Raw genomic sequence first — 72,089 nt, forward strand, 5'->3', positions numbered from 1 at the left:
AGCATTTTTAAAATTATAGGCCGTTTCTACATGGTCCAAATATCCCAGGTTGATCAAAAGAAATATCTCGGTTTGGTCAAGAAGTTCGCACGGTTCCCAATTCTAAAGCGGGTTTGTCCCGTGATATTTCCCTCATTCCTTTTTTTTAAACCGCTAAAATGTTGACCTTTTTCCAAAATCCTGTGTTGAATCGCTTCCGTGCAAAGGCCACGAGAGCCGATTTATTTTTTCCCAGCCAACCGCCTGATCTCCCTGCCTTACATCATGCTCACCCTGTTCCACCTCGCACTTGCCAAGTGCCGCTCACTGGCCGAGCTGCAGCCAACCCAGTCCGGCAGCTCACATTCCCAACGGGATCCTGGGAGGGGAGTGGTGGGGAAGCGCCTGCCTGGCAGGATACTCTCATTCCGTGACAGCCCCCAAGACCATTCAAATGTTATTTGGTATATGGGGAGGGTGAGTGTCTCGTGCACACTTTTAAATGTGGATGGGACATAGTGCTCTGCCCAGTATTGGTCAAAAGTTTTTTACTTTTATAGCACAACCGGCTTGCCATGCTGTTCAGTGCACCAGCTCCTTTCCAAAGCTAGAGAAATGGGGGGTGTGTGTGTGTCCTGCTTGGTTTTCCTATGATTGTTGTGGATCCATCAATCAGAAGTACTGCCTTTGGGAGGAGGGGGGGGAAGAGCCTCCTCCTTTGGGAGGAGGATGCAGCATACTGGGGATGTTCGAGCACGTGTGCTGCATCTACGGTGTAAAAACAAAAAAAATCGGGCTTGTGTGACAGAAATTGGAGTATTTCCTCCCAGTTCTAAGTCAACTTCATCTCAGAAATGGGAGAAACCAGGATTATTTTATCCTTGTTTCTCCCATTTCCGAGAAGAAGTTGACCCAGATTTTTAAATAATAAATGCAACCTGGTATACTTATGCTGTGTGGAATCAACCATCGTTTAATTATTTCTTGTATTTATTTTATACTGATCTGAGCCAATTTTGCTGGAAAACATACTAAAATTGAAATAAACAAATAGCAAAATGGTTCATGATCATTAGTCTGCCCCCCCATCCACTGCAATATTTCATGTGTCATGTTTTTCTCTCTTAGATTGCCTTGAAAACCTGACTTCAGATATCTGAGGAACAGTTCTTCTGCATTCTCCGTTAACACTTGATCCTTCTCTCATTTCCTTTCTCATTCCCATTCTTTTTTGTATGTCAAACCTTTTTTTTCTATACACACATCCTCACACATCACCACTTCCCATTTAATATCCCCTTTCCCATGAGATTGATTATGTGAAATCCAGCCTTAACATTTCAGACTTTTTTTCTGACTTTGGTTGATAAGGTAGCGATAGTATTGGAAGATTCCGGTCCATATTCTTAGTTGGGTGTTTGAGTTGAACAAAGTTCCTTCTAACACTTTCACTGTTGAAAAATTCTTTGGGTTTTTCTTTTGATTGCTTCAGGCTTTTTACCATAAGTGTTTGGTGTTGGGTCAAAGGGAAAATGGATTGCCTTGACCCACTGGTGCAAAATGGAAGGGAACCATTGGACTGTTGCTGTGATAGTCCCATCCATGAGATCTTTTTAGTTAAGGTGTCCCTCAGGGCAACTTGTCTTAGCCTTGGTAAAAGCTGTGGTGTTTCCATCACCAAGAGCGTACTGCTGTCTTTTTCATGATGCTGCCATGTCGGAACTGGAAGGTTCTGATCTATTGTTTTCAAAAGATGCTTGACTCTTGTGTCTTGAAAAGCCAAAGGACTCTGGTGGCTGTCAATTCTGTTTTCAGTTGCTGACTTTGGTGCTTGCCTATTCATACATGACACTGAGGACCTTTCAACCTGATCGTTCATGGAATATGATGGGTTATTTCTCAAAGCAGTAGGTGGTTTCTCAGATAAATATAGTTTTTTGGCTTCCGGAAAATCTTTAACATTTTTCACATTTTCCTGAGGATCCAGCAATGTGTGATTCAGTGGTTCACATGAACAAAATTTATTTGGTGATTTAGGAGGCTCAAAATGAACTAATTCTCTGTCCGCAAACTTGGACACTAAATGAAATAGAAAATATATATCAGTTCATTCAGAAATATTCATAAAAAGAAATATAAAATGTGTGCTCTACTTCCGTTTGGTGACAACAATTTAATATGACCATGAGATCTTGGAAGATGCCTTTCCAAAAGGAGAATGTCAAGTAAATATAGACACAGTCTACAACTATGTGGTGATTGAGATGCTTCAGGAACTTCCAAGATGTGTTGCTGTCATCAGGATTACCTGCACTGACATTACATGATGTTCTTTCTAAGGAAACTGGTGATAATTATACACCCATACCTTTTCGTTAGGAAGGCAGGCTACACACGGGATCAACCTTCAGGTAGAACAGTCTGAAGTTATGTTTTGGAGAGGAACAAGCCTTAGAAAAGTCCAAAACTCTAATCATCTTATTGAATTCACGGTTGCAAAACAGCTACAAATACAACAAAACAACCTGCCCTAAAACCTGCTACATTTTAAAAGCATTTGTTGCAATTGTTTTTCATTTTCTTTACACCTTATAAAAATTTCTGCAATGCTATCAGTACAAAATTTCTTGACTAATGTTGCCTGTATCCATAAAATGGGAATGTGTTATTTTAAAACATAGAAACAGTGCGCAAGAAAAGTTCAGGTTCCTTCTTCCTCATATTTCAAAGTAACATGAACTGAATTTTACATATATGCATACTGCACACTTTTCAAGAGATTTACATATGTTATATTTAGATTTTCAAACCCATAAAAACAGGGTTTCCTCTAAGGGTCAAACTAGATGGACTATGATCTCCCATCCCAGACAACTGAAAGCTGAGCAGGACCCTGATTTGCACTGGTGCTACATTGGGAGTGTGGAGGCAGCTTAGCCTTCTCATCCCATTTTTCTGGATGAAACCTGAGAACTGGCATTCTTACCTGTCTTGTAATGAAGCAATGATGAATACCTGTCTTCTGACCTTCTGTTTGTTTTAAAAGGCCATAACAGTGCATGAAGCTTGGTTATAATTAGCAAAACTGTGCTGGGATTATGACGGAATGATCCATAGAGGAATCTTACTAAGGTCTATGCAATGGGGTTTACACCCAGGAAACTGTCCTCAGGATTGTACTGCTACAATCATGGATCTCCCAGTGCCTCATCAGTACTGAGTATTTGGATAAATTGTAATAGCTAATAATACCCTCCATTTATATAATTTACCTATGTTTTTTTTCCAATAATTGATGACTGCAGGACTATCAGATTTAATGTGGGAATAAGCACTAAACTTATTTTGCCCTTGCTTTCCATTACAGCCCCATTCCCTTCAAGTTTTATAAATGATCTGCAATTAGCAAGTCAGGCGAATACGTATTACCTTCAGGTAAAATTTCTTGGTTTTCCAAGGTAATGGCAATTTCATCTTCCTGGATTGCGTATGGTGTTTCTGTGTTCAGCACAGAAGGGAATGCTTTACTATCATAAATTTTCAGATTTTCTGCAGCAACTTGTTCTACCTTTTGAGAAAGTGGAATATCAACATCTTGACTTGGGTTTCCAAGTGATTTACCATCAAGTTTTTTGGATGCACTTTCCTTCTGCAAACACACACAGGTGATATAACCATAAATGAAAAGGCAGATCAGATGACAAATGAAATGAAATGTGGGAAGGTTTGGTAGCTGACTTTAGCAAACATAGCCATTGTGATTATGAAGTATGGAATTGAATTTTCATGTTTTTACCATTATTAATCTATATGCAATAAAGCTAGTGGTATAAAAACTGGAGTCGTTATATGAAACTCTTGTTCTCCAAAGTTACTTGGCCCAGACTGTTATGGCCATATAATGATACCTCGATTTTTTTATTTAAAATATTTTAAAATGTAAATAAATCACAAAGCCTGCTCATAGGGATAATTTGTTTTCTGTGTTAGAGCAAAATCAATCTAGTAGAGCAAAATATAGTTTTCAACAGCAGACAGTGAAATGCTTCTGAGAAACTCATGACATTTATCTATCACGGCTAATTGCCAATGACAGGCAGAGAGAAATTCTTATGATATACCTTACCTATGCAGGTATCTTACAGAATTTCACCATGAGCTATCTTTTGAGGGTAAGAATTAATATGGACCTAGTATTTAAAATGCATGAACATGTAGTTGTGGCATATACATACATAGCACTGTGGAATATCAGTGCTCCAATTAATATCACTTTAGGTATGGGGCACCATCCAGAAATCAGTTGTGACTCTCACTAAAAATAGTGAAATCAGATACAATTGTGATTAAAATAAAAACGTATTAATTTCTGCTGGTTTGTGCTAAGGATATTCCATTGCTTTCAGGGGAATCAGAATGTTATTGTAATTAAAGAAAGTCCAGTAGACTTAGAATGATGTAACTCTGTTTAGGATAGCGCTATGAAGGGGGTAATCCACATTCCCCTGAAAGCTTTGGAAGGCTGGCTTTAAAGCATTTTCAAATGTTTCAATCAAAGAGGAACATATGAAAGAGACAGTCTAAGGAAACATTTCCCTAATAGCATGTGTACAGTACATGGCTACTTTGGTTTTATACCATTTTAAACTCTCCATGGCTTCCCCCAAATATCCAGGGACTTATAGGCCCCTTTCGCACATGCAGAATAATACAATTTCAATTCACTTTCAATGCACTTTTCAGCTGGATTTTACAGTGTAAAATACCAACATCCATTAGCAAACAATTGTGAAAGTGGATTGAAAGTGCATTATTCTGCATGTGCAAAAGTGCCCATAGTTTTATGAGGATATTTTATATTATCCTAGTCCTCATAGAAATACAATATATTATGCTAGTCCTCATAGAAATACAATCTGATATATCCTAAGAGTTAACCATACTTTGAGCTCTGAAGCCAGTGAGATGCAGTACTAACCCTTGATGTCTATTTTTTTTACAGCAAAAATATTCTTTGTTGGACAAGTGCAGTGAAATGTGTCTTCAAAATAAAAGCAATGTATAGGCTAAGCATTGGCTCTCACAATGCTTAAACGTATTATAAACTGCAACCAAACAGTTGCAAAAAAGCCCCTCCCTATACATTATTTTTAAGGAATTTCTGAAAAAGCACTCAATTTATTTGAGTTTCTAAAGTACTGTTAAAACCATAGACTGCGTTAATGGGAATATGAGATGACATTAGAAATTTAGCCAAATGCAATCAAAGTGTCTCTCAGGATTTACAAACTCTTGGTTAAGAAAACAAATTTTCATCTTGGAGTTTGCAAACTGTCACCTTATATGCAAGGCATCAGCAAGTTTGCTGTGGTTCATTTTATAACCAGACCTCTTAAGAGCTAATTGGTTAAGCACCTGGGCAGGAAGCTCTTTGGCAGGAACACTATTTCTGCAAGGCTTAACTATAAAGTTTTGGATGGCAAATTGTAATCATTCGGCTCTTTTTCTACAACAGAACACATAAAATGCATATAGACTGCTTGAAGAATTCACAGTGCATAAAAGTACAGGCCATGTTTTATGTTTCTTCAGTAATTTACAGCTTGAATTTGACCACAGAGGGCGGAAAACCTATTGGTCACCTGTAGCCATTTAAAAGCCAAATTTCCAGTATGCTTCCATTTGAAACCAAATCACTAGTATGATACGTAAAGGTAATTTTTTTGTGAACGGTTGGAAGTCAGAATATAGAAAGTGAGATAAATTGAACCTTTAGGATCATTCCAGATAAATGTTTTATTGGACAACCAACGCAGTTAAATCTTAGTTGATGTGAGGGAATGTTTTCCTCCTTTCTCCATGTCTATTTAGGGAAATCATATTGTACATACCATTCAAATAGCAATATATTAGCACTTGAAAAATGTGAAATAGCTACTCTCCTCATTCCACAACCCAGTTGGTGCTGGGTTGTGGCAAACCCCTTGAGTGATGCAGGCAGAGCAGCAGGCTCCCGGCCTGGCACCAGCTGCTGCTGCCTGCCAGTCCTCCCCACTGATTGGAGTGCGGTGGTGCGAAGGGCATGTGGGGGGGGGGGCACAAAGGGTTTGCAGGGGGTGACCCTGGGTGTTATTTATTGCCAGTATGCCTCTGTCCCTGTGCAGCCGGGAATTCCGCACAGTTCCCGAAGCTGCACAGGGTCTGCCCTGGTGTAGCCCTGCTATTTTTCCTTTGGACTGCGACTTTCAAAAACTGCCAAATTGGCAGTTCTTTTAAAATGTCCACAGTGACCTCACTGCCATGGAAACACCATGGGAGCAGAACCAGGGCAATCAATACGTGCTGCATTTTTGAGGTGGCCATGAGTCGGGAATACTAATGACAAAGATGGGAGGGGTGTTTAGATTTTATTAAGCAGAGGCTGGTTTCTAGTGCAAGGGGGGGGGTGAGGAGCAGTAGTAGCATGCCTCTCTTGGCATTGGAGGAATGTGACAAGGAGGAGGATGCAGGAGCAGCTGCTGCCTCCTCTCGCTCTCATCTTCTTTTCGTCCCCTTCCTTTTCTTTCTTCATCCCCGGTTTTTCCCGCTGTGATTTTTTTTTCTCTGCAATATAAGCCATGTCTCTTATCTTCACAAAAGACGTCTTCTCGGTGTAGGGTTCACAGCTAATTAAAACTAAACACTTGAGATAAGATCCTGTGGAAATAGGCTGGCAACTAAGTGAAAATGAGTGGGGGAAGGGTGAGAGAAAAATGCAATGTGTATGACACTACCAGCAGCCAATCAGAACATGGGAAATGGAGGTTGTCCGTGCATGCATGGAAGATGCGATGCAAATGAAAAAAGCCCTGGCTTTGGTGGAAACAGCTGGGGCATTACATCCTGGTCCTGCCTCAGCACCTGGGAAGGAGTGGGGAGCCGTGCAGAGGCAGATTGCCACAATATGCAAGGTCCTGGTTCTACCCCGGGATATTTTGACCGTGCAAAAATGGCCTCTGTGTGGGAATATGGCTTGAGGCAAAGGCAGGAGACCTTCCTTACCCTGCAACACTTTTCTGAGCTTGTTTGGACTCTCCTATGTTTGAAAAAAGTTATTTCCTATAGTTGTGTGGCTATGAGGAGCCTGAGTTGGGTCTAGTTTACCAAGAATTAACCCATTAAAGGCTGTGTAATTTCATTTGTTTTATTTATTTTACCATATTTATATCCCACCCTTCTGTCCTCAGTATTATTTGTGACACCTCCCCCCAACACACTTCAAATAAACTGTAGCCTCAATGGGGCCCTTTTTCATTTCTTTCTGTGAAGTCCATGACCAGAATGATGGATATTTTCAGCTGAAACATCACCTACACTTAATTTCATGAAAAGTCAATAGAACAAGCATCATGCATGCTGGAAGTAACATTTTGACAACTTTGTTGTACTGATTTAAAGATCCATATGTGTACATTATAATTTAATCATATACATTTATAGTACAATCCTGAGGAGTGTAATGCCTTTCTAATTCCACTGCAGTGAGTAGGTTAAAAAGGTGTAACTCTGTTTAGAATTGCTCTGCAAATAGTTTTTAGGTGTGTTCATGAAGATATTGGGTGGTTCCCAAGTCATGTACTTCTACTCATATAAAGGGAAAGACTTCCATCATTTCTGCAGATTTCTTGCTTTTCTGCAACTTCTGTACCATGCTATTCCACATGACTCCTGTGCTAAAAATTCCTAGCATGTTATGTTATATGCTGTTAATCAGCATCTTATTTATGGTGCCCCACTGAGGTAAAGGCATGAGCCCTGAACTCTGGGAGGAAGCAGAAAAGGAGCAGGAAGAAAGCAAAAGGTGAGCTGTACTTTATTGGAGGTATTCTTAAGGTCAAATTTTGAACTGTGTGCATTTTTGGAGGGCTTGTGTGTTTGCTTTTTGAGGGCTTGGGAAGGCTTTTGTTTGTGTGAGGGTTTTTCTTTGTAATAGCTGAGTGCTTGCCTCAGGCTTCTCAGAGGTGGGGCTTCTGGTGAAACAGTAAGGGGAATTCAACACAAAATAAAGAGGTGGTACAGGAATATCTGGCTACCTTAAATTCAATTTCATTTTCAATTTCAGTTGTAGATGACACCAATTAATTCAAATTTCCAGGCCCCGATGAGCTACATTCCAGGGTCTTAAAGGAACTGGCAGTAGTAATCTCAGAACCACTTGCTATAATCTTTGAGAACTCCTGGAGAACAGGAGACATCCCAGTGGACTGAAGGGGGGATAATGTTACTCCCATCTTCAAAAAAGGGAAAAAAGAGGACCCAAATAATTACCATTCAGTCAGCCTGACATTAATACTAGGAAAGATTCTGGAGTAGATCATTAGACAGACTGTGTATAAGCACTTAGAAGGGGATAGTACAATCACAAAAAGTCAACATGGGTTTCTCAAAACCAAATCATGCCAGACTAAGCTCATCTCTTTTTTTGATAGGCTGACACGCTTGGTAGACAAAAGGAATGCTTTTGATGTAGTATACATAGATTTATAGTAAAGCCTTTGATAAGGTGCCCCATGACACTCTTGCAAGTAAGCTAGTAAAATGTGGACTGGACAATGCTACTGTTAGATGGATTTACAATTGGTTGACTGAATGAACCCAAAGAGTGTTCATCAATGGCTCATCTTCATCCTGGAGAGAAGTCAGTAGTGGATCACAGGGTTCTGTCCTGGGCCCAGTGCTATTAAATATTTTTATCAATGACTTTGATGATGAAATAGAGGGCATGGTAGTCAACTTTGCAGATGACACCAAATTAGGAGGAGTAGCTAATATCAGAGAGGACAGAGTCAGGATTCAAAATGACTTAGAAAGGTTAGAGAAATGGGCCAAAGCTAACAAAATGAACTTCAACAGAGATAAATGTAAGATATTCCACTTAGGCGGAAAAAATGAAATGCTCAGATATAGGATGGGTGACATCTGGCTTGACAACACTACATGTAAAAGGGATCTGGGAGTCTTAGTACACCACAAGCTGAACATGAGTCAGTAGTGTGATGAAGACAAGAAAGCCAATGCGATTCTGGGATACATCAATAGGAGTATAGTGTCTACTCTAGATCAAGGGATGTAATAGTACCTCTCTATTCTGAATTGGTCAGATCTCACCTGGAATCAGGGATGTAGGTATAGATTTTTTATAGGGGGTTTGGGGGCGTGGCCATGACTCCCCAAGCCCCGCCCCAGCCTCGGTACTTATAATGGGGGCACCCCCTTTGGGAGTCCATAACTTTGGACCCCCTAAACCAAACCTCACCAAACCTGGGTAGTATCATCATGAGAGTCTCCCAAAACATCCCTGAAATTTTGGGGCTGCTAGCCTAAACATTGTGTCCCCTGTAGGCCAAAAACAAAAAACACTTAAATATTTTTAAAAACCACAAACAGGGGGTGGAGCTTCGGACATTTAATGTGGGGTTGAAACTGAGGAACCCCCCCTTACCTACTTCCTTGCCTGGAATATTGTGTTCAGTTCTGGGCACCACAATTCAAGAAGGATATTGACAAGCTGGAACAGGTCCAGAGGAGTGCAATCAAAATTGTAACAGTTCTAGAATCCATGCTCTATGAGGAAAGACCTAAGCCCCTTCTGCACACACAAAATAATGCATTTTCAAACCACTTTCACAACTGTTTGCAAGTGGATTTTGCTATTCCGCACAGCTTCAAAGAGCACTGAAAGCAGTTTGAAAGTGCATTATTCTGCATGTGTGGAATGACCCCTAGGGAGCTGGGTATGTTTTGTTGGCAAAGAGAAGGTTAAGGAGTGACATGTTTAAATATTTGAAGGGATGTCATGTTGAAGAGGGAGCAAGCTATTTTTCTGCTGCTCCAGAGACTAGGGCCATTTCCGCACGGCCACGATTGGGGTTGGGTTGGCGTATACGACGCTGACCCAACCCCCCTGGGACCGTTCGCATGAACGGTCCCAGAAACAGCCGGGAAGACGGCGCCACAGAGCACCGTCGCCCAGTCGACCTGCCGTTTCTGTGGCCGTCCAGCACGTCGCCGAGGCCTGGGGACACGCCCCCCTGCCCTGCGTGACTGATCCAGCATCGCAGGGCATAGGGGTGTGTCCCCAGGCCTCGGCAATGCGCTGGACGGCCACAGAAATGGTAGGTGGACAATGCAAAGGGGGGAGGGAGGGTGCCTTCGAGCTGCTGCCGTTCGCACGGCAGTGGCTCAAAGCTGCCGTTTTCCGTAAACCTTGCTCGGGAAGCGAGGTAGGAAAATGGCAGCTTCATGCTGCTCGGGCGGCGCGGCTGCACAGCAGCTGCGCCCCCTGTGCGAACGGCTCCCTGGAGACGGCGATTTTGCCGTCCCCAGGGCGCCGTATTTGGCCCATGAGGAAAGGGCCTAGGACAAAGAATAATGGGTTCAAGGTGCAGGAAAAGAGATTACATCTAAACATTAGGAGGAACTTCCTGACAGGGCTGTTTGACCGTGGAATATACTTCATTGGAGTGTAGTGGAGTTTCCTTCTTTGGAGGTTTTTAAACAGAAGCTGGATAGCCATCTGTCAAGGGTGCTTTGACTATCTGTTCCTGCATGACAGGGGGTTGGACTTAATAGTCCTTGTGGTTTCTTCCAACTCTATAATTCTATGAATTGTTGACATCCAAAAGGTCCTATAATTAACAGCCTTGCTCAATTTTGTAAACTGAAGCCCATTAACTTCTTTATTGGGCTAACTCATTTCATGTTGGGTGTTTCTATTGTCCTTTCACCTTCAACTTTTCTTAGTATTATATTTTTAGTGAGTCTTGTCTTCTCAAGATGTGACCATACAATGGCTTCCATTTAATAATTTTACCTTTTAGGGAGAATTTGGGCTTGATTTGACAAAGAACCCACTTATAGAAAGAAAAGTCGCAAAAATGTATTTATATCTTGCATTCCTTGAGTAGTTAAATGGTATGTTCAAAGTTGATCTTATTCTGTGAAGTTATTGTAAGCATGGGCTGCATATATAGATAAACTAAAGACCAGGGGGAAAATATATTTGTCTGTCTTGGTTCTTAAAGTCAAAATGATGAAGTATCAATGACAATATAAAGAAGTTAACCTTGGATGGATGGAAGAAATTCTTAAGGGAATTTTTTTAGAGTTAATATCAAAAGAATCTACAGAAGAGATAACTTTTGGCCTTTTTTATACACAAATTGAATTTAAAACAGTCATGATTTTGAAAAGTTTTAGTCTTCACTAGGGGACTGCTGAGAATAGATCAGCAGTACTTGTAATATGGACAAGATTAGGATAAGATGGAATTTCAGACTTGAACTTCTAAAATTCTCTTTTATATATCTGATACAAATGCAAGTCAATGGATACTTAAGTTGTTCTGCATTGTTCCCACTGGACTATTAAGATGTGCCTTGTTTAAATTCATATGGCATTTTATTTTATAACCCAAAGAAGGACCCAATGAAAGTATATGAGTTTCTCTCTTTTCTATGTAACAAAAAAAATTGCTAAGTATGTTTTTTAAACATTTGTTTTCTTTTTAGCAGGCCATATTTCTAGCCTTGAATTTAAGAAATCCCGTTTAGAAGAAAATATGTGACTTTGGTAGAGAATTTTCTGGAAAGGCTCCTTAGATTATTTGTAACTTTCTGTTATCAATTCAAAAGCATTTTACAAGAAGATCAAATATTAATTTGGACATCTCTAAAGTATAATAGGATTAAGGGTATCTCAGACTACAAAATACAGAGTCAGAGGCGTATGGCCTGCCTGGAGATCAGGGACAGGGCCTTGCCCTCCTGCTTTTAGCAGGCTCAGTCCTGCCTGGAACTATCTTTTCAAGTTATGGTGATCATTTCAGCAACATAACCATGAACCTTTGCGAAATATGCAAATTGATAATCCTCCTCCTGGGGCTTCTCCCAGGCCTTCTGGGTCCTCTCCTGGTTGGGGAAGGAGTCTGAGAATACAGTCTCCAGGCACACAAATCATATAAATTGCAATAATGTAAAGGAAAAAAAATAAAGAAATAAAAGTGAGAGGTCAAAAGGAGAAGAAAACAATATTCCCTGAAAAAAAAAACAATAATTCAGGGAAAAGTTGAAGGCATAGAAAAAGAGGAAGGTTCATAGACTCAATTAAGGAAGACATGGCCTTCAGTTTGCAAGATCTGAGAAAAGTCTGCCAGACGTGAAGATGATTTGGAGGTCATTAATTCATAGGGTCCCCATAAATCAGAAGCAACTTGACATCACATAACACACAAATAATATGTAATACAAAACCTGAACTTCCATAGGATAAATAGGAAAAAGGATAATATTTTCTAACATTACATTACAATAACATCCCCCCCCCACACACACACACACACACACAACATTTTCCCAACATCGAGAAAATTTCTGAGTTGTGGGGTGGGGGACTCCATCTAATAACTAGCAAACAGTCTGGATAATCTGAAGCAAAGTTTTATTTACCAAAAAGGAAACTTCATTTAGTAACAATTGCAATTTATACTTATAGTATAGATTCCTCCTAAAATTGAACTTCTGTTAAACTTTAATGTTATATTAATATCTCACTGGGGAAAAGCTGATCCATTGCTCACTATAATATCACTTAACTACAGATATTGTTTCCTGAGAATGTTCATGCATGTTAATTATGTACACGCTAGCATAATTACTGTTATATTTTATACACAGTATAACTAACTCTGTTCATGCAACTCCAGAAAAGATATGCATGCAACCCATATGAAAACCTATGAACAAAACCCTAGACAGTCAGGAGTTTCCTCCAGTTCCTAGAATGAAGACTCAAGACACAATAAATGGTTTGTACTATGGACCACAACTCTTATAAATTCATGTCTCACCTTCATTGTCCACTGTTCCTTTTGATATCTAATAAGCTTCTTCAGCAGTAAGTAGTACACAGTCATTACAGAAGATGGTTTGTTATTTATCAACACATTTACAACATCTGAATGGTTGAACTCCATTGTTTCTGTCATGTAACTCAAAACAACAGGATTCAGGTCATCAGGGCAAAGTCTGAAAAAAGATGATGTGTTTATGCTAATACTATTGCTAAAGGTAGCAATGCCACCACTTTACTCCTTGTGCACATTTGGAAAATCAAGTCTGTGCATGTGTGATGGTTGTATATGAAGGGATTTCCTTTTTCCTTTGAATTGTGTAATCTTCTGTGAAATCAATGGGGGTTCCATCAGAAGAAAAGAAGAGGTTTTATACCCCATTTTGCTCTACCCTGAGGAGTGGTTTACAATCACATTCCCTTCCTCTCCCCACAATAGGCACCCTGTGGGGTAGGTAGACCTGACAGTATTAAAAGGTTTTTGGATAGGAACCTAATTTTTGTATCACACTAGAGAGTATGTAAGGTATACCATATTCAAAGTGTGTCTTCAGTCATTTTTCAAGTAACTTAATTTTTTTAAAAAATGTTTTCCAGTCCTGTAGTGGTGGTTAAGTGCTTGCACTGCCACTCACACGGTCAGGAGTTCAGGCCCCTTTGGGTCAGATATCCTGGCAGCTGGCTCATGGTCAACTCAGCCATCCATTCGTTTCTTGGTCAATAAATGAGTACCTAGCTCATAGCTAGGGGGTAAAGAACAGCCGGGGAAAGCAATGGCTAACTACCCCACAAAAACGGCTTGCCTATGAAATCACTGCTTGCAGTGGTACCCAGGGTCGAACACGACTGAATGGGAAACTTTAACTTTTGCTTTTTACATTCCTTGATTTTAATTTAATTTGTTGTGTTTTTTAATTTTTATTAGATCCTCTGACAAAGAATATAGCCAGATTTTTTTAAAAAAACTGGAAGTACTAGAATTAACTATAACAATATAGATACATATTTTCATATGTGGTAGAACTGGAAAACACACTCAACCTTTTTGGAACTTGATATATAATTAAATTAACATCACTTTGAAATCAAATTAAATGTGACTCGAAAGCGGCTTTAAACTTATTTACCAAGGACAGTAAGAAACTGGCAAATAAATATGTAATAACATTATTCTAATTAGCAGTGAAATTTTTCATAACACTAGTAATTTGCAACAAAAATTGGTGTAGGGTATAAATGTGGAATAAAATTTTGCTGAAACAAAATAACTCTTGAAATTAGATTAGCAAAAAATCAAGTGAGTGTGGATGCTTATAGAAAGATGTGATTTAATAAGTAATGCATATATAGTTGACAAAGCTGCAACAATATCTTGCTAAAACTGTAAGACAATGGTTAAATCAAGTTCAGATTTTCCATTTGTGCTAGACTACTTGAGCAACTGGAAAAACAAGGAAAAAAGCTGCAGTAGCCACTTATACTAAGTTAAACTTATTGCATCCCCTCTTCTGTTTATACTACACAAGATCTGTACACTATTATACATAGAGAAGAAAATGTTAGGTGTTGCAGAAGGTCTTGTAAAAGCGGAGTTGCACTAAGTCAGTTTATGTTTCTCCTTGCTAATTGCAGGATCCAAGTCCAACTGTCTAATAATAATTGAAAGCATTAAATGTTATTTTCTTCTTAGTGTTTTTATTATTTTATTTGTATTTTGGTTTTTCTGTTTGTTGTGGTGTGTTAATGTGTTCAACAATAATAAAATATAAAATTAATTTGATTGACCTGAAAATTAGGAACAATGATACTCAAGATGAATAACAGTAAATATAAAGTTTGAAATAGATTACCTATTTTTATATGCAAGTGAATTCACTGGCTTCTTAATATTACCATCATTCAGCCATTTGTCTTTCATCACCTCTTTAATTACAGGACGTTTAGCTGGATCAGGTTTAAGGAAGGAGTATATGAAATGAACAGCTTCTGTGCAGAAATGTTGTTAGCAAAAACAGAATGTGATTAGCAAAAATTCATTGAATCTTCATTCTTAACAGTCAGGGTGCACTCTGCTAGAGTACTTATACAATATCCATTAGCTCACTTAATATTCTTTCAATAATGTAGTAAAACTCGATCTTTACCAAATGAGTGGGCTACACTAAGGGATGCCAGATCTCCTACAATAATAAGAGAACTGCTGGCAACTACCACTTTTCGCTGCCACTCTGTCGGCCCACAGGAGAAAAATTAATCAAAAAATCACTCAGTGCAATGGCATAGTGTCACTTCTGGGAAAAAAAATTTTAGAAGTGACATTATGTTATTCTAGGGATAACTGGAGACTTTATAGTTTTACCAAAGAGTTTCCGGAGACACTTTGAGAAGCATCACTTCCAGCCCCCCTTCCTCAGAAATGACATTATTCTCTCATGCAGATGACATCATGCCCCATATCCCAGCCTCCTGACTCTAACCAAGTGTCAGCCATCAGCTGGCAACTGTACTACATGTCCACGTGAAGCCAGAAAGAAGCTAAACTGGACTCTCCATAACATCACCAGGATTAAAGTCTTTCTAGATTAGGATAAGAGTGTCTGAATATTTTTAGTATACTTTTACTTGGCCTGGCCTTATTTATACCTCTTAAGTCTTCAAGTCTTTTTTGGTATATGGATCTTTATTGCTGAAAACAAAACAATCAAGTCTTAAAACTGACACTCTTGCAAGCATAAGTATAATCATGAATCATGAGGAGATTTTGTGGTCCATCCAACTGAGCTAATTTCCTTCAATGTTTAACCAAAGAGCTCTACCAACTGGCTAAGAAATCTAGTCAGGTGAATACTTAGGACAGTCAATGCTTAGAAGCTCAGGCTTCTAAGTCTCCATTGAAAGCAGAAGGAACTAGGGGTATAAAACATCAACCCCTGCAACTGGCAGGCAGTATAAAATGTCTAAGTTAGCCAGGCCTGGACACATTTGAGTCTGGCTGTTTGCCTGGCCTGGTCAACAGAGAAGTACCTTCTGCCTGCTATTCTTCAGGCTCTTGCTCAAGTGCCCAGCTCTAGTTCTAGCTCCAAGAAATGACCTAAATGGCCCCTGTCTATCCTCAAATACACCTACACATGGCCCTTGCCCAGCACTGGCAGCTGTAGGGTTTCTGGGTGAGGGCACTCATGATCTCTGTGTTACTCAGTTTGACCTGGGCTGTGATGGTAATATGATAGGGGAGCAGTGACACAGAGCTACCTTGGCACATCAGTGCACTGCTTTCTCTAGAAATGGGTGACCTAACTGTATGTTTAGTTAGGCAACCCAGAGCAAATACAACAGCTGATTCCAGTAAAAACTGAGCTGAGGGGAGGCTTTGAATAAATGACGCCCAATTCTTTTGCCAGATTGCATAGCAATCTGAAAAATCCCAACAGCATGCTCACAATAATTACATGATGATTAAAAAAATAAAATAAAACTAGCTTAATAGGTCCATCCAACACAACTTCCAAATACTGTAGACTCAGAAAAGGACATGATTGCTTTCTCACTACATAATATCCCAGCTTCTCAGCTTGATGCTGCACCAGTGTGTCCAATTTGTCACTCAACTTTATGATGTATCCAGATTGAACAATGCCTAAAGACAGGTTCACAATGTGCTGGTACATTAATTATACTTTGGGCCTGCAAAAAGAAAAAAGATGCCATATCCTTCACACGGCATGACTGGGAAAAAAATCAGGCCTCACATTTTCTTGCTGAGAACCATTATTTATAATCAAGAGAACTACCAATAAATTATGCTGTGTATATTTTGTGAACTGGATCTGGGACACAACGCTGAGCATACTAAACATTATTGCTATTTACCCAGCAGCAGAGAATGCCTATAGTGTGAACTACTATTAACAGATAATAGAATCAGAGTTGGAAGAGACCCCAAGGGCCATCAAGTCCAACCCCCTGCCATGCAGAAACACACAATCAAAGCACGCCAGCATATGTTCATCTAGCCACTGTTTAAAAACCTCCAAAGAAGGAGACTGCACCACTCTCCGAGGCAGTGAATTCCACTGTTGAACAGCCCTGATGGTCAGGAAGTATCTTTTCCTGCACTTTGAAACCATTACTCTGTGTCCTAGTCTCTAAGACAGCAGAAAGCAAGCTTGCTTTAAACTTATTTAATATTTAAACTTAATTTATTTAATATAATATTTAAACTTAGCTATCATGTCCCCCCTTAACCTTCACTTCTCCAGACTAAACATCCCCAGCCAGTGTTGGGATTCAAATAATTTAACAACCGGTTCTGGTGGTGGAATTCAAATAATTTAACAACTGGTTGTTTACAAGCACCATTTTAACAACCGGTTCTGCCAAAGTGGTGCGAACCTGCTGAATCCCACCACCTCCTTAAGCCTCTCTTCATAGCCTATGGATTCCATTCCTTTTGCCATTTTGGTTGCCCTGCTTTGAACACGTTCCAGTTTGTTAATATCCTTCTTAAATTGCGGTTCCCTGAACTGAACACAGTACTCTAGGTGTGGTCTGACCAATGCAGAGTAGAGTGGTACAATTACTTCTCTCGATCTAGAAACTATACTCTTATTGATGCATCCCAGGATTGAATTGGCTTTCTTGGCTGCCATATCACACTGCAGATTCAATCCAACTTAAAGTCCCTGTACAATGGCAAACACAAGTTTTTAAATAATTCAATTTTTAAAGTGTAGTCCACAAGGGTTTCCCTCTCTACTTAACTGTGAGATCACACTGAGTGTGATTTTATAGCTAATATAGAATCTTTCCAGGTACACACTAGCTTTTTCCAAGTGCAGATTTCTTTGCAGTGCAATGGGAGTCAATGGAAGACCATGTGCCTTCCATGCAGAAAGTCCCAGGCATAGAGCCTCCTGTTTCCAGTTAAAAGGGTCAGGTAGCAGGTGATATGACAGATCTCTACCTGATTCCCTGGAGAGCCACTACCAATCAGAGCAGACAAGTTAGACAATCTTCCCAATATGCATGTTCCCAATGTGCACAGTTGCAGGAACTTGGGTGTCATACATATTTTGTATGCACATACTACTTTGGTATGTGAGAACCAGAACCATGTAAAATGTAATGGTCAATTTGTATGAAGTCAAACTAAATGTATATGCAAAACATACATGCCACTTTCTAGACAATGTGGTGACTGCACATATCTGGACATAACATCTGAAAAGGGCTTGCTTCATGTATCATGGGGCTTATCCAAAGCCACTAAAGCAATAAACAACAGGACAATGGCAGCATTAACTAGCAAGGGCATAAAAGAGTCAATTCATAAGTTTCAAATAATTAAAAAGATATACTGGCAATTGCAATATAGAAGAGTTTAAAAACAGATGCGGACACGTGCTTGAACACTGAAGGGGATGTGTATGCAACTTGTTGCAGCAGAGGCGTACCTCCCATTGGGCAAAGTGGGCAGCTGCCCTGGGCGCCACCTTGTGGTGGGCGACAAAATTGCAGGTTTGTGAGGGATTTTGTATTTTCAGTGTTTTTCCGTTTTTGGCCTGCAGGGGGCACAGATTTTAGGCTAGCAGCACCAAAATTTCAGGGATTTTTTGGGAGACTCTCCTGATGATGTCACCCAGGTTTGGTGAGGTTTGGTTTAGGGAGTCCAAAGTTATGGACTCCCAAAGGGAGTGCCCCCATCCCCCATTGTTTCCAATGGGAGCTAATAGGAGATGGGGGCTACACCTTTGAGGGTCCATAACTTTGGACCCCCTCCTGAACAAACTTCACCAAATCTGGAGTAATGACTTAAAATCATCAGTAGAGATCTCACGAAGACATACTCACAGTGAAAATTTTGGTGCTATCTCTAATCTTAATTGCACCCCTGACAATGAGGCACCCCTAAATTTCCCCAAATTCTCTTTTTAAATCCACTCCCTTCCACCAATGCTTGTTTTCCTTTCTTTCTTTTATTCTCTCAGTGCCTATGCATAAAGGTTGTTGTTGTTGTTGTTGTTGTTGTTGTTGTTTGTTAAAATCCTACCCCTTCGGCATGGATTTCAAAGAAGGGAGAATCTAGAGGTCCCCAGTTTAGAAACACCATTTAAAAATGATGCTGTTTGGGGTGGATTCCAGCATCACTTGTTTAAACCAGGGAGCCCAGATTCTCCTTTTAAATCTACCTTAAAGGGAGAGTCTGCCCCCCCCCAGTTTAAATAACATTGAAAGTGATGCTGTTTCCCCCAATTGGGGGGACTGGATACAACACCATAAAATGTTTTCATAGCAGTAATAAAACATTTTGAAAGCATTTTGAAAATGTTTTCCAAATATTATTTCGGCTGTGTGGCATGGCCCATTGCTATGTTCAGATTTGTGAGTTGGGGAATGTTCTATAATGTGGTGGTGACTTTGAAACGACCTGGTGGAAAAAATCATTGTTTGGTCATGGTGGGGGCCACCCGTGGGGGGGGGGCATCAAACTCAGGTTTTGCCCAGGGCTCAAGTTTGCCTAGGTACGCCCCTGTGTTGCAGGGAGGAACAAAAAGGGTGGTGGAAAAGAAACACAGGCAGGGGCAAGGGATCATTTTGCACTGATCCTCTGGGCAGTGTTGAAATAAACGTGCATGTCACTAGCATGGTTTCTGTCCATTGTAAAGCATACGTAACATTTCTACTTGAACTAAACACTGCTGTTTTCTAGAAGCTGTCATTGGCCATCTGAGTGCCTGGAAATACTTCATTTGCCATCGGAGTGTCATCCAGGACGATTTGTGATGGCACCCATGATATGCACTTCACTGGGAATACACCCAAGTGTTTCTTGCAACAAACTGAAGTCATTATTTTCAAAAGAAGTTTGAAAGCACAGGAAATTGCTTTTGGATGTGAAAAGACACAGCTGATATACCATGATACTTTTAAGTTCTGATGGTGTCATTGTGGAGGCCTATTACAGATCCCCAAGCCAGACTGGATAGAGTGACAAGCTTGGTAGATGAAGGGAATGCTGTGGATGTAGCATATCTTGGATGTTGCATATCTTGATTTCAATAACGCTTTTAGCAAGGTTCCCTATAATATTTATAGAGTCTTACAGTCTAATCCAGGTTTCGGGGGTGGGGGACTGAATGTGCACAGGGAGCACATTCTGCCACCAGTGCAAGGGGCATCACTGCCAGCAGAATGGGCGGAGGTGTAGGTGGTCAGCTGCCCCTCAGCTCCACAGCACCAAAACACGGAAATCAGGGCTGCCATGGAGCAATGGTGATATCCAATTGGATGCCAGCATGTGGGGGGGTGGGGGAAGAGAGAGCATTTCTGGGGGGTTGAGCCAATGTTAACCAGCTTCCCCAAGCATTGCAGTCCAGGAGTGCCAGCTCTCAGACCTGCAACTTGCGCTGCACAACAATGCAGCATAAGCCTGTGTCAAATGCAAATAATATCCTTCTTAAATTGCGGTTCCCTGAACTGCGGTTCCCTGGGGCAATTCAGGCAGTGGGAGGGTTTTTTTTGTTTTTCCTCCCTGCTGTGCCATCTGAAGCCCCTTTAGAAAGCATTGCTGCCTTCACTGTGCTGCCTCCAGCCAGGGCAGTGCTTTCCCTACCCCCCAACTGGCTTGCACTCCTAGTAGACCTTAAGCTAAACATGAATCAACAATATAATGTGGCAGCTTGGAAAGCCAATGAGTTTCTGGGCTTCATCAATAGGAGTATTATATCAAGGGAAGTAACCGTATCACTCTATTATGCGTTGATAAGACCTCAACTGAAATACTGTGTCCAGTTCTGGGCACCACATATCAAGAAGGAGCGTGTCCAGAGGAGGGCAATTAAATGGTAAAAGGTCTGGGATCCATGTTTTAAGAGGAGAGACTCAGGAAGTTGGGTATGTTTAGTCTACAGAAGAGAAGGTTTAAGGGGTGACATAATAGCCATGTTTAAATATTTGAAGGGATATCATGTTGAAGATGGGGCAAGTGTGTTTTCTGCTGCTCCAGGGACTAGGAGATGGAGTAATGGAATCAAACTATGGGGAAAGTGATTCCACCTAAACATTAGGAAGAGCTACCAAATGGTAAGGGTTGTTCAACAGTGGAATATGCTGCCTTGGAGGGTGGTGGAATCTCCCTTTTTTGGAGGTTTTCAAACAGATGCTGGATGGCCATATGTTAGGAGTGTTTTTTTATTTTTTGTTCCTGTATGGCAGCGGGTTGGACTATACAGCCCTTGTGGTCTTTTCCAACTCTATGATTCTATGATTTCTGCAGAAATCATAATTTCACATAAATAATGTTTATTATTAGGGGTTAAGGAGAGGAGAAATATTTCCTTCTCCATATTATAACAACCCTGTGAGGTAGACTAATGGAGAATGACTGGTCCAGAATCCCATAGAGAACTCCATAACACAGTAGATATATGAACCTGAGTGTCCCTGGACTCAGATTAGCAGCCAATTACTATACCACACTGCCTCTCAAGAGGGCTTTAAAGCATTTGACTTTGTCTGGATTATACACCACGGATACAATATAACACCTGGAATTTGTTACCTGTGGAAATATCAGGTGGCATGGGATTAATTTCTCCATTAACCATCTTCATATGAAGTTGTTTGATGTTGAATGGCTCCACAGTGAAGGGCAGTGTGCCAGTTAACATGGCAAACACACTAACTCCTCTGTCAAGAAAAATGGATTAAATATATTATGAAATAGATTAAATGTGCTATGGTTCTGAATACAGTACAGTAGTCTCATACCATGATCATGATGAAATCATCAGGATTCAGCAAACTAAAAGCTGTGAGAGCAGTGATTAATACTACATATCAGCTGCCCTCTCCACCATTTAGTCTACAGGCAAAATTAGTTTGCTCCTCATCCACCATAAAAGGAGAAAAATATGTAAAGTCAGAAACACAATAATGAAGCAGTGGCCCTTGCCCACTCTGAGTATATTGGTTATTATACCTAATGGATGTGATAAACCCTCAGCAGGTTTAACTGGCCTCTCTTTGGCTGTTTCCACACGGGCAGAAAACAGCACCCTAGGGACAGTAAAAAACACTGTCCCTGGGGCACTGTTCGCACAGCTGGCACGGCTGCATCACAGTGGCACCATGCTCACCCCACTCAAGCGGCACGAAAATGCCACTTTTGAACCTTGCTCAGGGAGCAAGGTATTTCAAAAACAATGTCTTCCACCTGCTGCTGTGAGAATGGCAGTGGGTGGAAGGTGGCGTTTTCCCCACGCCGGCCCCAAACACCTCCTTATCTCCTCCTGGTTTCCGTCACTCTGTGGAGGCCAGGGGACATGCTTCCTGGCCTCCATTCCTGCAGTCTTCGCTCTGGCCATGAGGGCATGTCCCCTGGCCTCCACAGAGTGACGGAAGCCAGAAGGAGATAAGGAGGTGTTTGGGGGGCTGCGCAGCCAGTGGGATCATTTGTGCAAACTGCCCCGGGGCTTGCATCATCATGAACCATGCCAATGCAGCCCTGCTGCTCTGGCCATGCAGAAACGGCCAACGTAACAATTCCCTCATCCTCACCTTTCTGTTATCTACCGTGCTGGTGATAAATATATCTGTCTAATGGATATTATACCTTAGGGAATAAGACTGAAGAATGAGGTAGAGCCTAGTTATGAATAATAATGATTATTTCATCCATTCTTCAGAAAACGACTAAATTATCTGATCAGTATCTTGTAATAGGAAAAGTTCAAGGAAAACTCTCTAAATTGCACTCTTCTGTAATGAAGCAACCCTATGCACAATCTTACAAGATTTAAATACCAAGCCATGTACAATATATTATTTTCCTCTCTATAGAAGAGAACAACAATAACCTTCCTAACTTCCTGCATTCTGCAATAGGCCCAACAACTACACTCTGGACTCAGTCAGCAATGTTATCAGTTTGTCATACCATGCACTCAATGTGACCGAACTTCATGAGGTCTGCAATTCTGCTCTATGAAATATATACAGATTACTGTTCCCCAGCAGGGACTGTCACTACCCATCACCATTAGCCTTGACCAGCCATGGAGGCACAGATCCAGGAGGCAATTAGTTGGCCTCACAGTTGCCAAGGCCTTGTCCACCTCAGCTTAGAGAGCTGACTGAATTTGTCCAATATAGGATGCAAAGATAAACCAAAAACCTCCAGCTCACTTATTGTATCAATATTGACTAGATCTCTCAGAGAATTCTGGCAACCAATTGGATACATGAGTCTTCACGGGCACCCTTAAGTCTGCTCGTCGTCTACACAGGGAGGGACCAGAGTTCCTAGCCTGACCTCCAGGACAAAATTATCTGACCATGGCACTCTATTTAAAGAATCAGATCCATATCAACCCCCATACCAAAAATCAAACCCAACGTGTGACCCGCTTGGTGTGTGGGATCTGTCCTTACCAGGGAGAGTACCAGTGCTGCCATGGATGACACAGTGTAAGGATCTCAGTCGTTCTTGTTTCCCTTACAGCCAAACCTGGCCTTGACGGAGATTCTTTTGGCCGGGCGTCCGGCCAGGACCTGTACCAACCTTGTGAGAATGCTTATCTCGCTTTCGCATAGTAGAATTCCGTTCTCATGAGAACGGAGCCGGGGGGATGGGTTAGTCAGCATTATAACCTGTTGTTTGAGCGGGGTTGCTCATTCCTGCCATGTCATGTGTGTGTGCTTTCTGAATAAACGGACTTATAATCAAAAGCCTTTTTATTTCTGCTCTTTGGAATTCCTTACACACAGGTCCAAAGACTGTGACAAGAAGGCCAAACTCCATGGGTTTTGAAATCCCCCAACACTTTTAATTTGGGAAACCTAAGGGTCCAATCCGAAACAACCTTCATCAGACTCGGCAGGGCATCAGCTGGATGCTGATGATTTCATCATGATCATGGTATGAGACTACTGTACTGTATTCAGAGCTATAACACATTTGGAGATCAGATGGGGGATTTTCCAAGAGGGGCTGAAGGAGGCAGTGGTGGAACTGATCCTGAAGAAGCCATCATCAGATCCTTTGGATCTGACCAACTACTGCCCAGTTTCGAACTTGTTCCTAGGAAAGGTAGTTGAAAGAGCAGTGGCAATGCAGCTACAAGTGTTCTTGGATGAAATTTCAGGATTAGACCCATTTCAGTCTGGCTTTCACCCTGGCTATGGGATGGGGACTATGCTAGTTGCTGTCGCAGAAGACCTCCAGCACCAATTGGATAACAACATCAGCGCTGCCATTGTTGCTCAGCCTCACAGCAGCATTTGATATGGTTGGTCACAACCTTTTAACCCACCACCTAGATGCTTCCTGAGTCTGAGGAAAAGCCTTGGAGTGGCTGACCCCGTTCCTCTGGAACCAAGGAAAGAAGTTGGCATTTGGGAGGGATTTATCCTCTCCACACTCTGTTGATTGTGATTTTCGCAGTACTTGAAAAACCCAGGATGAGGGAAATATCACGGGACAAACCTGCTTTAGGATAAGGAACTGTGCGAACTTCTTGGCCAAACTGGGATATTTCCAGTGGTAGGATTCAAATAATTTAACAACCGGTTCCAGTGCTGGAATTCAAATAATTTAACAGTTGGTTGATTACAAGCATCATTTCAACAACCGGTTCTGCCGAAGTGGTGCGAACCTGCTGAATCCCACCACTGGATATTTCCCTTGCGAATCGACCTGAGTTATGTGAGTATTCAGGTTTCCATACATGGAGCTAATGTGGATTTAGTTCCAGATTCACATTCCCATTGTGGTACTTATCCAGTCTTATTGAACTGTGTGGGTTTACAGATAAGAGTTGTGTATCCCTTTCCAGCAACATGAATTATATGAGTTATCTTACATGCTAAGAGTCAGCATGGTTTAGTGGTTAAGGTGTCAGGCTAGGATTGGGAGAACTCAGGTTCAAATCCTTACTCTGCCACGGAAACTTGCTGGGTAACCTTGGGCCAGTCACATACTCTCAGCCTCAACCCTGGCAAGTATTTGGATAGGAGATTCCAAGGGACACCTGGGGTGTGGTGCAGAGACAAGCAATTACAAATCACCTCTGAATGTCTTTTGCCTTGAAAACCCTATGGAGTGTCCATAAGTCACCTGTGACTTGTCAGGAAAAAAAATTGCATGCTATTCAAACTGAATGTGACCAGAGTTTTCTTGTCCTGATGTTATATTATTTTAGCAAATAAATCAGAATAAAAGGCAATGTCACTGTGATTTCTCATAGGGGATCTGAAACAAAATTTTTGCTCATCAAATCTTGAGACACTTTGGAGACATGTAATGTTGTTAGCTTTCATCCACCAGCTAAATACCCATTTTAATCCCCGAATGCCACCAATTTTAGTGGCATAGAAGAGCTGCAGCAGGTTACAGCCAAAACATTTTTGAGCCTAGCATCTCATCAGTTCCCAGCCACAATAAAATGTTAAACATATTTGTCATTCGTTACTACTGCTTTTATGCTGTTTCTCATACATATCCTAAGGTTAGAGCTCTCTCCTACCTCCAGAATTTCCATGCTTTGAGATTTCCATATTCCATGAAGGCGATTAAAAGATCTATTGGTTGTCATAAAGGCATCACTCCCACAGATCACCAATGGAAAATGATTTAATGAATACAGTAAAAATTTATTGGATGACATGTTGATGCCAGAAAGCTGTCATTTTTATGCTTGGTGAAGAATTCAAGGAACCTGTTCAGTCTTGAGGTACCATGATTTTTTTTACAGTATGTGTGAGCTGCTGTTGCAAACTGAATGGCAAGAGCCAAATGACTCTTGGCCCTTGGCTCTCAGCAAGTAGCTGGTAGACTGAGACCTACAATTAGGGTTACTAGATTCAGATTAAGAAATTCCTGGAGAGTTGGGGATGGAGCCTGTGGAGGACAATGCCACAGAATCCACCCTTCAACACTACTTTGGGAGCCAATTTTTAAAGGATCTGCTGCTGGGATCCAGATAACCTTGCATCCATGCTGAAATGATTTGGCATTTATCTTCCAACAGTTTCTGTTTGCATGGTTTTGAAGGAATGCCACTTGTTTTCAGGAGTACCTTTCAGATAGTGGAGCTACAAGAGGGACAAGCTGTTAAGCCGAGAAAACTTCTTATATGATTCCTTAGATATGAGTCACCCCATCAAATCTCTCTTCAGACATCAACTTGTAAGGTGGCTTTGGGCACATCTCAGCCTTATTTTCCAAATTTAAAATGAGAATGAAAGACATTTATCTCACAGGTTTATTGAACAGAGGAAACTATGAATGCAAGAAAAAACAATGCACCTTTAGGAGCTAATTATTGTCTACTTACATAGACCAGACATCCACTTTTGGTCCATATTTTTTATGAGCCAGGAGTTCTGGGGCTGCATAGGCTGGACTACCACATTGTGTATTTAATAGTTCTTGAGAAAGGCCATCAAATTTCATTATGTTGCTTAATCCAAAATCTAGGGAGCGAAAGAATAAAAACGAAGCATTTGCATTTCTATTTGGGACTTCCGAATTTTTACCATTTGGATAAAGAGGAGTAGAAACATACCCCTACTACACAGTTAACTGCAGTTAAATACAAACTGTTGTCAAGAATATGTTCATGTGGGCATAATTTTGAATGCGCTATGTGTCTGCAGGTAAGGGCAGGTTCTCATATAAGGTTGCCAGGTCTCAGGTTTTGGGCCCCATTCTCAGGGCTTCATAGTCATTATCAGCTTTAGGTTGGGAAATTCCTGGAGAATAGAGTGGGGCTGGATAGGGGAGAGACTTTTGTGAGGTATAATGCTGTAAAGTTCACCCTCCAAAGTAGCCATTTTCTTCACAGAAACTGATCTTTTAGACCAGAGGTCAGCTGTAATTCTGGGAGATTCCAGATCCCACCTAGAGGATAGCAATCCTATCAATAAACTATTGTTCTCTGCTCTCAAAAAGCTTTGAGCTTTTACCATTTAGGTAAGCTTTTCACTGCTCACTTAACAACAGTTTTTTACTGAAACTCAATGAAAAAGTCACACCAAAATTCTAACTTAACAGCATTCCCCACCCACCCCACCAGCTGACTTCAGTGTAGTCATAATTTTACTGAGGGCCACTTTGATTCAGGAGGAGGCTTTGAAAACATGACACCACACTAACCGCCACATTAATGCCTGCCCAAATTTTGGAGCACAGAACAATGGCTTGGAGCTGCTAACCATCTGACTCCTTCTGCAGTGGGCCTTCTCAGGTCATAACAGTGATGACACTTGAAAAATGAGCCAATGTCAGCATTTCACGGTTCAAATGATGTGGGGGGGAAAGGGGGGGGAGTACTGGGTTATACAAATCAGTCTATTTTGTAAAGTGTACCCATCAAAAAAAAAAAAAGGACGACGCAAAGAATAAGCAGAACGGGATTTTAAAAAACGGGATTTAGCTGTTGGTTTTATTTTCCCAGCATGTCCAACACTTGCAAAACATAAAGGCTAACATAACACATATGGAGCGTCTGAAGGGATTTTCTTAATAAAAACATATTTTCTTGGCTTTCAGCCTAGTCCACACAATTAAATCAAACATGTAGAAAAGTGCATGGTAGAAAATTATCCTGGGAATAAGAGGAGATGAGTAACATAAGTAGAGGAGTGTTGAAAGGGTGTCATTCTTGGTGTGAAAGCCATACCAAGGTCTTTTCCTGCCCCTTTATGGTGTATAGCAAGGATGTAATTACTTGATATAATCTCAATCTAGAATTAAGATTAATATTTTAATCTCCAAGAGGAAATTCATATGTTAATCTGTTTACCTGAGATAATTTCTAAAATGTATGGGGGAGGGGGAGTTTTCCTTCCTTTACATTGATTTTCCACAGGTACAGCAAGATACACATTTATCACATGCTAAGTAAGCTTCATGAAGACAGCAAAATGATGTATGGGAGCAATGCTGCAGATTGTACCCATAACACACAGCCAGTGCTGTATAGTGGTTAAGTCTATGGGACTAATACCTGGAAGACAAAGTTCAAATTGTACCTTGGAAGCTGGCTGGGTGATCTCTGGCCAGCTATACTCTCTCAGCCTCACCTATCTCACAAAGTTGTTATGCAAATAAAATGGAGGCAAGGAGAATGACATAAACCACTTCAGGTTCCCATTGAGGAAGAAGCCAAGGCATACATGAATTAAATCAATAAACACACCCCAGCTACTTACACAAGGCTATTTGTTCAGACATAGGTCACCATATGCAGTTATCCACAAACAATAAACTATAGGCTGACCAAAAACAACAACAAAACAGAACACACATTCTTCAGAGTAGAGAGTTTATATATGGCAGATACCTACCAACAATTTTGATGCTATTATTTTCATCCAGAAGAAAATTTTCAATCTTCAGATCTCTAAACAAACCAAGACAGAAAGTCAACATAAACATTGTTTTTCTTGAAAACCAAAGGTTCGCACTGCAATTCTTAGTTATGGCTTTTTGGAATCTGTCTTAATTGGCGCTCTAAGAACCAAACAATTATAAAAACAAGCATTGAAATAATAAAAATATGACAGTGTTGACAATTTGTGATGTGTCATAGTCTGTTTTCCTTGCGTGGTGGCCTAAAGGGTCACATTCAGTTTCCCAACTTCACTACTTGCCTGAGCTACAAAAAGAACAGGATTGTCAAACAACTGCTAGGCTGATGGGTAGCATCTAGCTTTCTGGGTCCCAAGATATGCAGACCAAATAATATCATATATGTGTTTTTCCACTTTCCCAGAGCAGATGGAACTGAAAATTGCAAATACTCCATAGGGTAAAAAATCCAAATCATCAGTAGAGTTACTGAAATCAATCCAAACATCACAAGTTTTCAGAGTGACCAATACTCTTCTTCAGATTAATGTCCAATCAAAATGTATTCTATTTATTGGGTATTGTAGGTTTTCTGGACTGTGTAGCCATGATCTGGTAGTTTTAGCTCCTAATATTTCGCCCTCATCTAATGTTTCTGGCATCTTCAGAGGCATGTTGTGCTAAGATGTGTTTCTTGTCATGTGGCTGAGCCGTTAGAGGCAAAAACTACCTGACCATGTCCCCATAGCCCACAAAACCCACAAGCTGATTCTGACCGTGAAAGTCTTCAACAATATATTGACCACAGATATATTCCACTCTTCCATCCAGAAAATGGACCCTTGGGCAGATTTAATTTCATAATTACAATAAAATAAAGAAGCCAACAGTCAACAAATCAGCCCTTAGTCTCTCATTTTATCAATATGATTATGAACCAGCACCATTAAAAACAATATCATTTTAAATGACCATAATTTAAATGTAAGAACAACCATACCTTTATATGACAGCACAGGTGTATCTCTCCTGCGAGAGAATTCAAAATTCAATAATATGGAACCAAACTTTCTCTTGCATAGAGAATTATAATGGCAGGCTCGGTACTTGAGCAGGTCTATATGAAAAGTGGTGATCCTTGAGATAGTGTGGATCCAGTCTACTTATAGGTCTAAAGGTTAAAACCAGGACTTTGACTTGGGACCAGAAAATAATGGGTAACCAGTATAGATAGAACAAAAATATGCAATTTGCTCCTGACAGTTTCCCCCTATTCAGAGTCTGGTTACTGGACTTCCAACTACATTCTAGTATCCAAACACTCTTTAAAAGCAGTCCCATATAGATCACTTTTCTGTAATTCAGTCTGAACATCTCTTGGAACCTAATATTATGTATTGTGCAACTGACAAAGGGAGCTTTGGCTCCTGAAAGCTTATCCTTCAAAAATCTTGTTGCTTTCTAAGTGCTACTAAACTCGAATCTACTGCAAACCCACATGGCTACTCTCTGCAACTGTTATTGTGTAGCATGGTGGACACTGAGGAGATCTGGGTTCAGATTCCTACTCAGCCACACAGCTCATGAGGTGACCTTGGTCACTGATGTCCCCCAAAGACCTCACAAGGCTTCTAAGGATAAAAGGACGAGGAAAGAATCATGTATGTGACTCTAAATTCCTTGCAGGAATTATGGGATGAAAATTAGAGTCCAGGCCGATGAGATGAAAATCATGGAGCTTCTGTAAAAGGTGAACTACAAGTTCAACTGGACTAAATGAAGAGGGGAGACTATCTTTAAACGCCACACTCTTCTGGATGTTATTTTGAACCTTACCTTGCTCCCATATGCAAAGGTTTCTCCATTATCCTACCAGTGCCACTGCAAATGCAGAATCATGCAGTGGCAGTGGAGATTCCGCAGGAGAGTTTTCTGTGCACTTTCCTCTGTCAGCCCCTTCATAGCCACCATTTCCCCTGCATTTTTCTTTGCTTTATCCCTAGAAGATTTTTGTTTTTAGAAGTCCTCAAATCCTTTTGATAAAATAGTAGGGAAAATGATTGCCACAAGGGACTGACAGCGGAAAAATGGTGACAATATGAGACGAGCTTTTTAAATGTGTACCTTCCCATCCAGATGGCATGATAACACACTTGGTCTGTAATGCTCCCATAAAGACTGAGGCAAAGCAGGTTTAGGAAAGAGCATAGTATGGAAAGGAAAAGAATGGTCAGAGTACAGTTAAACCATACCTTAATAGTGATGTTCTCCCCAAAAACGGTGCTCTAATTGGGAAGACAAAAGCCGTTTCTGCATGGTCAAAAGATCCCAGAGGGAGCATGGAAAATATCCTTGTGTAGCTGGGAATTCTGCACGGTTTCCGAAGCTGCCCAGGGACTGCCCAGGGTTGCCCTGGTATTTTTCCTTTGCCCCACAACTTTCAAAAATCGCCAAATTGGCAGTTCTTTTAAAATGCTCCTGTGTGACCCCACTGCCGTGCAAACACCACAGAAGCAGACCTGGTATATTTTTCCCGCCTCACCACTCCCTCCCACTCCCTCTGTCTTTCCGTCACCAATCAGCAACCAGGGGCATTCTGCCCATGGAGGCGGGGGGGCGGGGGGGCGGGCAGAGGAGATGGTGCTTCCCGAACCAGCCACACAAAAGCCTGGAAATGCATCCTGAACAAAGCAGCCAGCATTTTCTATTGGTGCGGCCCCCTAATACAAAAACACAGGCAGCTCAAGTGGACCAAGAGCACCCCCAGCCAGCCCCAAAACAAGGAAGCAGCAAGCCTACAAGACCACTGTGTGTTGGGAGGTGGGGAAAATGTGAGGGGAAACCAGCAGCACAAGCCACCCTCCATACGGTGGTGGGGGGGGGGGGCTCAGATTTTGCACTGGGCTACATTTTCCTTAGGTATGCCTCTGTCATCAATTGACAGAGTCCAAATCCAGTTTGAAATACCTCCTTCTACACACTATATGGTTGGATAAAAGAAAGGAGGGGAATCTCAGGAAATCTTGCAGAGAAGGTAAAACAGAGGAGGCTTCCAAGTGTGAGGGAGATGCATTTAGGGTATAGTCTTGGACCTATCAAAAAAGATTTGCGGGACACCAGGCATGCTGAGATCTGCTTGCTGCTGCCACTCAAAAACAACAGTGAATCAGAACGCAGGACACCAGGAATGCTCAGATCTGTCCTGTGCTTGTGCAGAACAAAATGGAGTATTACCTCCCAGTCCTGCCTTGGCTCCTGGGAAGAAATGGGGAGCCATGTGGAGGAAGAAACCAAGACAAAATAGCCATGGTATGTATGATCCTGGTTTTACCCCAGGATATTTTGACCATGCAAAAATGGCCAAAGTGGAAGTGTTCTTAGACAGATGAACAGATAGGTATGTAGCAACCACTCTATGGCCACAAGATCCACCCTGTCCCCTAATGTACATAAAAGGCAAACCAACCAAACTTGAGAAGAAAACCCCTGACCATAGCCAGGTCCATCTCAATCTAATGCTGCACATTTAGGAAAAGATTTCACTCACTCAGCTACCCAAGTATATGAATTGGGTTAACATTTTATAAGTCTCACTGGTTTCAATATGTCATGCACTCATAGTTCAAAAAGAGGATTGGATTTTAAAAAAAAGCTTTATGGATTGTTTTATTGTATTCCTTCTGTTTTAAAGAGAAATAATATTTTGTACCTGTGAACAATCCCAAGGCGATGTAAGTGTTCAACTGCAGACAGGATCTGCTTGGTATATTTCTTGACTTCCCTCTCGTCCAGTTTCTTTTTCTCACATATTCTGTCCATGAGGTCTCCCCCTAGACACAGTTCCATCACCATGTAAAAAGAGTTCTCTGTCTCCAAGGTTTCATATAGCTGGACAATATTAGGATGTTTAATCATCTGATGTATTCGGGGCTCCCTCTTCATATTTTTTAAAACATAGGGATCCTGCTTGGCTTTTTTCTTGTCTATAACTTTAATGGCTACCTGAATCACAGAAATGTTATAAATATATCTTTTATAGTTTGGACATCACCTATTTCAGTTTTAGCAGCACAGACTTCATTTTAAAACATCCAGTGGGTGGGAAACATTTCATAAACTTTTGCAAAGATGGAATCAGGACAGCATGTTTTCTTCCACTAGCCAGTAAAGCATAATTGCGATTAAAGCATAATTGCCAATACAGGCGACATTATAAACTCTTTGATCTCTGTTAATAGACAGTACTATGCTTTACTTAGTTCACTATATTACACACTTTGTCCTGCCAAAAGGCTCTGTGAATGTAACACAGTGGAATATTTGCTCATCTGGACATTCGCTAAACATCCTCCCCTCAGCTTCTTGTTTTTTAATGTCTTTTAATGCAGGCTCTCCAAAGGAAAATCATCAGTGTATCCATTAATGCATTCCCAAAGAGGAAAATTAAAAACTCTTTAAAATGCTTTGTGTAATTATATCATAATTTAATTAGCATAATTAGAATCATGGGGGGAATGAGTGATAAACAGTGCACAAACATCGTATAAAGTAAAATTAGCAACACTTTCAGAGATCTGTTGTGTATTTCAGACCATTTTAGCTAACAAATGAATGACTATTGTACCTTCTTTTGCATGATTACTGTTATTTTGGCTAAATACCAAATCAATAACCTCAATATTTAGACCTGTTGAAAGAAAAGAGATTCTGAATTTCCTGTACAAGTACTACTATAAGATCCAGGACCTTTTTACTTACTCTGTTATAGTCACTCTCAATTTACCTTCTCCCCTGTGGGGACATGTAACCCCTCCATCACTTTAGCAAAGGATCCCTTGTTGATCATTCTGCCCACCAGGTAGTTGCCAACTTGTTTGGTATGTGGGAAATTCTTCCTGGACTCTTGGGTCATCTTGCTGAAACAAGCAGGTAGCTGTACAGCCTTACTGTTTTTCTCCCCATCTGGTAAATGCCTTTCCTGGTTTGTTGTATCTGTTGCTCTGCCATCTGGAGCCACTCTGATTGCTGCAGGCATTCTTGAGGGGGTCAAGTTGGCTGATGCCTCCAGCCTCCAGGGGAGTGCTAGTTTTGCACATGCCAGTTACAATGATTAACAAATTCTAAGTCTTCCCATCCCAAGGCAGAAGTGCCAAGCCATCCTGCCCCAGAGACTACCTTTTCATCACTGATCTCTGTCTGCAGGCATGCAGATTTGCTCAAGCAGAACCAGGCTGGAGATTATTAACTTAACTTGATACATGATGTCAATTAATGCCTTAGAACTGACAGCTCCAATGTCACTTAATCCCAAGGAACAGACCACTCCCATTTACACAGTCCAACTTGAGCATCAAAGACGTCGTTTGTCAGCAGCTAACACCAGTAGGCTACATTAGACTGGCTCTCTTTTCCTGCATTTCAGAGGCAATAGTGCAGCAGTTCAATTGTAAAGTCATCAGAGCAAAGTGTTTATTTAAGACAAAGTAACATGTTCAGAACTTAGTGGCACCTGTCTTCTGACCTGATGTATCCTGGAGTTTTCTGAAGGAACACAAGTTCTCCTTGCACCAGTTGAGTGACCCATACTCTTCTTGGTCTTCCTCGGTATTCTGTGCAAAGTGAGAATATTAGTGCTGTCATTTTAGTGGGCCCCATTATTGATCCCTGAACCTCCACAAGTGTCTAATGGCATAAGACTGTTAACACCTGCCATCTCTATGAGCCAATAACATCATCTGTTATTGTTGGCAGCCTTCAGTATGGCACCTAGCCAGTGGTGTCACATGCTCACAATTTACTGGCTTGCTTGGATCAAGCAAACAAAGGTTTTATTTAAGCATGAGCGGTGGCAGCATATGTCCAGAATGAGTAACTTAACCTCACTCACACACATCTTCTGACCTCACACACCCTGGATTATTCTGGGGGGACCCAGAGTCATCATGGACAAATCATTAATTCTTTTTCATCTGCATTTCAAATATATCTTCTCTTTTGGCATCTGCACATTTGTTCACATTCTTCCTCTTGCCCTAGACTCAGACTTACTAGATCAAAAGCAGTTCTCAGGCAGCAGTACAAGATTATGCAAAGTATTTGCCATCCAACTTGCCACATAAACATGCTTGGCGTGGGAATCAGCACAGAAAAATATGTAAGCCCGGAATACCCATGTAGAGAACAAAACCATGCAGTTCAGCCCCACACGTCCAGTGGTGGGGCTCAGTAGTTTCGCACCACTTCGGTGCTAAGGGTGGCAATGTAAAAGAACAAGAAGTTGGTGAGGATCCTTTTAGGGTTGCCAACTCTAGGTTAGAAAACTATTGGAGATTTAGGTGGATCCTGGGAAGGGCACAATTTGGGGAGCAGAGGGACATCAGCAGGACATAGTGCTTCAAAAATAGCAATTTTTCTTACCATGGAACTGATCTTTGAAGTCTGAAGATAAATTATAATTCCAGGCAACCCCCAGCCTTACCTGGAGGATAGCAGCCCTGTTTATAACATACACCTTTTCCCCTTCTTTTCATCATCTCATCAGTTTGCTGTTTCCAAAGAAAAACAAGGTGGATGATTTAGAATAGGATCAGATAATAAAAGGGATAGGAAGCATTATGTGCAGCAAAAGCACCATATTTTAAAAACATTTTCTTTTTTTAAAAAATGGTTAAACATTTCTTTAAATATATAACAAAACTTAAAACATGACAGCCAACTACACCAACTATTGCTATGGTTGGGGAAGAGCCCAGCCTAACACCTTGAAAAACCTTGCATTGCAAGGATTGCCAAAAAATTTTTAAAGGCTTTTTTTGTTTGGAAGAGGAATGACTTCAAAAGCGGCAAATAAAAAGGATCAAATATGCCAAAAGCAGCAATATTCAGCATTAGGGAGTATATTAAACAGTGAATAGAGGCCAGTTCATGGTGAAAAACTGCAGGAGACAAGGCGATTGCTGTGATGACTTTTTAAAAGGAAGAATATATATTACAAAATTAGATTGACTTAACAGTTATTACTCTATTCACAGAATTCTGGGAACTGTAGTTCTATGAAGCAGTTTATAGATTAATTTAAAAAAAAAGAGGCTACAGAAAACTATAAATCCCAAGATTGCGGTGGGTGGGTGGGGGTAGGGGTAAGTTTGGCAGGTTTTGTCCAAAGATATATAAATTGAGCAACTGTGATGTGCTCTCACTGTGTTTTGTTCAAAAATATAAACTTCATCCAGAATTAAGCTCAAGAAAAACTGGTTCTGTATGTCTGTTGCAATTTTGTAAAAAATAACATGTATTTTTTTGCTTGCTGTTACAGTTTGACACGTGATTTTATATAACACTTCATGAGATATTGAAAAATTATGCCAGCACTTTATGCGTTTATGACTAAAGCAGAAACTGTGGACTGTGTTTATTACCAAAGCAGAAACTGTGAATATAGCCATTCTGAACTTTCCTTGATCTGATTTAAAATATACAACAGACAACAATAAAGTCATTACAGCGTGCCTCCATTGTGTAGAATGGTTTGCTTATTGTGCATTCTATACAGGATGTGAGTAGCGCACCCATACTCAGAATTAACCTTTTCAATTTGATTTTCCTCTGGAAAGTTTGCAAACTGTTCAATGTCCTCTGAAATGTTTTACTTTGATATTCAATTTGATATCCCTCTGAAATATCAGATATTCCTCTGGAAAATCTTGTTTTACTTTAAAACAAGATTGTTTGCTGGCTGAGAGAATATGCTTCAAGTTTGAAAGTTCTTTTATGCCACCATTTTCTGGATTTTCTCCTTGATATCCAAATAACCTGCACAGATTTAATTAAACTATTTTTTAAAATCAGTTAACGTAGCAGAGCTTTGTACACAAACAGTGTTCTGTGACACTGCAGGGAGGAATTTGACTTTGCAGTGTTGGCCATGAGGGAAAGTCTTCTGAGGTTTAACTAGAATTTGCTTTTTAACTTCCATTCCCTTGCTGGTTTACAGTTCCATGGACAGAATTCTGGACAACCTGTCTGTACAAACCTGTTTTTGCTTGCTCTTGAATTTTCCATCCTCTCTGGATCAATAAATGCAGTAACACATCAATACCAGATAGTAAATATGCATCTGCAAAAGATGGTAAATCCCTGTAGTTTTCTGCTTTGGCACAAAAAGTGTTTGATCTACAGGTGATGTCATGGCTGGTGGGTGATACATTACCCTCTTCAGAGATTATTAGTTCAATAATACACAGCCTGATCTTTAATTTTAATGTGAGACTGATATTTTTGTTCTTACATTGGAAAACCAGATTTCCAATGTGATATAAAGATTAGATAACATGTTCTTATTTTTTCTTCATTGTTTAGTTATTGGGGGGGGGGGGTAGCTGCTGTGCTTTTTTCAGCTAAAGGAACATAGTTAAATCATTTCCGTATGTGAGAGTTTGCAAACTGTTCAATGTCTAAAGAACCCTATGTTTCTGGACACAGAGAGCCATCAACTCCACCCTGCTGTGTATGTACCAATGTCTGCAGCCACAGACCGTGGGCTGAAAAAAAGTTTTTTTGTGTTATGCTTTTATTGCTTTATTTCTAAATTGGATTCCAAGGTGAATATACCATTTACATTGCATGGGAAATATACTTAATTTTTTCCTTCCACATTTCCGACCTTCAAAACTGTAGGATATGGGAATATGCATGCTGTTTTTGCCTCTCAAACTACTAACAAACTCTGTAAGGACTACAAAGATCAGCAACAGGCAAGAACTCTGCATATTGGACAGTCTTCATTTGAAAGTCCTGCCACTGGAAAATTGCCAGCCCCAGGCTTCTTGACCCCCCCCAAAAAAGTTTAAAATAACAAAATATTTTGATATTTCTTAGTAGCCTTATTTGAAAGGAAGCTACATTGTGTAAAGGTCTTTGGTCTTTATCAGCCTTCATGAAATTGAGCAGCTCATATACATGTGTAAACAGACATCCCCAAGCTGAGGCAGTGATTTGCTTTATAAATCAGATAATCAAGGATGTGGCTGAGGAAGGCTTGGTATTTACCAGTGTCTTTTATTTACTATTTAATAGCTAAATGTGTTATGCTGTATAAATCTTGAAACAACTTGATTGTAAAACATGTTCTCTAAAGTCAATGGACCTTCCCTACTGAGTCCTAAAACTTGTGAAAAATGGGCAGTATCAATAAACACCAACCTTTGTACCAATAAATGTGTTCCCCTCATTACTCAGTGCGCCCAGAGGCATGCAGGTATTAAAGGCCCCATTCTCCCTTATATAGCAATTATATGTGTAGCAGGGGACGACATGTAGTTTGGAGAAACGCTTTGTTGAATTTCCGGCTTTCCTTTCCAGGGCCAAGAGGGACAGAGGAGAGGTCATAAGTATTCCCTTCTGAAAGAGTTTTGTCTCTGTTGCATAGGTATATTTACTAGACAAATAGGAATCTGAGTATTGTTCCCTCTCTGCCCCATTCCTGCCTCTCTATCATCCTTTTCACTGTTTTTTTTTTCATACAGTTCCTCAAAATGGATTTGTATGTAGACTTCACAATACTCTAGGGTTTAATTTTGACAGTAGAGTGGTCAAGTAGAATAATGCACCTTCCTGTGGGATGCTTGTTTCAGATTTTGGATTGGTCTTATTTTCTCAAGGAATATGCTAATAACATGTCATAAACAACTTAAATTTTTGACAGCTGCTTTATAATGTTAACAATTCCTGGCCGGTAAATCTATAGAATAAAGCATACAGAGGTTTTGCTCAGGGAAAAGAGGCTTTCTCAGTAGACTCAGAATGGATAGCCTGACATCGTCTGCCATTTTTCTGGATTTTTTCTGCTTCACAAATTACACTTGCGTGTATTATGCAAATGACTGTACAATTTTATGTAAGCTCAGTATGGCATAACCAGGTTGTGAGATGCATGTTAGCAGACATCTCATTAGAAATGTGAAGGCAACTTCAGTGTCTATCAACCTAGTCTTACAAGAATAACAGCCCGATCTAGAGGATGCTGGGGCCAGGGACAGTGCTGCTGCCACGTTTCCACACCATACTTAAAGGACTTTCAGGCATAGTGGGAAGATGAAAAAAACAAGAAATCCCTGGCAGCCTGAAAAGTGCCCTTAAGGACTACTGTAATTATGCGGCCAGGGAGGAGGCATTCCCAGCAGAGGCGTAGCTCCAAGGGGGCGGGGCGCACGTGATGCACCAGGGGCGTGCCCCTGTGGGGTGTGTGGTGGGGGCGTGGGGGGATGTTCTGGGGCAGGCCAGGGGCATTCCGGGACTAGGGTGGAGGATGCACCAGTGCACCGGGCACTTTCCCCCCTTGCTACACCTCTGTTCCCAGACCAAAAGCCTGGTGGAAATCGACTAAAGTGCGGCATTGTGGGAGGCAGCCTCTTTTAGGTAAGGCACCACAGAGCTGTGTGACACTCTATTCACAGAAGGACACCATCTTGGCCCCACTTTTATGTTACTTGGACCCAATCCAAATATCACATGAAAACAAACTGCATAACTTCCATCTTTCCTGGTTACATGACCCCAAGGGAATAAGAGTCCCTGGAATGCTGCGTTCCCAGTCCTGTACCTCCCCACATCCACCTGGAGGATTACCATGGGCTACCCAATCCACTAGTTTCCTGTAGTCAGAGAGAGAGAGAGAGAGAGATAAAAGATCCCTTACTGTTTCCCCACAATTCTTTTTAGACTCATGGTTTTGTTCTACCATGGAAGGAAGCATAGGAAGTATGGATGGTCGCCCTGAGCCCTATTGGGGTGGGCGGGATATAAATGGAAAAATAAATTAAAAATTGTCCCTATGTAATTTTTGTATCTGTATCTTTCCTTGATGCCATAAAGAAAATGCTACAATGCCTCTCCCAGCAAGACAATGATACTCATTTTGAAAAGGATTTAATTTTTAGAACAACCACTTTTGACTTTTTTAAATAAATGAAAGCACCATTTTTATGCCACCATTTTATAAAATATTGGCCCAGCTTAGTTGTATGATGAGTAGCAATGTGCTTCTCTAAGGCCCAGAAACACGGGGGTATGATTTTATATAATGTGGTTTTTTTTTGGGGGGGGGGGGGCTTTGCACTGGCACTTTACTTCCCTCCCTTCCACCCCATCCTCCACAGTCAGGGAGAAGCCACCTGCCATTGCCTGGCCATTGTGGACAGGGACCATTTTCCTCTTTAATTTTCCAGTTTGCAGCTGCATAGCTATGCAGTTGCAGCTGGTCATATCATGGGACATCAGTATGGCTGTGGAGGTTCATTTCAGCCTACCTGTGTAGCTACACATGTGTTGCAGGACAGTAAAAAAAGAGAAGCATCTCTGAGCAAAGACGCGACAGTAACCCAGATTGTTTTTGTGGCTTCCAATTGCTGCCTGAACCGAACACATGTGAATGGGAAAACAGGAAAACGGGTTCCTTTATCACGACTGCAATCTATTATACATTTGCTGTGCGGAAAGGCCCTGTGTGTATACAAATCTGATCCCCAAGCCAGCACATGCACCAAGTCAAAAGATAAGCAATAATGCCAGTTATTTGTTTGGAAAGAGAGAGGATGGACAGGGACTGAACAGAAAAGGGTGGAGTTTCTCATTATTGGCTTCAGCTGTTTCCCTTAAGGTAGAACACATTGAAAGTTTTAAAAAATAGAACTATTTTAAGGCTGAGACTCAGTAAGTGGATACCTTTAGATTAAGTGATTAAAACAAGTAGCAGATTTTGAAACGATTTGCCGAATGCCACAGAAAACTAGAACAGCAAAAACATTGGCACACTTCTCTTCTCTACAAGGAGAGAATGTTTCCCTGCTCAGACTTCACCTCTGACCTTTTTATTTCCATCATAGGCTTTATTAATCCCTTTCCCGAATGGTCCAGATGGGTGTCTGCCACCACCAGACGAGGAGGGAGCGTTGCACTTTCTGATGAACAGAACAGCCATGATGCATCATTCCCTGCCAACAATTTTCACAACAAATATTTTATTGGAGGTTTTATATGAATTATTGTTTCAAAGACGCGAGAGCCAAGTCTCTCCTTACATTCATGGGGGGGGGGGGGCAGCTTTATGAAAATTACTGATCATTTGCCATTGTAAGTTAAGGTGACTGATACATGATGCCCCCCATTTGCCTTGCGCATGCTGAGTATTTCAGTCAAGCACTGTAAGAAATTCTTTTGGACTATCTCATTTTTTGGTTGTAGCATAAAAGAGTACATACCATCATTATAAATATAGATTTGTTGATAGTTTGCATATAAAAGTGTTTCCATATAGACGTGTTTCTAGTTAATATGTGGTTCACAAAACAATACACCTTTATAAAGTTTAACTGCACTCCATTTCAAAAACAAGGAGAAAACTGATGTCCTACTCTAAAAAAAGAGAGAGCAAATCTTCTTTCTTTTATTTTTGTTTTTCAACAGCCACATTATTTTCAGAACTATGGCCAGGAAAATGATTTCTGTCTATAACCTCAGCTTATACTTTGTTTTTTTCCCCCCCTTCTTTGGTTTGGAGTATGGCTGTATGGTGAGGTGCCTACCTAATTGGCCACGAGAGGAGATTAAATTAAATAAAATCACTATCCACAGGGGGCTCTAAATATGGCTTTTTAATTTGAAAATTTTTGTGGGTTACAGTGCAATTCAAGCTTTTCAAGCTTTATTAGTGCATAGCTGTTCACACAGCTTGCAAAGCTCAAGTCTCAGTAAGTTGGATATGCTAGCCACTGTTCACGCCAAAGATACCCATTCCACATCAGCTGCAAAACACCCTTTGTGCCATAACAAAAGCCTTACTGTCAATTACACATGTGTCTGTGCGATGCAGTGAAGGCAGCAGTCTGTGGTCGACCCTGGGGAGGCAAGAAAGTGAAAGGTAACAACAATCCACAACAACCACTGCAACAGTTCATGCGATGAAGATGTTGCAGAGAGACCTTGAAGAATGCCTTCGATTTCACATGTTCTCTTCAATTAAAGCAAAATAGCCAGCTTGGGGGTGACTAATTACCGTGGAAGGAGAAGGAAGCAAGAGCTCTCGTTGCTGTGAAGCTGTTAATGGAGAACTTATGGAGAGAAAGTCCGAGGTCCCTCGTCCAAATTGGAATGTGATGGAAATCTGTTGGAAGGTGATGACAGAAATGAAGTAAAACAGTTGTTTCCTGATCCGTGTGCCAGATGTGTCACATACTGTGATAAATAAGATCTGCATCTTACACTCCAGAAACTGGGGAATATTACGAGCGTTTATTACGGCAAGGTACCCCAAAAAATAATAAAATAAAATGCACTTGAAATGTGCTGTTTCTTCTGGCATCAAGAGGTGTACAATTATTGCTCAATGCTTAGAGCTGCTAATTCTCTTGTTTAGCTTCAAACCAACAAAGCCTATTAAAAGCTTACCTTCAATTTATTGTTAAGGTATTTATTAACTGATTATGAAAAGACATTAAAGTGTTCATAATTAAACTCTTAAATTGGTCCTTAAGCTGATTATTTTCTCTGTTTCCCTCTCCTGTCCATGCCATAAAATGCCTTTGTTGTTAAATGAGGGAATCGCTGGCATTGGTATAATATTTTTCACCATGCCTTCAGGCTTATATCTCTACCCATATTTTATTTAAAACCAAAATTTCTAGATTTTAACCAAGTTCCTCTATTACTTAATTGACAGCATAGTCACTAAATTAGATTACCAACTTTTATTTTTTACTGAAAGCATATTTTAGTCACTAGTGTTAGTGACATTCATGGTTTGTTTAAACGCTGCATTTGAAATTCAAAGAAACACATAAGACAGCTCAAAACTTGGTAGGAGGGGAAAAAAACAATTACATGTGTTTAAAACAAAACAATCACATTTAAGGCCACACTAAGTCTAATTTTAAAAGGCCTTCCAAAAATTTAAAAAGCTGACAGCAAAAAGACTGTAGCAAGGAAATTACATCTAGTTTCTGGGGGAGGAAGGGATTTCAAAGGTTAGGGGCCAACAAGGCTTCCATAGAGTCCCCACCAGACATACCCATGCAATCTTGCTTTTCCACAGCAGAGCCTTCCCAGAAAACCGAGGAGTATAGGAAGATTGAGGTGGTCCTTCTAGAGTCTCTGGGCATGGTGCAGCAACCAGTTGCAGACAGGGCGGCCTAGACAACCATCAATCATATCTTTCATCTCTAAAAATCACTGGAAACTCTATGGTAAAATCATAACAGTTTCCAGAGATTTCTAGAGATTCCTAGAGATAAGTGCCTGGCAAGTGACAGGAAGGCTGGGGGGAAGTGTCGCAGGAGGAAAATGTAAAAAAGAAAAAGAAGGCCTCAGCTACTTACAAGTTGCATAGCTACCTAGTTGTAGAGCTACTCAGAAGCGACAATAACTTAAAACCATATAGTAAGATTTCCACAGTGTTTCTGGTGAATGCTAGAGCTATTCTTGTCACTTTTGGGGAGCTCCAGGACTTGCGAGAAACTCTATCGTTTCATCAAAATTTCCTGTAAGTAGCCAAGGCCTTATTTTTGCTTGTAATTTTTCTCCCCAGGTCGATTCACCGCCCCCCCCCTCCCCAGCCCCAGTTACTGACTACCGATGTGTTAATATTCTGGTTGCTGAACCAACTGAAATACAAGTCCCTCAACTTTCAGAATCATTGCAGTAGATGAGATAAATGCATTCTCCTACATTGTCAATGAGTTTAATTGGTTTCCTCCTTTTGTATTCCAGTCAGCTATGGACATCTTGTTTGAGTGCGTGATCAGTTTCTTCCTGGACACGTGCATAACAGCTTTCACTTTCTTCCTCTTCAGCATCTGTAATTGTGGTATAAATCATGGTTGTGTTGATGGGCTTTCCATGAAGTGTGGTTGACATTGTTCAGTCAGACTTTGCATTATTTTTCTGATGGCATGTGCTACATCTTGCCTTCCTATTAGAGCAATTCGCTTTCTTCTATGGTCGATTACACACAAAGTGTTTGCTGCATAGCAGAGGCCAGTGTTCGCCACCACAAAATTTCTTGTACGGTTGTATTTTCTACGGCCCCACCGTCACTTTACACTTTTTTTGCGGCAAGTAAAACCATTTATAGCATGATTTAAATTTTGCGTCGCTGCCAGAGCGGGACATATTTGCCAGTGGGCACAGCTTTGCTTTGGACCTCTTCCCTCCACCCATGGCTTGCCTTCCCACTCCCTCACAGCACTTTGCATGCCTTCCCTCTCATCCCCTCCCATTCATTCTGTTGGCTCTTTCCCGCTTCCCTAAGTGCACTGATCAACAGATGGACAAATTGATATCTCATACGTATAGAGAGATGGACCCGCTCTGTGTTCAGTCTCTCTTCCCACCAGCACAGCCTCAGCATAGCACAGCCTCAGTTGTCAGGTGCCCTGGAGCCTTCTCCCTCGCCCCCCTCTCCATGCTGCCAGCTCCTTTCTGCTTCTCTAAAGTGCACACTAGGGTTGGAGATTCGGACAGTCCAAATCTGAATTTTTACCGAATCTGCACGGATTCGGACGGATTCGGACGAGCAGGGGCCGAATCTGAGCTGTCCGAATCCTAACAGATCCGAATCCATGGGATTCGGATTACCAGCCGAATTGCGTTTTTATTTTTTGGTGTTTTTTTCACATTTCGGCCTTTAGGGGAGACATTTTTAAACATATCAGCACCAAATTTTCAGGGTATCATCAGGAGACTGTCCTGATGATACCCTCCAGGTTTGGTGCATTTTGGTTTAGGGGGGCCAAAGTTATGGACCCCCAAAAGTGGTGTCCCTATCCCCCATTCTTTCCAATGGGAACTAAGGAGATGAGGGCTACCCTTTTGAGGGTCCATAACTTTGGCCCCCCTGAACCAAACTGCACCAAACTTGGAGGGTATCATCAGGACAGTCTCCTGATGATACACTAATATTGGCACCATTACATCTACAAATGCACCCCTGCAGGCACCCCCAGAAATTGCACAAGATTCTTTGTTCTGCAGTGACTTAGCTGCATTGCTGTCAATAGGGAATTTCTGAGGGGCTGTGGGTGCGCACATTTTCATGGTAAACCCACAAAACTTTCCAGGGTATCTTCAGGAGAGTCTCTGGATGACACCGGCGGGTTTGGGGAACTTTACTTCAGGGGAAGTGGGAGATGGGCCTACCCTTTTGGGTCCCATAGGGTAAAACCCCTGAAGCAAAATTCCCCAAACCTGGATGGTGAAAATGCATCTCTAGCCCTGAACCTGTGTTCCATACTTTCAGAAATGTGCACCCCACAGCCCTCCACCAGAAATTCCCCATTGACAGCAATGCAGAAGTCACTGCAGAACAAAGAATATTGGGCAAATTTTTGAGGTGCCTGGGGGCATTTTGAGATGTATTGGCACTCAAATTATCAGGGTATCATCAGGTGACTGTCCTGATGTTGCCCACCAAGTTTGGTGCAGTTTGGTTCAGGTATGGACCCTCAAAGGGTGCAACTATCCCCATTGTTTCCAATGGGGCTGATAGGGGATGGGGCTACGCTGAGGAGTCCCATAACAGCTCCCCTGAACCAAACTGCACCAGGCTTTGAGGGGCTATCATCAGGACAGTCTCCTGATCATTACCTGAAAGTTTAGTGTCACTAGCTTTAAAAATGCTGGTTTGCGTGTTTCACCGCTCACTCACTCCAGCAGGCTTCATGTGCAGGAGCGGTGAAACATGAAAACCGGAATTTTTAAAGCTAGTGGCACCAAATTTCAGGGTATCATCAGGAGACTGTCCTATTGTTACTAAGTTTGGTGCAGTTTGGTTCAGGGGGGCCAAAGTTATGGACCCTCAAAGGGGGGCCTCTATCCCCCATTGTTTCCAATGACAGCTAAGGAGATGGTGGCTACCATTTTGAGGGTCCATAACTTTGGCCCCCCTAAACCAAACTGCATAGCGTGGGGGTGTCATCAGGACAGTCTCCTGATGATACCCTGATATTTTGGTGCTGATATGTCTAAAAATGTGCCTGCAGATCACCCCAAAAAAAATTGCCCTAGGTTCTTTGTTCTGCAGTGACTTAGCTGCATTGCTGTCAATAGGGAATTTCTGAGGGGGCTGTGGAGTGCACATTTCTGAAGGTATGGTCACAAAACTTTCAGGGTATCTTCAGGAGAGTCTCTGGATGACACCATCCAGGTTTGGGGAATTTTGCTTCAGGGGGTTTAATTCTATGGGACCCAAAAAGGGTAGGGCCCATCTCCCACTTCACAAAATGTTCAGGGTATCTTCAGGAGAGTCTTTGGATGACACCATCCAGGTTTGAGGAACTTTGCTTATGGGGGCAGTGGGAGATGGACCCTACCCATAACGGTAGACCTTGAAGCAGCGGTCACCAAACCTGGATGAGTTGTCATGAAGAGACTCTCCTGAGACACCCTGAAAGCTTTGTGGGTTTACCATGAGAAATGTGCACTCCACAGCCCTCCCACAGAAATTTCCTATTGGCTGCAATGGGAGCCAGCCAGCCCACCACAGAGAGGCATAGAATCTGGGGAAATTTCTTTGGTGACTGTGAGGTGCGGAGTTTTAGGCTTACTGTCACCAAAATTTTGGGGTATCATAAATGTACTGTCCCTATGATACTCCCCAAGTTTGGTGAAGTTTGGTTCAGGGTCCAACGTTATGGACCTTCAAAAGTGTAGCCCCCATCTCCTGTTAGCTTCCATTGGAAACAATGGGGGATGGGGCCACCCTTTGGTCAATAACTACCCCCCTGAACTAAACTGCACCAAACAGGGAGAATCATCAGGACAGTCTCCAGATGATATCCCAGGAAATTTTGGTGCCACTAACAAAAAAATTGCGTCCCCTGCAGACAAAACGATGTAAAACACCAAAATTCAAAATAATAAAGCGGACCCAATTTTTCGGATTTCCGAATTTTCGGGTATATCCCAGTGGCTACGATTCAGTTCGAGACTGCATACAAATAATTTTATGCCCCAAAATACCCAAATCCGAATTTTACCGAATTTTTTTAGTATTGACCAACCCTAGTGCACACATTTAGAGAGTGAGAGATCAATCTTTCAATACAAAGTTACAACAAAGAGGGCTTTTGCAAGGAACAGTACAAGCAGGCATCTTTTTGGCTCCACCCTGCCTCCTCTGCTCTGCTTCTGCCTTCCCCAATGGCTAAGAGGACTTTTAAAACTTTATTTCAGGCAAGACTTTGTTTTAAAACAAGTTTCTCTCTTCCCTTCTCTTGCGATGGCAGCGGAGAGTGTGCATGTGTGGAGAGAAAGGGGGTGGGGGAGAGAATATCTGTTCTGTGCCTTTAAGGCTGTTGCTGGACAGAGTTAACTGAACTAGGAAAAGCAGAGACCCAGCAGAGTTCAGCAGACAAACTGTGCTGCAGGCTGTCGGCTAGCTCCTCGCGTATAAACAGAGAAATGCGAGGAGATCCCTCTACGATCCCACTGAGCAGAGAACAGGCTCAACATAAATGTTCCATGAGCAATGGGCCTGTGTTTGCCATTTCCAGAGTAAATCACTTGGTAAATTTCTGACTGAAAATGTCCTAATCTGTTCCATTTTAGTTCACTTGTTCCTAGGATTGCAACATTCTATTCCTTGTTACACTTTTTAGCATAACTAACAGTTATACTTGGGTGCTGTGTGGTTTCCGGGCTGTATGGCCGTGTTCTAACAGCATTCTCTCCTGACGTTTCGCCTGCATCTGTGGCTGGCATCTTCAGAGGAAGATTCCAGCCACAGATGCAGCTTAACATCAGAAATGCTTTAACTAGAATTCTGACCCTTCTATCAAGCTTCCACAACCCTAAAATATTCAACCCGTGAAAATAACCGACAATAACAGTTATACTATTTGGAACTTATCTAGATTCATACTTTTCATGTTTTATGTTCCTATTATATGTGTCAAACAACTGTGGACCTTCCTTTTGGAACCATTCATGTCAACAACTGAACGTCTTTTCGGTTTAGTCCAGTTACATCATTAAGCATAGTGCTAATCATAATTGTCCTTAGCTCTTTTCCACTAGCTGATTGAGTGCCATTTGATCTGGTGGGTCCATCATCTGGCACTATTTTTTTTCTTTTCAGATTATGTCATCACAGGGGTTTTGAGGTAAGAGATTTTCAGGAATGGTTCAACATTGCCTTTTATACAATAATCAGGGTTAGTTTAAGTGGCACTGCTGTTGTCTACAAATGATCTTCTGCCTATGTTTGCTTCTGCTGATGTTCAGTAGCTAGCCTTCAAGGATTCCTCTGCACCTATCACCATTGGAACTGTCTGTGCTCTCTTCCGAACCAGGTGCTGATCCCTGAAGGAGGTGGATGCATCTTCGTCTGGTGTCTCAATTGTGACCATCCTGCCTTTAGCGACTCTGCTAGGGGTTTAGCCTTTTGACCAGTGGTTCTCAATCTTCCTAATGCCGCGACCCTTTAATACAGTTCCTCATGTTGTGGTGACCCCCAACCCTAACATTTATCCATTTTACAGATGGAGAACACTGATGCAGAGAGTCTTAGGAGACCCCTGTGAAAGGGTCGTTCGACCCCCAAAGGGGTCCCGACCCATAAGTTGAGAACCACTGCTCCTGACAGAGACTAGATCTCTTATGGAATGTATGTCAGCTTCAGTTTCATGTAGCCAGCTCAAGGTTGACTCAGTCTTCCATTCTTCTGAGTTTGGTAAAATAAGTAAAGTGTACAAGACTGGGTGAGGCACTGGCAAACCATCCGCAAGCATAGTCTGCCTACTAAACACTGTGATGTGATGTCACCGCATGGGACAGTAATGACCCAGTGTTTGCACCTTTACCTGTTCACAGCTGCAGTCACTAGATTTAAATATACAGACTTCAGTATTAGAATATAAGAAAACTAGCAGTAAAGCCCACTGTAGGGTAAGCAATACAGCGAGCCTAGATAGGGTGGAGGGGGTGGGCAGTGAGGGCAGGCAGGAGACTGATCAGTGGGCTGGGGGGCTTGCTGGAGGGTGAAAATGGAATGTCCTCTGCCAATGGGAAATCAGGACTCACTTTGTGAGTTCTGCTCCCTTATTGGTGGAGGGTTTGTCGCCAGACATTCCATCTCTTAGCGTTTTATTATTGGTAAGATGGAGTTGATCAGCTCTAAGTGTTCAAGACATGTGATTTGATACCAGGAAGTAATTGTGAGTATGCAAGGGTTACTGACTCCATTTAAATTATTTCCTGTTACATCACTGCAGGCAATGGATTTACACCAGAATTATAATAATAATAAGCCTTTATTTGGCATAACAATAATCATAACACAATAAAAACCTGAGATAAAAGGTATACAAATACAAAGGTTTAGGATAAAATATAAATTATTGATTGTGCATCACCTCCAGTAAAAATTGTGCAACCAATTCACAAGTTTCATTGTCAGAATTGTCCAGAAGGAAAGGAAGTCTACCTGATTCTCCCATTTCACTAGGTATCCTAGAAAGAATATTGGAATATTTTGATCTGATATTAGCAGATTTAGGGCAGCAAAGCAGTTGATGTTACTTAATGTTTCAATTTGTTGTTCACCACAAGAGCATACCCTTTCGCTCATTTCCAAGTTGTTAAATCTACCATAAATAAAGCGGAAAACATTGAAGCTTAGCAAGTGTGAGAGGGCTCTTTCTCTGCATTGGATTAGTCAAAATACAAATAGGGAGCCATCCTGTTTTGATATAGGGGTATTGAAAGATGTAAGGGTGAACAAGTTTCCATAGCAGCCCTAAATAGAATTATTCCATTAAACTTTCCAACAATTTTGTTTAACAAGTTGTGGGATTCTGAACTAGATAGCAGAGCGAAGTGGGAGATATACCAAGTGATTCAATCTTTCTTTTCGATCAGAGAACCATGGATTAGCCTGAGTATCAGACAAAAGTAGGTGAATCAGCGAGTGCTCATCATGCGAAATGCAGAGAAACCAAAATTTAAAAGCTTCTCAACCAAGCCCTATAAATCCAATGAATTTTGGCCCAGTTCTAAACAGAGGGGTCATCACGGTCTACACAATTTGGCAGGCCCATGAATTTTTTGCAGGAAAAAATTTGGATTGGACAGTATTCAAGGTGGAGTCCAACTGCTTGGAGCCAGATAGGTACTCCATAAAGTAACTGCGCTTCTATCTTAGAGTTAAAGATTTTAGTGCTGCTGGGACAGAATTGTACTTTCCATAAAAAAGAAGCGTGCAATGGCAGAATAACTGATGGTAGCAGCTGCAATAGCAGCTTTTTTGTGGGGTAACCAGGAGAGGTTATAAGAAAATGTAATTCCAAGATATTTGTATTGGTTAACCTGCTCCACTGGCACTTTATTAATCGCCCAGTTATGTTTTTTGTATTGTTTGGCAAAGATCAAAATCTTGGTCTTTTGATAATTGATGACTAGTCCGTTATCTGTACAGTACTGCCCACATCTATTCAGCAGTCGACTAAGTCCAACTTTTGAGCGAGATAGAAGGATGGTATCATCAGCATATAGAAGTATTGGAATATGCCTGGAGCCTAATTTAGGGGCATGACACCAGAATTATTTCTAAAGTCTATTGCACCAGTCTTGGGGGGGGGGGGACACATTCCTACAAATACAAATGGCTTTCTAGGCCTTTTCACAGCTTTCGTTATTATATCTACTTAAACAGAAATGATTGGGTAAGAAAAATGGGACCATGCAAACTCTCATTTCTGGCAGATATTTGAGATCTTCAAATTACTATAGTCATTATAGTATATAGTATAGCATTTTCAGGACGTTGTTCATTGAAAGGAACAACAGTAAAAAGCCAAGAACAATTTAACCATAAATGTATTACTGGAAATCTCCAAGAACAAACCACTGACTCCTCAATGTACCTTCAGGACAGCACCCATTTTGAAAGTTTCAGCCTCTGTGTGCTGACTTCTTTTTATGTTTTCAACAAAATGAAGGTGCAGTAACTTTTGAAGCAAGTGTTTAGCAAGATGGGAATAAGATTATATGTGTGACTGACATAAAAAAGATATTATCCTAGTCACAAGCCTTGCAGTTTGAAAAAAAATCTGGCATTTCCATAAAAGTGCTGTGATTTTCAAGTTTTCGAGAGAAATAAACTTGTGCCAAGTAATGCAGTCAGTCACTTACTTACGTTCCATATACATGTGCCAAAGGTTATAGCCAGGCTTGGTGTGCTAGTAAAACTGGTAGTGTAAATCCAGATAAGGTGCTTAGCAGCCTCCAAGCTGAGTAATGGGAAAAGATAAAACACCAGTTTTAAAAGCTTCATCTCTAAAAAGGTACTGCTAAATGCTATCGTGTCACTTATAAAAGCAGGGAAAGAATTGATACCACAGACATGCAGAGTTAATCTTTCAGAAAGGTGACCCTGAGTGATACAGAAGAACCCTAAATTCCTCTTCGAAAAAGTACCAGTGGTAAGATTAGGATACCAGGGGAGAGAACCTTTAATGTCAATGCTGGATTTGGTCAGGATGCCTCGTACACAGTTTCATGGAACATCATGCTGAAATAATTCAGCAACCAGATGTTGACTAAGATTCTGTGGAATCAAGGACGTTGCAGTAAAATGGCTGGAATATTGGAATGGGAGAGGGGAGATGTGGGTTCAAATTCCAACTCACCAATAAAGTGATCCTGGGTTAGGTACTAACTCTTACCTTACATAATTGTTTTGATGAGTGGGAGTGGTGCCCAAATGACGTATCTTCTTAGGGCCCTCAATCTTAGGAGCATCCCCCTTGAGTGTCAAGTCCACAATCATGCACTTGTGGTCATTTTTTATTAATTTTTATTAAGGGATCATTGCCTACAGTGTCCCAGTTTGAATAATACTTCATTGCGGGAATACAGAAAATTTTCCAGAAATAATCAGGCAAAAATAGAACAGAATGCAAATCTTTATTGGGAAAACTAGCAAGAAGAAACAGTGAGAGGCACTCTAAGAAATTAGCATGTGCACACATGCACAGACATACAGCAATACAATAATGAATATAATATGAGTACCAACACTTCCTAGACCTTTGCTAAGGAAACAATAAAATGGGGATAAAGGAAGTCATATGAGCCTAATTCATCAAAGGTTAAGATCCAGGGAGAGTCCAGGAGAAAGTAGGCACAGGATACACAGCAACACTGTGTGATCCCAAGGTGATTAAGTGGTAGAGTGGAAGAGAGAAAAGTGAAGCCCACTCAAAGTCTTCATTAATGGCCCTGTTCAGTGTCATGGAGCCATTGATGGGGGATCCTGCTGGCAACGTATCTGGGGAGTTTTATACCCTGAATTTTCTGATATCAGAATGTTTTGGCCCTTCTGGACAAGGAGTGGACCTTGGGGGTCCAAGATTTGAATTTAATTGAGCAGTTTGGATTTAACTGCCAAGTGGTGGATCCTCCCATGCATTAGCCTATTATAGTTCTAACTGCTGAGGCTTCATTGGAACTCTAAATAGGAAGCAGGCTGACATGATTACCCTCCAGGAGACCCCTCTTCACACAATGGGACGGCTTCTCTATTGGCACATGAGAAGCACCTTTGGATAGCTTTATTTATTTATGGAATTTAACTGGAACCCCATCTGCACAGCTATGTGTGTTCTTCCATTCCTGGAGGTAACCAAAATCAGCAATACTTTCACATCTTATTGGAGGTTATCATAATGGGAGTCTACTCTCTGGACATTATCGATGGGGAAGGAAAATGTGAATTGATCTTGGAGGATGAGTATAGATATGGAAATAATTAAATCAGTAAAAAAATCTGTAATCAGTTACAGACCTCATAGGGAAGCAGCTTAAAGGATATCCAAATAGGCACATCAGCTGCAGGTTAACTGAATGCTACTACATGTGTTGTGCTATACCTATTGTTCTGATTGGTTTAATTTTGTTTTCTCAGAAGGGCAGTTGGCCTGATACAGAAATGAGATGCATTTGCATCCAAACCCCTGTCATGCTATCTCAGATTTTCTATGAATAATTAGGTGACATCAGGGGCAAACAGACCTCTAAGCTACCTATGTAGGTAGGGTCAGAGGTGAAGCTTTACCTCTCCAATGTTTTCATAGGTTCCCCTGTTAGGTCAACATGTTATATTTGCCCTCTTCCATGGAATTCCATGTTTCTTCTTTGGCAACTGACTTGTTTGGTGTTTTCCCATGGTTTCATGGAAATCAAATCCTAGATCCTTCTAATTTAATTGACTATACTCAGATGTCCCACAATAAACCATGGTTTGTGTAACAGATGTGTTAGTACCAGTAGAAATATCAGCAAATCTCATTTTGTATGTAAACCTCAGTTTATCAGCTTCTTGCTTCTCTCTCCTCGTCACCATATTGCCATGTTGTCAGTTGTGGTTTCTTAATTTCAATTTATTTTTAAAAATATCATACCTTAAGTTACAATATTATACCTTAAATATTATACCTTCTTTTACATCTTTTCTAAATCCCTCCAAGAGTGGGTTGAAACTGACCTGCCAACTGTGCAAAGCAGCTTTGCTTCCTCACCAGCACAGCATCCACCTGGACTACCAGTCTTTGGATAGCTAACTAAGCCTACGTAGTTTCTTGCTCAGGCAGTAACCCAATTTAAACAAGATGCCTGAATGCAAGGTCACATAAGTAGGTTTTGTTGCTTTGCTTGCCTCACATTCTAATTAGGGTACCATAGGAGACAAAGCCCTACAAGGAAAGGTTGAGGGACACTTAGGAATGTTCAGTCTGGAGAAGAGGAGGTAGAATGGGGGGAGGCATGATTGCTTTCTTTAAGTATTTGAAGAGATTTCAGAATTGAAATTAGCAGTGTTTGTGTGGCCTGCAAGTATCAGATTGGAAAACATGGTTTAAAAATACTCCAGCTAGAAGAGGAATGAGGATTGATTCTCTGAAGATTCTTGTTCTAGCTATGGTTACTCCTTCTCCTTGGCGAGATCCCATGATGTGACATTAATGTCAGAATAATGTCATCACATGGAATACGCTCACATGTGAATTGACTTCACAAATACATTCAGTCTATATGCGAACAACCAAGAATATGAGAAAGCAAACTGCTGCAGGAACAGAAGTGATCTTTAAAAGGTACATTACAGGAAGAAGCCCAACAGCTATAACATCTCCAATAATTGTGATACTTCCTTCCCATAAGATTACCTCAGGCTCTCTTTGAAACATGAGGGACTGACAGCCTGACATACTATTTAACTGATGTAATTGCTGTATATTATTCTAATCTCCTCTAATCATTCATATTAACCACTCCCTGAAAGAGTCATTTGAAACATGTTTGAAATAAAGTTAAATGCCTAGTTAAACATTATGAGCTTTCTTTCATGTGGAGCTTATGATTTATTTCCATAAAATATGGAAATGGAATTCACTGTCTCATAGTAAGAAAAAGGGATGGAAATCCCATCCTCATTATTGCTAATATCCTATTACTATAATGTTGCCTTTTGTTGCAGCATTTTAATAACTTGTCATTGAAAGAAATTCCTGAAGTCAATAATACACGGTCCCTGATTGACTATGAAGCCATAATTCAATCAAGCATCCTCTACTGACATCATAAGCCACAAGAGGTCTGCCTGGGGCTTTATGAATGGCAGCAAAGGTCCATGATTGAATTATAACTTTGTTATTCAATCTGAGAACACATTTTCTTATTTATAGTATATAAAAAAATCTTATGAGCCTCCCCCGCCCCTTCTTCAGGTGAAAACAATAAATCAGAATGTAGCAAAGTAACCATTTCTAATTTTCAGGATGTGCAATTTCTTATGCCAGAGAAGAATGATTAATGTGGCCATGACATGAGGTTATTGAAGGTGTGATTGGAGGGAAAGGGCACTGAGTATGAGGAAATTAAAAGAATATTTCATTGAAAAGTAATCAGGGTTTATTTCTTTCCTGTAAATGTTATTAGATGACTATAGCAGTTAAATCATAACCTGAATTGAAACAGCACCTTCAGCCTCATGATTTGGCCTTCCCAGATTTCTTGATCTTACATTACTTCTGGTTGCCGCAAACTTCTCAAAAATATGATCAACATTCAAATCTATCTTGTTTGCGAGTGGTTTTGCAGTGTTGAGCAAGAGGGTTGGCCAAGAAGTTTTTGTTTATACAGCTCACAATTTACTGTCTTACCTGGATTACACAGCAAGCATTGGGTTAGCCAGGCAAAATTGGCAAGACTAGACAGTGGCATAGTGCCAAGGGGATGGGGAGGGTATCGTGTGTGATTCACCGGGTGCACGCCAGTGTGGGGGCATGGACATGGTGTGGGTGTTCCAGGGGCATTCCGGTGTTAGGTGGGGGCGTGGAAGGAATGCAGGGCACATGCATGCCCCAGGTGAAGAGATGTAGGTTTAGATTTTTTATGGGGTGGGTTTGGGGGAAGGGACCACACCCCTGGGGGCGTGACCATCCCTTCCCAAACCCCGCTCCAGTCTCAGTCCTTATAAAAGCAGCTCTCCGAGGCCAGGGATGGCAGACTCCCCTGCCCTGCCATCCCCCCCCCCCACCGGCTGGAATCCACCCCCAAACAGCATCATTTTCAATGGTGTTTAAACTAGGGAGCCCAGATTCTCCTGTTAAATACACCTTAAAGGGATAATCTGGGGTCCACAGTTAAAACAACATTGAAAGTGATGCTGTTTTGGGGTGAATTATCCCCCACCCTGAAACAGCATCACTTTTATTGTTTAAACTGGGGACCTCAGATTCTCCTTTAAATCCATGCCAAAGGGGGTGGATTTAAAAGGCGAATCTTGGGAAATTTGGAGGGTGCCTGTGTCAGGGGTGGAATTGTTAAACTAGCAGCACCAAACTTTCAAGGTATCTTTAGGAGATCCTCCTGATGATACCACCCAGGTTTGGTGAAGTTTGGTTCAGGGGGTCCCAACGTTATGGACGCTCAAAAGTGTAGCCCCCAACTTCTATTAGCTCCCATTGGAAACAATGGGGGATGGGGCACCCCCTTTGGGAGTCCATAAAGTTGGATACCCTGAACCAAACCTTACCAAACTTGGATGGTATCATCAGAAGAGTCTCCCAACAAATCCCTGAAATTGTGGTGCTGCTAGCCTAAAAACTGCACCCCCTGCAGGCCAAAAACTGAAAACACTTAAAAATACAAAAAACCACACCACAAACGGGGGGCGAAGCTTCGGACGTGTAACGGGGTGTGTGTGTGTTAAACCCAGGAACTCCAACTTACCTACGTCCTTGCCCGGGTGCAGTTCTCCCTCTCTCTGGCCCTGAGACCAGACCTATGAGAGAGGCTTTACCGTTTTCTCCTTTCCCTCCCCCAAGCAGGACCGAATCATTCCTTTTCTTAACTGATCTTTTTTTTCTTATAACAAACAAGATGACTGGGGCTGGGGAAATAACATTTTTCAATTCAGTTGTGAAAGTAAGAAAAGCAAAAGTTTTTTTAAAAAGGCATAATCAGAGGTTTAAAAAACAAGTGGACATTTTTTTCAGTGGGCTTGCCCCAGACACTGCTGTGTGACACTATGCCACTGTGGCAAGATCTTCCTTGCAGGCTCTTTCAGGAGTGTCTCTGGAGCCTTTTCTGCACAAGTCACCTAGAACACTTCCAGAATGTTTCTGATTCCCTCCCTTTAGCACAATGCATATCAGCACTCACCTCTTCCAAATGTTTCAAGGCCTTCGTGAGGGTTTTTTTAATTTCTTATTTGTTGAAATGTTGCTTCATTGCTTCGATGCTCTGTAGCTCCATTTAATCAATACTTGGTTGATTCAACCAAATAGCAAAAAAAAAAAAAAAACACCCTCACACACAAAATGACAAAAATAAGGAGGCAAGGTCAGGGATATGAAAAAATAGTACAAAGAGAGAAGTTGAGCAATGCCATAGGGAGCATGGAAGAAAGCAGCAGGAAAGATAAAATGTTTCAAATATGACTGCACTGTGAGTGAAGCCAGCTCAGAAACGTTTCAGCAAGAAAAAACCAGAACAACTGTTTTCAAAAACAATGGAGAAAAAGTGTTTTGGAAATGTTTCCCAACCAAATGGCAGGGTAAACAGTGCAGAACTCCATTTTTTTATAGCCTGAAAACATTGTAAATGACTTGTGTGGAAAAGGCCTGGCTCTACTAGAACACTGGCAGCAGGCACCTCTGCAGCACTGGGTCTCCCCTCATTGTTCTCATTCTTATTACTCTCTTCTGAGGAGTCAGAGTCACTGGGCAGGGAAGAGGAGGTCAGGATGTGGTTATTTTTAGAGATTTTTTTTAAAAAAGTCTTTTAACATGTTTTTCTGCAGCAAAACTTGTTAAGTTCTTAAAACATAAGAAGTGTTGTTCTGGATCACATCAGACCAACAGAGCCTCTGATCAATCCAGCATTCTGTTTCTAGCTTTTGGGCCATGATGATCTGGGGCATTTGGTGTTCAGATTTTCACAAAGGCTACAGAGAACCACCATGGACTTTGATTTACCAATTCTTCATGAATTTGCACATTCTAAGGCAGGACAGATCAGATGTCATCACCATATAGTGTGGCAATAAATTCTATAAAATAGTTAGATGTATTGTGTGTAGAAGTGTTTTTTTCTTCCTTTCCTTAAATGCTGCCAAATCACTTTCACTGGTTGATTCTGACCTCTAGAATCATGAGAGAGGAAAAAAATGTTTAACTGTTCATAAGTTTAAAACACTCCAATGCTCAAGAGCTTCCAAACAAAACAATTTTTTCTTTTTTAAAAAAACTATCTTTCTGCTATCACAATCCTTTACAAAATTGGGTCTATGAAAATGTGCCTCATTTCTTTCTTTTTGTTACTCACAAATGGATATTACTAGTTTGTTAGTACTAATATAAGATGGTTATTCCTGCTTATTCCTGATTTGATATGCAAATAGTTCTTCACTTTATTCACCTGAATTCAGTTGTAGTGTTATTCAGTCAGTTTCCCGTATCCTTATCCCATTTACCATCTCCTCAGTACTTTGACCCGTATTTCCTACATAGCAGTTAATAAAATAAGTGTGTTGGCAAAAATCTCTCTTGCCAAATTTATGAAGCTTTTGTATCACTATTATTATTTCAGGGTTTTTTTTTCTTGGGATTTGATGGCCTGTCAAATGCGATGAATCAATTTTATTTTAAATTTGGGAAACCAAAGTTCACACAGTAATTGGAACAACAGTCTCATAATTTCTGACTCTGGAAGGAAGCCCTACTGGAGGCAACAGGGAAAATAGATTTTTTAAAAAGTAATCACTATGAAATCATAGATCATTGATTAAACACATAGTTGCAATAATTTCTAATATTTACAATAAAGTAAGACATATAAGAAAAGTATAATAAATCTGAACCAGACTAAGGCTGACAAATATATAACTTCAGACTGAAATATTGCCATGTAGGACATGTCTCCTTTTATAAATCTACATATATGGGACCATTTCCTAGCAATTTGCATGATCCAGCAGAAGTTAAGCACTTTAAAAGACATTGATTTCAATATGAAAGTTAAGTATGTTTTCCTCTGAAATCTATGGTATTTGCTTTTTGAATCTATACAGTACATCCAAAAGACTAAAGGATATTTTGCCCAATGACCTATTTGATGAGGAGGTTGAAAGGAACTTAAAATAATTATTCATAGCTATTATTTAAAATAATGATATTACATAGGAGTCCTTTGACACTTTAAAGGCCAACAAAATTTATTTCAGCATATACTTTTATGAGAGCTCATTTCTTCAGGTACTTAGGAGTATATATCCATTAGGTCTGATTTTATATACATAGCAGAAAGGTAGAGGAAATAAAATGCAGCCCCAGACTTTCCCAGGGATGCCGTTCTGGCAGAATGGCAGGGCAACGAAACCCCCAGGTTCCAATAGTGCGCATGTGTGAACCCGGGCAGCGGTCCCGTGACAGGGTCTGGTTGGCCCGGGTCACCTGTCAAGGACCCTCATCACAAGGGGGTAAGGGGCGTGCATGCCTTTAAAAGGTGGCACGCAGCAGGCTATGGCCTCTTTTTGAGGTAGCCAAGCGAGCGGAGAGGTGCTCGCTCTTTGCTGCCTGGAGGCCTGCATTACTCCCCAGCCACCAACGAAAAGAGCTGGTGGTTTAAGGTGCTCCGGGGTGAGCCAGAGCACCATAAAAAGCACTTGGGCAGCAATTGGCGGCTTTGGAAACGTTGTTAAAAAACACCCCTCCTCCCTCCCCCCAACAGGGACTTGAGGTCAATAAAGGCCCAGCCTGGGCAGGCGCAACTCCGCCCTTCCGGGTAATTAGGAAGAGAGTTGGGGCTAGTTTTTTCTCTCCCCTCTGCCTCTTGTAGCTACCTGTTCTGCCCAGCAACAAGGTTTGGGGGAATAGTTAGCTGGTGCCTGTGATAACAGGTCTGGCTAGGGGCATTTGGGGGATAAAAGGGGACTAACACCACTTTTATTTGGGGAATAAAAAGGGACTAATAAAAGGCCAAAGGCATGCTAGGTTCATGGACAATGGACTCCACCCAGACACAGGGTTTGCAATCACTAAGACTGTTGCTGCTGCAGGGAATGCAAATGTGAATCACTCTTTGGACTGAAAAACCCCACCCGCAATACAATACTATCAACCACACCTTTGCATAGCAAGTTCCACCCAAACACTTACTGATTGGTTCCCCACACTGGAACATGGACAATATATACTCCCCTAAAATATTCCCTTTTCAGTAGACACAGCGTGTAACAGACTTCCCTTTGTAATACACCTCTGAAGATGCCAGCCACAGATGCACGCAAAACTTTAGGAACAAGATCTACCAGATCACAGTCACACAGCCTTTATTGAGATGTTTATTGAGATGTTTATTGTCGCAGCCTTGGTAGGTATGGGCAGAGGAGCACATCCTTTCTGGGGAGGCCGAGCTTGCGAGCTGGACCTCTCTGGGGTTGGGGGCCTCAATAAGAGGTCTGGGGGTGGGGCGAGCTTGAGAACGCAAGCCGTGGAGGCTAGGCTAGGGAGCCCGCTACCCCTGGCAGGAAGGGGTGTCCTGTAATGGGCTTGCGCTCAGGTAGAACCTAGTAACTTTCTGTCCCAATTCTCCAATACTGATTGGGGATGGTGCCGGGTTCAGCAAGGGTGCTGCCCAGCTGCTAGGATGTGCCCCTCTTGCTTGCCCAGCTTCCTATGTTGTTAATAAAAGGGCTGCAGCCCAATTTATTACAAAGAAAATGGTTGTGTTTATTAAGGCCAGTTGAGACTCTGCATATCAGCACGCAACACAAACATGGCCCAGTGAAAAGCAAGACCCATCACAGAATAATTAATCAGTTAACCCAGTGGTTGTGAGACACTTCTAACTTGTTTCCCATTCTGTTTTTTTTAACAATACTGCAGCTTCACAGTATCATCTTACATGACTACATGACAGAATGATTGAAAGACACCAGTACTCACCACATGGAATATGAGAAGTCGCATAACTACTGTTTTATAAAAACTCTACACCCCCCCACACACACACACCCCGAAAAATGCCTTTCCCTTTTGCAAGCTGAGATGGCTATAAACCACAGGCTTTCTTTGTCCCTTTCCCCCTTGCACCTGATGCTGGAAGGGAAGAAAGGAAGCCGGTGAGAGTCATCCATCCTGATGTATATATAGTAGTATTGCCAACCTACAGGTGAGGGTTGGAGATCTCATGGAATGGATCTCCCAACTACATAATTCACGTATTTGTTTATTTAAAATATTTATTCCACTTTTCTTAGAGGAAATGGCTGCTTTGGAAGACAATCTGCAGAGCATTATGCCTAACCAAAGTCCCTGCCCTCCTTAAGCCTCCCTCTTCCAGCTCCACCCTCAAATCTCCAGGTATTTCTGGTCGTGGAGTTGACAACCCTACATAGCAGCATGGCAGATGGATTCATGGCAGATGAGAGCAGCAGTGGCGTAGGAGGTTAAGAGCTCGTGTATCTAATCTGGAGGAACCGGGTTTGATTCCCAGCTCTGCCGCCTGAGCTGTGGAGGCTTATCTGGGGAATTCAGGTAAGCCTGTACACTCCCACACACGCCAGCTGGGTGACCTTGGGCTAGTCACAGCTTCTCAGAGCTCTCTCAGCCCCACCCACCTCACAGGGTGTTTGTTGTGAGGGGGGAAGGGCAAGGAGATTGTAAGCCCCTTTGAGTCTCCTGCAGGAGAGAAAGGGGGGATATAAATCCAAACTCTTCTTCTTCTACTTCATATTTTTCATATTTTCATTGTTGGAATCTATTGTCTCACCTAATTTACCATATTCCGGCACCAGTGTTCATGCTGGGAGCTATTGTGAGCATTCAGTGCCACCACTGTGACCTTCCTTTTTCCAGGTTCCCAGTCCAGGTATTCTTTGCATCACTGACTAAATTATAGCCATCTGGGCTTGAAGCCTACTCTTGGAGGCAGCAGCTGCTGCAATCTGAGAACACTTACCTGGGGTCAAGTCCAGCTTAATTACATAGGCCTTACTTTGGTGTAAACCTACTTTAGAGTCCTCACAGTTGGAGATACTAAACAAAATTAGAAATTGCCTAGCAACTGCTATGGCTGCTGCCTAGTGCTACTGTGTTTGAGAACTTTTCATGACAGGATTCTAGGCCTCTCAGCAGCTACATGGCAGTGGCACAACATCCAGGGTTGAAGCTGGTTGCAGCATGGTAGCTACTGGTCGAGGGCCCAAATAAAAGACCTTGGCTGCCTGATGACCCACTATAGCAGAGCAATGCCTGGGGTTGTATGCCACAGCTTCTGGAGTCCAGGTAGATATATGATCCGATACCCAGCTTCAGGAGTGGTACTTCACCTGGAACTGCCACTATTCTGGGGTTTAGGGGCACACAGCCAGTCCTGGCACCCCTCCATAATGGGGGGTGGGTGGGGTTAAACTGGGGCCCTAGACTATGTTCTAGGTCCACCTAGAGAGCAAGCTATCCATGGTTCATACAAGAAGGGGATGGAAGGGACTCACCACAGCCGCCATTTGCCGCCAGGGGAAGGGTGGCATGCTCCTCCTCCCCTTCCAGCTCATCCGGGGGGGGGGCAGTCCCTTTGGGATGAGGTCAGCAAAGGTGAGCCTGCTGACTGGAGGGCGGCTGGTGCGAGGGCGCAGTGCCTCAGCGTCAGTCGCCCGGGCCGCCCCCTCACCATATAAGGCGGGGCTGGGGCTCACGCAGGCCCTCTTTTGCCCCGGGCTGTACAATTTATTTATTTATTTATTTACTTACTTACTTACTTATTTATTATATTTATATACCACCCTCCCCCGGAGGGCTCAGAGGACCATTTGATGAAAACTAGGCAGTGCTATAAGCAAGAGGTGACAATGGTGGATTCAGTGTGATATTACCACAGATCCTGATGAGCTTTTTAACCTTCTGTGCTTGTCATATTTTCAGCAGATATTATGAGCAGTTCTTCCCTCCCATTTGAACTTCCTTTTAAATATCAGAAAACTGTCATCATATCACCACTTCACCTTCATCCTTGCTTTCATCTTCTTTGGTGTACGCTAAGCAGATCCAGTCTCTTCAGTCCAACCCCACAGAAATATGTGAGTTACGTTGGATTTCTGTTGCACAGCAATACAGTTTTAGTGCCGTACTCTTTTTTTTCCCAGTTGACACAGTAAAAAGAAAATAAATGGGTTTTCCAATCATGGCTCACAAATTAGGACTTGGACTTTGTATTGGCTCTAGCTGGCTGCTGAGGCTCGCAACAGACTTTCCGGCATGGCTCTCATTGTGGCTGGAATTTTGCCTTGTTTCCTTGTCAAAGGTCAGCCTTTCGCTATAACTCCTTTTCATTACGTGGGGCTGGTTTCTGGGAATGCAGAAGCTGCCAGCGCCTCGCAGGCTTTTCTCCCGGTGCTTTCTCCCATTAAGCTGTTGTTAATCTCCACTCCCTGGCTGAGCTAAACGGGCAGCTGCAAACGAGAAGAAAGGAAGTAGTTACTGCGCTGCCTGTGGGAGAGGCCTTGATGTTGCAATAGGGCTTATCAACAACTTGCATACACTCGAAATTCATGGAATTATTTCTCTCCCTGGTGTAAAGGCTAGACAAGTCTCTCAATAACACAGTTTTTATAGGTTTCCAAATTGCTATAGTTTTCGTTCTGACACACTCAACACTAGGTTATGAGAAGAACACCACCTAAGGAAATTAAGTTAGGAATACAGTTATTTTCAGGATAATCAACAGAATGTCATAAGTTTTTCCTTCCCCACAAAGGTAGTTAGTTATTAAGTCTGATTTTGCAGTGACATTGGCATTTTGGGTGTGATTGAAGATGCTGGAGACCTGAGCACATATGTCAGTGCTCTCTAACCGACATACCAGGATCATGTGATGGCTCAGTAAATCCTAGGCACGCATACATTTGTCAGAGGCAAATTATTTTGGAAGTTGGTAGAGTTCTGGAATTGACACTGAGCCCATTTATGTGTACCTAACATTTAATGAGCTATCATATGGTTGCTGGTATTTTCGCAGGAGAGTCATAGGATGATTAGCCCTCAGATGAAAGATATGTTGATGATAAACTGATATCATGAATAATTCTACATCAGCAAAATTCATTTTGTATGGAATGGGACATGATGAAATCATGAAAGTGTATTAGAGTCACCTGTATGGATTGGCTTCTTTCATGTAGACTCTGGTGGGGCATTGTCAGCACTTGCTTTGTGTTGGAAGTCTGCAGTTCATCATAGATTCTAGTGGTAGTGCTGGACTCTCTATTCCCCAAAGATTGATACTTTTGCTTTTTATTTCTCTTTTTTGAGACCATAGAATAGCTATCTTAGTCTAGGCCTTATGTCTGTCCAGTTTTACCATTCTACCAATGAAGAATCTGTGTATCTTGAAATCCTGCATAGCCCTGCTCCGTCCAATAAAATATATGATTTTGTAACGTATTTTATATCACATTTTCTGAAAACCGCTTTGCAATAAAAGATGTTAGCCAATATCATTGCTGTGTGCAAGGTGTTACATTTTAAAAGACCAATTTCCAAGGAGAGACAGAGCACAACATCTAGGTATCTTTAATCACAATGCAACAATTCTGCACATGGTGAGAATCTCCTCACTGAACATGAGGTTGGCAGTGTCAATATGTTCTGAACTGGACCATGGAGTATGGATCAAAATATCCCAACAGTGGGACTTAGCATAGTCAAGGGGAGCTTTCTACATGCCTGAGGAAAGCCTTAGATTTGCAGAAAAATATGAATTGTTAAAAATAATAATTGGGTTTAGTAAAATAATGGAAGCAATGTTTGCTTCTTTATTGTGTCACTGAGATCTCACAAGACTACAGTTGATGGCCCTTGAGGGTTTTTTTTACCAGGCAACCTACAACCAACATTAGTGGGGATTCCAAGGCTCAATTAGTGTCAGAGCAGGGAAAACAGATTTGAAAAGGTAAATTATAGAAAAGAAAGCAGGTGATGTTGGAGGCAGGAAGAGTCAGAAAAGGTACAAAGGTACAAAGGGAAAGCTAAAAATGTGGGAGGGGTTATTGATAGGTAGATGGGAAGGACAGAAGACAGGGGAGTTTCTCCAGCCACCTAGGGAGTGGCAAAGAAGAAAAACAAGAGGGGAAGAGGGAATGGAGAAAAAACATTCTGCTGCCTGTGGGCCCTTACAGGTACCCCACTTATTCACTCTGGCTCATTCCGCACACGCAGAATAATGCACTTTCAAGCTGCTTTCAGGGCTCTTTGAAGCTGTGCGGAATGGCAAAAACAGTTGTGAAAGCAGCTTGAAAGTGCATTATTTTGCGTGTGCGGAATGAGCCTTACAGTATCAGTCACTCACTGGGGAGATGAGGATCCTTATACCATTCTGTTTTTGCCCCCAAGTGGCATTTTTAAAGCTCACTATACCTCATATCCGGAGATGTATCTACAACTTGAGTTCATCAAGGTGCTTCATGCACTTCAGGCTTATGCTCCCACAGCAAATATTTTGCACATCTATGTAGATCTTGCCTGAAGTCATTCATTACTTTTAATAGAATGCATGACCAAATTTACTTGAAAATAAAATTTGACTTTACTTCTGGGGAAGCATGGTTAGGATGCAGCTTTAAGACCATATACTATCATTTTCATTTCACTGTGCTTCATAGCCGCTGCTCTTTAGTCTGCTTCCAAATGTGTGAGAACAAACATTATTTTCATTTTCTAAATGAAGCAGCAGTGGTAGAGTGGTTAAGAGTGTTAGATTTCGTTTAGAGTCATGGATGTGCCCAGTAATGTGTGTGAATGCAGTTTAAAGAAACTTCTTCAGAGACATAAATGTAAAAGGTAAAACTTACATTTATTCAATCATCTTCAGTTCACAACTTTGTTCCAAGAAAAGGTAGATAGAAAGAACCCTAGTCTAAAGAGAATACTTTCCCTATGACAAGTGGGCACAACTAACGCGCCATCACGTGTGTGGAGGTGAGAGGATGCTGCAGTGGGAAAGGCCCCACTGAGCAGGCTGCCATTGACCATGCGCTCGGGTCAAAGGCTAGAGCAGAAGTGAAGCTAGCATGGGGAAGAAAGGAAGTTAGTGGGCGGTCTCCTGGCCCAGACAAGGAGGGGAAACAAGAGAGGCAACATCACAGAGTGAGATACACAGCACCCCCCAGTGTCCAGGCATGCAGAAGTCGCTTATTCCAACAAAGAGCAGGTGTACTCTAATCTGGAGGAACCAGGTTTGATTTCCCTCTCTGCCACTTGAGCTGTGGAGGCCTATCTGGGGAGTTCAGATTAGCCTGTGCGCTCCAACACTGCTGTGGGGAAACATACTTTGGCCAAGAAAGACAGTCTTTGAAAATGAAGGGGGGTGGGTGATAGAAAATGGAGCAATTAAATCCAGAGATATTTTAGAAGAAATATATATATATTATTTGGAAAACCAGGACACATGAATGATTTAGGTTATGATTTTCTTTTCCACATTCTTTATATTCTACTGAAAAGGTGTCCTAAGAGAAAAGAGTGGTGTTAATATGAATCAGGTATACTTCCCCCCCCTCCTTCAACAAGTCATTTCTTTTTAGTTGCACTCTGTGAGAACAAGCTGTCAATCTCCTATGCAGTGTTGCTTTCCCTGCAGAAAGATGTGATTTCACTTAAGGTACATGTGTGAAAACTTTCAGATTTGCCCCCATCTGAGAGCACATGGCGTGGCCTTAAAAACTGTGATTTTGACGGCTTGTGCAACATTTCCTCCAGTCCCACAGTTTGATAGCTTTCATTAAAAATCAGACTAGCATGCCCAGCTTTGGAAGGTGGAAGGAAGAAAAAAGACTCTGCTTTCAAGGTACCTGTAGTAATGAGTAAGTGATATTGTATTCAATTTCAATTGGCTCTTATGGATCACTGAATGAGATAATTTTTCACAATCCATATACAAAACTTAACTAAAATCACAGCTGAATACAGTTGCAGTTAGTTGGTGGGGAAATATAGGGCAGTCTTCATAATGTATATTATACTGTGTTTATTGCATTGCTTTAAAGTTTGTTATCCAGTTTGATAGCTTTGTCTAGTATACGTATTATAATAATTAACTGCAGTCTAGTAATTCCTGTTTTACTGTCTATATGCAACTCAGTTTAATACAATTGCCTCAAATTTTGTTTATAGTTAGTATGAAGTAATTGTTGTTCTTACTGCATTATTTTTAGCTGCAATGTACCTTGAGTCTCAGTGAGAAAGGTGGGCCAGAAATGAAGTAAAAAAATAAAGTTTCAGCAAAAATGCTTAATGTAGCATTTGGTTTGGCCCATCTACTTTATATTTAATTACAGTGGAACCTCGGTTTTTGCTGGTAATTCGTCTGGTGATGCTCAGCAAAAACCGAAACTGGCGAAAACCAAAGCTACGCCGTTTGCGCATGTGCTATGCAAACAGCGTAGCAAATTTACCAAAAAGCGTAAATTTATGCACACGTCGTAGCTGAAAACAGAGGCCCCCGGCGAAAACTGAGGCAAAAAAATGGCCGGGGGAGACCGGCAAAAACCAAAACCAGTGAAAACCAAAGGCAACGATTACTGAGGTTCCACTGTATCATTATACTTTAATATGAAATCAGCATCTTCAATAGCAAGGAACTTTCTTTCTTGGCCATCTCATGAGTGTGACAAAACTTTTATAAATATTCATAATAATTCACTAAAATATGCATCTTATTTTTATTTATCCAGTATATTTCCAGACAGCCTTGCAACTATATTTGGCTCCAAGGTGGTTCACAATATCATTTACAATGAAATAACATATAATCAGAAGACATTTGAACAATTAGTTGGAGAAGCCATTCCTGCCTCATTGCCTAGCAATGCTAACATCTAGTACAGTGGTGGTGAACCTTTTCGAGACCAAGTGCCCAAATTGCAACCCAAAACCCACTTATATATTGCAAAGTGCCAACACGGCAATTTAATCTGAATACTGAGGTTTTAGTTTAGAAAAAACGGTTGGCTCCGAGGCGTGCGTTACTCGGGAGTAAGCTTGATGGTAGTCAGTGGCTTTGCTTTGAAGCAACCGTGCAACTCTTCCAACGGGTGAATCACGACCCTAGGAGGGTTTACTCAGAAGCAAGCCCCATTGCCAGCAACCAAGCTTGCTCCCAGATAAAGGATTGTGCTGCAGTTCTTCGCGTGAAAATCAGTAGGGTTTAACAGTGCTTAACAGGGTTACCTGCACTGCTTCCCCAAAACTAGGTCTTAGGTTTAATGCTAATAATCGAGCTTAGTGGCCCAGGCCAGCCTAGATGTGTGGGGGTGGGGGCGATTCTGCGCATGCCCACAGAGAGGGCTCTGGGTGCCACCTCTGGCACCCGTGCCATAGGTTCGCCACCACTGATCTAGTATATATCACCATAACAATTTTTCAGTCTGAATCAAAGGCTCTCCAGAACAGGTAGGTCTGGAAATTCCCCAGAGATGTGATTATTCTCAGCTCCTGAAGCAGGGCATTCCATAGGTTGAACACAAAAGATTTCCCTCTGGATCCAAGTCAACTGAATTTTGATTAAGGCTGGTATACTAAGGAGTGCTCTGTGTTTAGATTACTAACCATGGGCCAGATTGTATGGGAGCAGACAGTTCTTTAACATACTAAGGGCCCAATTGTTGTAGGCATTTAAAGGACAAAAATCGCCCAGAAAGAGGCAACCATTTCTCACAACCATTATTTTGTGCATTATTGAACATTGTACTTTGATACAAGAGCATTTATGCCAAAATGTATTTTACTTTCAAACTGATTGGGGGAGCAGGGCTAGGACCAAGGTAGAGCATTCTATAACAAAGAAGATCCGGCATGCTTTGTTCTGGGGCAGAGGAATATACAATCTATGAACATCTTTATGTGAAACGGAGTATAGAAGACTGCTGTGGGGGAGGCCTCTGCACAGGTGGAAGAAACCTCTCTTTTTTGCCAATCACTTTTTTGCTTAGCCTCTCTCACAGGGCCTTGTTCCGATGTCCTATTGTTGTCCCCATGAACTACTTCAACACATTCACCTGACTGATCTGAGACGCAGGACTAACTAACCTGCTGCCCTACATTTTTGTCACCTGTTTTTATGAGCACCTGCAATTGCATTTTAACCCTTCTCCCACAATGCCTAACTTTTTGTTTGTAAAACTACACTTAGGCCCCTTCCACACAGGCCAATAAACACAGGTTAAGGATGGTGTAAAACTCATTTTTTTTGGGGGGGACTTTTCATAGATCCCACCCCCAATGTGAGTCTGCCCTGTGTGTCCCCCCCCCCCATCTGGTTATTCAAGAATTGCGCTACCCACGGGTCTTTTTTAAAAGCCACTTGCGAGTGAGCGAACAGCCGGGCAGGGAAGCACTTTATTCGGATGCGTTCCTTTATAAAATTTCCCAAATTACATCTGCATAGCCACACAAACATAAAAGGTTGTATCATGAGACAGCATGGCTGTGGGGTTTCACTCATGCATGCCTGTCTGTAGCTATGCATCAGTGGGAGGTAACTAAAAAACACACGCCTCTGTGCGAAGGCGCAATGGCAATCTGCATTGATTCCATGGGCTCCAATCGCCGCCTACACAGAGGCATGTGAACGCATCGACAGGAAAGCAGGTTACTTTATCCCGACTGCAATCTGCTGTACGTGTGCAGTGCAGAAGGGGCCTTAGCCTTGAAACTATTTAGAAACCTGATTCAGACATTCTATCCTAAAACTGGTTCTCTTTTTTTGCAACTACAAACTGTGTGTAGTTACAATGAAATTATGTTCTTAAAAATTCATTTTTTCAAGCCTGAAAGCAAAGCCTATTTTTTTTCTTCCCAAAATTAAACTAATCCCTAGTCTTTCTGAAAACTGGACTTCAGTTTTTGGAAGACTAGAAGGTTAGCTTGAAATTATTTTTAACCACCTGGTTTCAATTGTTCTGGAGCCCAAGTCAGCCTAATTTTTTTTTAAAGTAAACCATTGATTTTTCTGTGAGAATAATGTGGCTTTTTATTATTTTGGAAGCCTAACCAATGCCTAATTATTTTCTTTAGAACACAGGACCCTAAGCTGAAATTTATTTTTTGTGTTCAACACCTAAACCCTTACCTTCTTCTTCTTGGGCTCTATTCCCCTTGAGGGGGTTAGCACTGACACTTTCTTCACCAAACATCATGATTTGGGGCATTTTCAGGAGTAAAGTTGACAGCATGCATATCTTCAGCAATGCTCTCCATCCACCGTTTCTTTGGTCTTCCACGTGGGCAGTGGCCACCAGGGTCAAAGATTAGGGCCATTTTTTTTAACAGAAGTCTCCTCCAGGCACATAATGTGCCTGTACCACTGACACCATTTTCTTTGTAATTGGTATAATGCCAAGTCTTTGCTGTATGACTTCATTTGTAACACGATTGGAAAGAGTCAGGCCAAACATCCACTGAAGCACCTTCATTTCCATCACATGAAGAATCTGTTCAGGTTTCCGAGTTGTTGGCCAACATTCTGTTCCATATAGGGCCACAGGGTGAATAAGTGGGGCTATACACTTTTGTCTTCAGATGTTCAGGTATTCTTTCGTCCACATGATTCCTGTGGTTTGCCGCCACTTCATCCATGCTGCGTTAACCCTTACCTACAGTTAACTTATTGAAACCTAACCATACATTTCCTTCAGAAAAATTAATTTGTCAGAACCAACAGGAACACTCTGAACAAAACTACACAAAACCACACCCCTAAAAACACAGCAGAGAAACGTCTTTAAAACAACTCTAGAAGAACTACTGTAACAGTCCAGCATGGGGGAGGGGAGAGCTGAAGCATGACTTGGGAGTGGGGTAAGCCTATGCTGACATGTTTACTTATCCTGCTGGGATATGTCGCACCTTTGCCAGCAGGGAAGGCAAACAGGACAACTGGTGAGTGCCGCACAGCTCTAAAGTGCCCAACCTGGAAGAGGCTACCTTCCCCAGAGCTACGCCAGCATGTGAGGATGTGGGCACAACTGGGGGCAGGCTAGGGACCTTTCCCTGAATTGGGCCAATTTACTCGTCTTCCACCAGGTTTTCAGCCTGGGAATGCCCTTCCCCCTCCTCTGCTGCAGACATATGCTAAGGGAAATCATGGCATAAGCCTGTTTGGCTATGGAACTATTGAAGTGGCAGGAGGTTTTTTGGATTTCCCTTCTTTCTGAACTGCCCCAAACCTTTCTTACTGCATCACTGGTTTCCCCCACTCCAGTATGGATTGGGCTGTAAAACTACTGTAAAACCAGAATTAGAAGAATGTCAAAATATAAACTTTTTAAAACAGTAACAACTTAGAAAATTGCATCAAAAGAGGAAATTCTTTTAAAAAAATCAAAAGCAAAGCAGTTAAAAAATGTAAAAGACAAGAGAAGTTGTTACCGCTGCTGCTCGGGTAACATCAAGCGATTTTAGTTCAGGCAACGTAGTGAGGTGCAGGAAACCGGTGTTCTTCGAAAACAGAATATCTTTTTTATTATTTTTATTATTTTTATTATTATTATCATCATCATCATCATCATCATCATCATCATCATCATTATTAAAGTTTAATAGACCGCCCTACCCCCGAAGGGCTCAGTGATACAGCTCAGGCAGGGGACTGCACGGCCGTAGCCGAGTGCAGGACCTTTTATACACAAAGATCAAAAGAGGGCAAGGAGGCAGGTAAGAGGGCAGGTCTCTTACCCCGTAACAATAAAGAAAATTAACACATAAAAGAAAGGTACAGTTACAACTTTGTGAATGGAACTCTGGGATCTTGCTGTCAGGCGTCTTCCCGCGAGACTTTATGATAGTGCAGAAACAGGGAGTGGAGAGTGTCCATTCATATAACTGGGTGAGGCTGTTAAAGCACCCAGGTATCCAGTTATCAGATGGGCCGCTTCCTTGAGTTATGTCCTGAAGCTCCCATACCTCAGTCCCGCAACAAAAGAAAGTTCAAATGGTCCAATGATGGTCCAGACATGTTCTCCAACAGCTGGGGCATCTGGATTGCCATCATCAAATTCGATTTGCAATTCCAAGAGGATCTGTTGTCTTTGCTAAAGAGATTTGGCTGGGTGTTGGTCTAAACTGAATTCCAAGACTAACTTCCTTGGGTTCCAATGTTGACTATTACCAGGCAATGTGACTTACTAAGCCAGGGGTAGGGAACCTGCGGCTCTCCAGATGTTCAGGAACTACAATTCCCATCAGCCCCTATCAGCATGGCCAATTGGCCATGCTGACAGAGGCTGATGGGAATTGTAGTTCCCGAACATCTGGAGAGCCGCAGGTTCCCTACCCCTGTACTAAGCTGTCTGTCTGTCTGTCTGTCTGTCTATCATCTAAAATAACATTTTTAGTAATCTAAACATTGCTAAACCTTAAATCAATTAGAAAACCTAGCTGAGTTCTGCAGTTGACATCAACATAAACATTAGGCAAATAATAAATCTGACGCTGGAGAGCTTACAATAAGTCTTACAAAACAAAATCAGGGAAAGAACCATCTGAAACCTTGGCAGAACCACATATACATGGGGACTTCTGGGTAATACTGGTCTCTTTGCGCTGGTCTTTAGTCACTGCAGTGTGGGGATAGGCCTAGGAAAATATTTTTTTATATTTTCCTGGCAGTAACAAAGTGAACCCAAAAAAACAAAATCCTTAAACCCTTTTTATAAACAATGGGATGTTATTTTAAAAATTCAAAAGAAGATGCAAAAATGCTAAAAGAAGATGTAATTATTCTAGTATAGATTTAGTGGGCTGTGAATTGTTTGATCTGATTGTATACAACGACAACAATTGCTAGGTTGTAAGTTCAACATTTCTTTTTTTTCCTTTTATCTACTTGTCCATATTAGTTCATTTGTTTGTTGTATAATATCAAGTTAAATAAAAATAATTAATGAAAAACGGGGGGGGGGGATAAAAACAGTGAAAAACCACACCAAGGAAAAGCATTAAAAAAAAAAGAAGATGCAGAAAGGCCCCTTCCACACAGCACAGGTAAAGCGGGTTGCAGTTGGGATAAAGTGGGGATAACCCACTCTCCTGCTTTTGCGTTCGCATGCCTCCGTGCAGGCAGTGACCGGAGCCTGTGGAAACAATGCAGGTTGCTGTTGCGCCTTCGTATGGAGGCGCAACTTAAAAAAAACTTTTTAACTTACCTCCCACCGATGTGTAGTTACGCAGAAGGCAGGCATGTACCCCCACAGCCATGCTGACATCTCGCAATGACCCGAGACATCCCTGTGACCCTGCGTGGCCAATGCAGCTGCAAGGCAGGGACT

The 72,089-nt window shown here is 41.5% G+C and overlaps 1 protein-coding gene across 2 annotated transcripts; it reads right to left on the bottom strand.

Moving 5' to 3' along the window:
* Window positions 1-923: 923 nt before the first annotated feature.
* On the bottom strand, window positions 924-33,210 carry LOC125439348 (hormonally up-regulated neu tumor-associated kinase homolog A-like). Of its 2 annotated transcripts, none has more exons than XM_048508434.1 (9): window positions 33,003-33,210; window positions 31,929-32,221; window positions 28,216-28,271; window positions 26,202-26,340; window positions 21,428-21,555; window positions 14,718-14,853; window positions 12,866-13,043; window positions 3,409-3,547; window positions 924-2,058 (listed from the first exon to the last, which is right to left on the bottom strand). In XM_048508434.1, the coding sequence occupies exons 1-9, from the start codon at window positions 33,129-33,131 to the stop codon at window positions 1,295-1,297; spliced, it is 1,962 nt and encodes a 653-aa protein (XP_048364391.1). In that variant the 5' UTR covers window positions 33,132-33,210; the 3' UTR covers window positions 924-1,294. The 2 variants fall into 2 exon arrangements, with proteins under 2 accessions (XP_048364391.1, XP_048364381.1); XM_048508424.1 differs by having other exon boundaries at window positions 3,409-3,628.
* Between the last annotated feature and the right edge of the window lie 38,879 nt (window positions 33,211-72,089).

The sequence above is a fragment of the Sphaerodactylus townsendi genome, linkage group LG01 (genome assembly GCF_021028975.2).
Source record: "Sphaerodactylus townsendi isolate TG3544 linkage group LG01, MPM_Stown_v2.3, whole genome shotgun sequence".
Taxonomy (NCBI): Eukaryota; Metazoa; Chordata; class Lepidosauria; order Squamata; family Sphaerodactylidae; genus Sphaerodactylus; species Sphaerodactylus townsendi.

Excerpts from the sequence above, each read along its gene's own strand:
- LOC125439348 (XM_048508424.1), bottom strand. The coding sequence starts at position 33,131 with ATGACCCAAGAGTCCAGGAAGAATTTCCCACATACCAAACAAGTTGGC. Across the intron at positions 26,341-28,215 it reads TAATAGCATCAAAATTGTTG|ATTTTGGATTAAGCAACATA; the intron begins GTAGGTATCTGC and ends TTCGCTCCCTAG. Across the intron at positions 21,556-26,201 it reads AAAGTGGATGTCTGGTCTAT|AGGAGTTAGTGTGTTTGCCA; the intron begins GTAAGTAGACAA and ends TTTTCTTGACAG.